At 36.3% G+C, this 58,545-nt stretch overlaps 2 protein-coding genes across 2 annotated transcripts; both read right to left on the reverse strand.

The window, feature by feature from the left end:
• Positions 1–27,428: 27,428 nt before the first annotated feature.
• Positions 27,429–49,128, reverse strand: bbox1 (butyrobetaine (gamma), 2-oxoglutarate dioxygenase (gamma-butyrobetaine hydroxylase) 1). Its single transcript, XM_041043554.1, has 8 exons — positions 48,946–49,128; positions 46,591–47,051; positions 45,423–45,537; positions 31,710–31,908; positions 30,757–30,862; positions 30,375–30,571; positions 29,324–29,490; positions 27,429–28,686 (listed from the first exon to the last, which is right to left on the reverse strand). The coding sequence occupies exons 2-8, from the start codon at positions 46,993–46,995 to the stop codon at positions 28,526–28,528; spliced, it is 1,350 nt and encodes a 449-aa protein (XP_040899488.1). The 5' UTR covers positions 46,996–47,051; positions 48,946–49,128; the 3' UTR covers positions 27,429–28,525.
• A 4,924-nt stretch (positions 49,129–54,052) lies between these two features.
• On the reverse strand, positions 54,053–58,270 carry fibinb (fin bud initiation factor b). Its single transcript, XM_041042656.1, has one exon. It carries the CDS (start codon positions 57,866–57,868, stop codon positions 57,245–57,247), a length of 624 nt encoding a protein of 207 aa, XP_040898590.1. The 5' UTR covers positions 57,869–58,270; the 3' UTR covers positions 54,053–57,244.
• Positions 58,271–58,545: the final 275 nt, after the last annotated feature.

A 58,545-nucleotide genomic window follows, 5' to 3' on the forward strand; every position in this document is an offset into this window, starting at 1 on the left:
ATTTTTTTCGACCTCAAAATGTCATAAAAAACGTCATAGTATAGTAAGGCGTCAAAATCGGTGAAAAAAAGTCAAAATTTTTATCGACCTCAAAATGTCATAAAAAACGTCATAGTATAGTAAGGCGTTTTTTTCGGCCAAAAAAAGTCAAAATTTTTTTCGACCTCAAAATGTCATAAAAAACGTCATAGTATAGTAAGGTGTTTTTTTCGACCAAAAAAAGTCAAAAATTTTTTCGACCTCAAAATGTCATAAAAAACGTCATAGTATAGTAAGGTGTTTTTTTCGACCAAAAAAAGTCAAAATTTTTATCGACCTCAAAATGTCATAAAAAACGTCATAGTATAGTAAGGCGTTTTTTTCGGCCAAAAAAAGTCAAAATTTTTTTCGACCTCAAAATGTCATAAAAAACGTCATAGTATAGTAAGGCGTTTTTTTCGGCCAAAAAAAGTCAAAATTTTTTCGACCTCAAAATGTCATAAAAAACGACATAGTATAGTAAGGCGTCAAAATCGGTGAAAAAAAGTCAAAATTTTTTTCGACCTCAAAATGTCATAAAAAACGTCGTAGTATAGTAAGGCGTCAAAATCGGTGAAAAAAAGTCAAAAATTTTTTCGACCTCAAAATGTCATAAAAAACGTCATAGTATAGTAAGGCGTCAAAATCGGCCAAAAAAAGTCAAAAATTTTTTTGACCTCAAAATGTCATAAAAAACGTCATAGTATAGTAAGGCATCAAAATCGGTGAAAAAAAGTCAAAAAATTTTTTCGACCTCAAAATGTCATAAAAAACGTCATAGTATAGTAAGGCGTTTTTTTTCAGCCAAAAAAAGTCAAAAATTTTTTCGACCTCAAAATGTCATAAAAAACGTCATAGTATAGTAAGGCGTTTTTTTCAGCCAAAAAAAGTCAAAAATTTTTTCGACCTCAAAATGTCATAAAAAACGTCGTAGTATAGTAAGGCGTCAAAATCGGTGAAAAAAAGTCAAAAATTTTTTCGACCTCAAAATGTCATAAAAAACGTCATAGTATAGTAAGGCGTCAAAATCGGCCAAAAAAAGTCAAAAATTTTTTCGACCTCAAAATGTCATAAAAAACGTCATAGTATAGTAAGGCATCAAAATCGGTGAAAAAAAGTCAAAAAATTTTTTCGACCTCAAAATGTCATAAAAAACGTCATAGTATAGTAAGGCGTTTTTTTTCAGCCAAAAAAAGTCAAAAATTTTTTCGACCTCAAAATGTCATAAAAAACGTCATAGTATAGTAAGGCGTTTTTTTCAGCCAAAAAAAGTCAAAAATTTTTTCGACCTCAAAATGTCATAAAAAACGTCATTGTATAGTAAGGCGTTTTTTTCGGCCAAAAAAAGTCAAAATTTTTTTCGACCTCAAAATGTCATAAAAAACGTCATAGTATAGTAAGGCGTTTTTTTCGGCCAAAAAAAGTCAAAATTTTTTTCGACCTCAAAATGTCATAAAAAACGTCATAGTATAGTAAGGCGTCAAAATCGGTGAAAAAAAGTCAAAAATTTTTTCGACCTCAAAATGTCATAAAAAACGTCATTGTATAGTAAGGCGTTTTTTTCGGCCAAAAAAAGTCAAAATTTTTTTCGACCTCAAAATGTCATAAAAAACGTCATAGTATAGTAAGGCGTTTTTTTCGGCCAAAAAAAGTCAAAATTTTTTTCGACCTCAAAATGTCATAAAAAACGTCATAGTATAGTAAGGCATCAAAATCGGCGAAAAAAAGTCAAAAAATTTTTTCGACCTCAAAATGTCATAAAAAACGTCATAGTATAGTAAGGCGTTTTTTTCGACCAAAAAAAGTCAAAATTTTTTTCGACCTCAAAATGTCATAAAAAACGTCATAGTATAGTAAGGCGTTTTTTTCGGCCAAAAAAAGTCAAAATTTTTTTCGACCTCAAAATGTCATAAAAAACGTCATAGTATAGTAAGGCGTTTTTTTCGGCCAAAAAAAGTCAAAATTTTTTTCGACCTCAAAATGTCATAAAAAACGTCATAGTATAGTAAGGCGTTTTTTTCGGCCAAAAAAAGTCAAAATTTTTTTCGACCTCAAAATGTCATAAAAAACGTCATAGTATAGTAAGGCGTCAAAATCGGTGAAAAAAAGTCAAAATTTTTTTCGACCTCAAAATGTCATAAAAAACATCATAGTATAGTAAGGCGTTTTTTTCGGCCAAAAAAAGTCAAAAATTTTTTCGACCTCAAAATGTCATAAAAAACGTCATAGTATAGTAAGGCGTCAAAATCGGTGAAAAAAAGTCAAAATTTTTTTCGACCTCAAAATGTCATAAAAACATCATAGTATAGTAAGGCGTTTTTTTCGGCCAAAAAAAGTCAAAATTTTTTTCGACCTCAAAATGTCATAAAAAACGTCATAGTATAGTAAGGCGTTTTTTTCGGCCAAAAAAAGTCGAAATTTTTTTCGACCTCAAAATGTCATAAAAAACGTCATAGTATAGTAAGGCGTTTTTTTCGGCCAAAAAAAGTCAAAATTTTTTTCGACCTCAAAATGTCATAAAAAACGTCATAGTATAGTAAGGCTTCAAAATCGGTGAAAAAAAGTCAAAAAATTTTTTCGACCTCAAAATGTCATAAAAAACGTCATAGTATAGTAAGGCGTTTTTTTCAGCCAAAAAAAGTCAAAAATTTTTTAGACCTCAAAATGTCATAAAAAACGTCATAGTATAGTAAGGCGTTTTTTTCGGCCAAAAAAAGTCAAAATTTTTTTCGACCTCAAAATGTCATAAAAAACGTCATAGTATAGTAAGGCGTTTTTTTCGGCCAAAAAAAGTCAAAATTTTTTTCGACCTCAAAATGTCATAAAAAACGACATAGTATAGTAAGGCGTCAAAATCGGTGAAAAAAAGTCAAAATTTTTTTCGACCTCAAAATGTCATAAAAAACGTCATAGTATAGTAAGGCGTCAAAATCGGTGAAAAAAAAGTCAAAGTTTTTTTTGACCTCAAAATGTCATAAAAAACGTCATAGTATAGTAAGGCGTTTTTTTTGGCCAAAAAAAGTCAAAAATTTTTTCGACCTCAAAATGTCATAAAAAACGTCTTAGTATAGTAAGGCGTTTTTTTCGGCCAAAAAAAGTCAAAATTTTTTTCGACCTCAAAATGTCATAAAAAACGTCATAGTATAGTAAGGCGTTTTTTTCGGCCAAAAAAAGTCAAAATTTTTTCGACCTCAAAATGTCATAAAAAACGACATAGTATAGTAAGGCGTCAAAATCGGTGAAAAAAAGTCAAAATTTTTTTCGACCTCAAAATGTCATAAAAAACGTCGTAGTATAGTAAGGCGTCAAAATCGGTGAAAAAAAGTCAAAAATTTTTTCGACCTCAAAATGTCATAAAAAACGTCATAGTATAGTAAGGCGTCAAAATCGGCCAAAAAAAGTCAAAAATTTTTTTGACCTCAAAATGTCATAAAAAACGTCATAGTATAGTAAGGCATCAAAATCGGTGAAAAAAAGTCAAAAAATTTTTTCGACCTCAAAATGTCATAAAAAACGTCATAGTATAGTAAGGCGTTTTTTTTCAGCCAAAAAAAGTCAAAAATTTTTTCGACCTCAAAATGTCATAAAAAACGTCATAGTATAGTAAGGCGTTTTTTTCAGCCAAAAAAAGTCAAAAATTTTTTCGACCTCAAAATGTCATAAAAAACGTCATAGTATAGTAAGGCGTTTTTTTCGGCCAAAAAAAGTCAAAATTTTTTTCGACCTCAAAATGTCATAAAAAACGTCATAGTATAGTAAGGTGTTTTTTTCGACCAAAAAAAGTCAAAAATTTTTTCGACCTCAAAATGTCATAAAAAACGTCATAGTATAGTAAGGTGTTTTTTTCGACCAAAAAAAGTCAAAATTTTTATCGACCTCAAAATGTCATAAAAAACGTCATAGTATAGTAAGGCGTTTTTTTCGGCCAAAAAAAGTCAAAATTTTTTTCGACCTCAAAATGTCATAAAAAACGTCATAGTATAGTAAGGCGTTTTTTTCGGCCAAAAAAAGTCAAAATTTTTTTCGACCTCAAAATGTCATAAAAAACGACATAGTATAGTAAGGCGTCAAAATCGGTGAAAAAAAGTCAAAATTTTTTTCGACCTAAAAATGTCATAAAAAATGTCATAGTATAGTAAGGCGTTTTTTTCGGCCAAAAAAAGTCAAAATTTTTTTCGACCTCAAAATGTCATAAAAAACGTCGTAGTATAGTATGACATTTTTTTCGGACAAAAAAAGTCAAAATTTTTTTCGACCTCAAAATGTCATAAAAAACGTCATAGTATAGTAAGGCGTCAAAATCGGTGAAAAAAAAGTCAAAATTTTTATCGACCTCAAAATGTCATAAAAAACGTCATAGTATAGTAAGGCGTTTTTTTCGGGCAAAAAAAGTCAAAAATTTTTTCGACCTCAAAATGTCATAAAAAACGTCATAGTATAGTAAGGTGTTTTTTTCGACCAAAAAAAGTCAAAAATTTTTTCGACCTCAAAATGTCATAAAAAACGTCATTGTATAGTAAGGTGTTTTTTTCGACCAAAAAAAGTCAAAATTTTTTTCGACCTCAAAATGTCATAAAAAACGTCATAGTATAGTAAGGCGTTTTTTTCGGCCAAAAAAAGTCAAAATTTTTTTCGACCTCAAAATGTCATAAAAAACGTCATAGTATAGTAAGGCGTCAAAATCGGTGAAAAAAAGTCAAAATTTTATTTGACCTCAAAATGTCATAAAAAACGTCATAGTATAGTAAGGCGTTTTTTTCGGCCAAAAAAAGTCAAAAATTTTTTCGACCTCAAAATGTCATAAAAAACGTCATAGTATAGTAAGGCGTCAAAATCGGTGAAAAAAAGTCAACATTTTTTTCGACCTCAAAATGTCATAAAAACATCATAGTATAGTAAGGCGTTTTTTTCGGCCAAAAAAAGTCAAAATTTTTTTCGACCTCAAAATGTCATAAAAAACGTCATAGTATAGTAAGGCGTTTTTTTCGGCCAAAAAAAGTCGAAATTTTTTTCGACCTCAAAATGTCATAAAAAACGTCATAGTATAGTAAGGCGTTTTTTTCGGCCAAAAAAAGTCAAAATTTTTTTCGACCTCAAAATGTCATAAAAAACGTCATAGTATAGTAAGGCTTCAAAATCGGTGAAAAAAAGTCAAAAAATTTTTTCGACCTCAAAATGTCATAAAAAACGTCATAGTATAGTAAGGCGTTTTTTTCAGCCAAAAAAAGTCAAAAATTTTTTAGACCTCAAAATGTCATAAAAAACGTCATAGTATAGTAAGGCGTTTTTTTCGGCCAAAAAAAGTCAAAATTTTTTTCGACCTCAAAATGTCATAAAAAACGTCATAGTATAGTAAGGCGTTTTTTTCGGCCAAAAAAAGTCAAAATTTTTTTCGACCTCAAAATGTCATAAAAAACGACATAGTATAGTAAGGCGTCAAAATCGGTGAAAAAAAGTCAAAATTTTTTTCGACCTCAAAATGTCATAAAAAACGTCATAGTATAGTAAGGCGTCAAAATCGGTGAAAAAAAAGTCAAAGTTTTTTTTGACCTCAAAATGTCATAAAAAACGTCATAGTATAGTAAGGCGTTTTTTTTGGCCAAAAAAAGTCAAAAATTTTTTCGACCTCAAAATGTCATAAAAAACGTCTTAGTATAGTAAGGCGTTTTTTTCGGCCAAAAAAAGTCAAAATTTTTTTCGACCTCAAAATGTCATAAAAAACGTCATAGTATAGTAAGGCGTTTTTTTCGGCCAAAAAAAGTCAAAATTTTTTCGACCTCAAAATGTCATAAAAAACGACATAGTATAGTAAGGCGTCAAAATCGGTGAAAAAAAGTCAAAATTTTTTTCGACCTCAAAATGTCATAAAAAACGTCGTAGTATAGTAAGGCGTCAAAATCGGTGAAAAAAAGTCAAAAATTTTTTCGACCTCAAAATGTCATAAAAAACGTCATAGTATAGTAAGGCGTCAAAATCGGCCAAAAAAAGTCAAAAATTTTTTTGACCTCAAAATGTCATAAAAAACGTCATAGTATAGTAAGGCGTCAAAATCGGCCAAAAAAAGTCAAAAATTTTTTTGACCTCAAAATGTCATAAAAAACGTCATAGTATAGTAAGGCATCAAAATCGGTGAAAAAAAGTCAAAAAATTTTTTCGACCTCAAAATGTCATAAAAAACGTCATAGTATAGTAAGGCGTTTTTTTTCAGCCAAAAAAAGTCAAAAATTTTTTCGACCTCAAAATGTCATAAAAAACGTCATAGTATAGTAAGGCGTTTTTTTCAGCCAAAAAAAGTCAAAAATTTTTTCGACCTCAAAATGTCATAAAAAACGTCATAGTATAGTAAGGCGTTTTTTTCGGCCAAAAAAAGTCAAAATTTTTTTCGACCTCAAAATGTCATAAAAAACGTCATAGTATAGTAAGGTGTTTTTTTCGACCAAAAAAAGTCAAAAATTTTTTCGACCTCAAAATGTCATAAAAAACGTCATAGTATAGTAAGGCGTCAAAATCGGTGAAAAAAAGTCAAAATTTTTTTCGACCTCAAAATGTCATAAAAAACGTCATAGTATAGTAAGGCGTTTTTTTCGGCCAAAAAAAGTCAAAATTTTTTTCGACCTCAAAATGTCATAAAAAACGTCATAGTATAGTAAGGCGTTTTTTTCGGCCAAAAAAAGTCAAAATTTTTTCGACCTCAAAATGTCATAAAAAACGACATAGTATAGTAAGGCGTCAAAATCGGTGAAAAAAAGTCAAAATTTTTTTCGACCTCAAAATGTCATAAAAAACGTCGTAGTATAGTAAGGCGTCAAAATCGGTGAAAAAAAGTCAAAAATTTTTTCGACCTCAAAATGTCATAAAAAACGTCATAGTATAGTAAGGCGTCAAAATCGGCCAAAAAAAGTCAAAAATTTTTTTGACCTCAAAATGTCATAAAAAACGTCATAGTATAGTAAGGCATCAAAATCGGTGAAAAAAAGTCAAAAAATTTTTTCGACCTCAAAATGTCATAAAAAACGTCATAGTATAGTAAGGCGTTTTTTTTCAGCCAAAAAAAGTCAAAAATTTTTTCGACCTCAAAATGTCATAAAAAACGTCATAGTATAGTAAGGCGTTTTTTTCAGCCAAAAAAAGTCAAAAATTTTTTCGACCTCAAAATGTCATAAAAAACGTCATTGTATAGTAAGGCGTTTTTTTCGGCCAAAAAAAGTCAAAATTTTTTTCGACCTCAAAATGTCATAAAAAACGTCATAGTATAGTAAGGCGTTTTTTTCGGCCAAAAAAAGTCAAAATTTTTTTCGACCTCAAAATGTCATAAAAAACGTCATAGTATAGTAAGGCGTCAAAATCGGTGAAAAAAAGTCAAAAATTTTTTCGACCTCAAAATGTCATAAAAAACGTCATTGTATAGTAAGGCGTTTTTTTCGGCCAAAAAAAGTCACAATTTTTTTCGACCTCAAAATGTCATAAAAAACGTCATAGTATAGTAAGGCGTTTTTTTCGGCCAAAAAAAGTCAAAATTTTTTTCGACCTCAAAATGTCATAAAAAACGTCATAGTATAGTAAGGCATCAAAATCGGCGAAAAAAAGTCAAAAAATTTTTTCGACCTCAAAATGTCATAAAAAACGTCATAGTATAGTAAGGCGTTTTTTTCGACCAAAAAAAGTCAAAATTTTTTTCGACCTCAAAATGTCATAAAAAACGTCATAGTATAGTAAGGCGTTTTTTTCGGCCAAAAAAAGTCAAAATTTTTTTCGACCTCAAAATGTCATAAAAAACGTCATAGTATAGTAAGGCGTTTTTTTCGGCCAAAAAAAGTCAAAATTTTTTTCGACCTCAAAATGTCATAAAAAACGTCATAGTATAGTAAGGCGTTTTTTTCGGCCAAAAAAAGTCAAAATTTTTTTCGACCTCAAAATGTCATAAAAAACGTCATAGTATAGTAAGGCGTCAAAATCGGTGAAAAAAAGTCAAAATTTTTTTCGACCTCAAAATGTCATAAAAAACGTCATAGTATAGTAAGGCGTTTTTTTCGGCCAAAAAAAGTCAAAATTTTTTTCGACCTCAAAATGTCATAAAAAACGACATAGTATAGTAAGGCGTCAAAATCGGTGAAAAAAAGTCAAAATTTTTTTCGACCTAAAAATGTCATAAAAAATGTCATAGTATAGTAAGGCGTTTTTTTCGGCCAAAAAAAGTCAAAATTTTTTTCGACCTCAAAATGTCATAAAAAACGTCGTAGTATAGTATGACATTTTTTTCGGACAAAAAAAGTCAAAATTTTTTTCGACCTCAAAATGTCATAAAAAACGTCATAGTATAGTAAGGCGTCAAAATCGGTGAAAAAAAAGTCAAAATTTTTATCGACCTCAAAATGTCATAAAAAACGTCATAGTATAGTAAGGCGTTTTTTTCGGGCAAAAAAAGTCAAAAATTTTTTCGACCTCAAAATGTCATAAAAAACGTCATAGTATAGTAAGGTGTTTTTTTCGACCAAAAAAAGTCAAAAAATTTTTCGACCTCAAAATGTCATAAAAAACGTCATTGTATAGTAAGGTGTTTTTTTCGACCAAAAAAAGTCAAAATTTTTTTCGACCTCAAAATGTCATAAAAAACGTCATAGTATAGTAAGGCGTTTTTTTCGGCCAAAAAAAGTCAAAATTTTTTTCGACCTCAAAATGTCATAAAAAACGTCATAGTATAGTAAGGCGTCAAAATCGGTGAAAAAAAGTCAAAATTTTATTTGACCTCAAAATGTCATAAAAAACGTCATAGTATAGTAAGGCGTTTTTTTCGGCCAAAAAAAGTCAAAAATTTTTTCGACCTCAAAATGTCATAAAAAACGTCATAGTATAGTAAGGCGTCAAAATCGGTGAAAAAAAGTCAAAATTTTTTTCGACCTCAAAATGTCATAAAAACGTCATAGTATAGTAAGGCGTTTTTTTCGGCCAAAAAAAGTCAAAATTTTTTTCGACCTCAAAATGTCATAAAAAACGTCATAGTATAGTAAGGCGTTTTTTTCGGCCAAAAAAAGTCAAAATTTTTTCGACCTCAAAATGTCATAAAAAACGACATAGTATAGTAAGGCGTCAAAATCGGTGAAAAAAAGTCAAAATTTTTTTCGACCTCAAAATGTCATAAAAAACGTCGTAGTATAGTAAGGCGTCAAAATCGGTGAAAAAAAGTCAAAAATTTTTTCGACCTCAAAATGTCATAAAAAACGTCATAGTATAGTAAGGCGTCAAAATCGGCCAAAAAAAGTCAAAAATTTTTTTGACCTCAAAATGTCATAAAAAACGTCATAGTATAGTAAGGCATCAAAATCGGTGAAAAAAAGTCAAAAAATTTTTTCGACCTCAAAATGTCATAAAAAACGTCATAGTATAGTAAGGCGTTTTTTTTCAGCCAAAAAAAGTCAAAAATTTTTTCGACCTCAAAATGTCATAAAAAACGTCATAGTATAGTAAGGCGTTTTTTTCAGCCAAAAAAAGTCAAAAATTTTTTCGACCTCAAAATGTCATAAAAAACGTCATTGTATAGTAAGGCGTTTTTTTCGGCCAAAAAAAGTCAAAATTTTTTTCGACCTCAAAATGTCATAAAAAAACGTCATAGTATAGTAAGGCGTTTTTTTCGGCCAAAAAAAGTCAAAATTTTTTTCGACCTCAAAATGTCATAAAAAACGTCATAGTATAGTAAGGCGTCAAAATCGGTGAAAAAAAGTCAAAAATTTTTTCGACCTCAAAATGTCATAAAAAACGTCATTGTATAGTAAGGCGTTTTTTTCGGCCAAAAAAAGTCAAAATTTTTTTCGACCTCAAAATGTCATAAAAAACGTCATAGTATAGTAAGGCGTTTTTTTCGGCCAAAAAAAGTCAAAATTTTTTTCGACCTCAAAATGTCATAAAAAACGTCATAGTATAGTAAGGCATCAAAATCGGCGAAAAAAAGTCAAAAAATTTTTTCGACCTCAAAATGTCATAAAAAACGTCATAGTATAGTAAGGCGTTTTTTTCGACCAAAAAAAGTCAAAATTTTTTTCGACCTCAAAATGTCATAAAAAACGTCATAGTATAGTAAGGCGTTTTTTTCGGCCAAAAAAAGTCAAAATTTTTTTCGACCTCAAAATGTCATAAAAAACGTCATAGTATAGTAAGGCGTTTTTTTCGGCCAAAAAAAGTCAAAATTTTTTTCGACCTCAAAATGTCATAAAAAACGTCATAGTATAGTAAGGCGTTTTTTTCGGCCAAAAAAAGTCAAAATTTTTTTCGACCTCAAAATGTCATAAAAAACGTCATAGTATAGTAAGGCGTCAAAATCGGTGAAAAAAAGTCAAAATTTTTTTCGACCTCAAAATGTCATAAAAAACGTCATAGTATAGTAAGGCGTTTTTTTCGGCCAAAAAAAGTCAAAATTTTTTTCGACCTCAAAATGTCATAAAAAACGACATAGTATAGTAAGGCGTCAAAATCGGTGAAAAAAAGTCAAAATTTTTTTCGACCTAAAAATGTCATAAAAAATGTCATAGTATAGTAAGGCGTTTTTTTCGGCCAAAAAAAGTCAAAATTTTTTTTGACCTCAAAATGTCATAAAAAACGTCGTAGTAAAGTATGACATTTTTTTCGGACAAAAAAAGTCAAAATTTTTTTCGACCTCAAAATGTCATAAAAAACGTCATAGTATAGTAAGGCGTCAAAATCGGTGAAAAAAAAGTCAAAATTTTTATCGACCTCAAAATGTCATAAAAAACGTCATAGTATAGTAAGGCGTTTTTTTCGGGCAAAAAAAGTCAAAAATTTTTTCGACCTCAAAATGTCATAAAAAACGTCATAGTATAGTAAGGTGTTTTTTTCGACCAAAAAAAGTCAAAAAATTTTTCGACCTCAAAATGTCATAAAAAACGTCATTGTATAGTAAGGTGTTTTTTTCGACCAAAAAAAGTCAAAATTTTTTTCGACCTCAAAATGTCATAAAAAACGTCATAGTATAGTAAGGCGTTTTTTTCGGCCAAAAAAAGTCAAAATTTTTTTCGACCTCAAAATGTCATAAAAAACGTCATAGTATAGTAAGGCGTCAAAATCGGTGAAAAAAAGTCAAAATTTTATTTGACCTCAAAATGTCATAAAAAACGTCATAGTATAGTAAGGCGTTTTTTTCGGCCAAAAAAAGTCAAAAATTTTTTCGACCTCAAAATGTCATAAAAAACGTCATAGTATAGTAAGGCGTCAAAATCGGTGAAAAAAAGTCAAAATTTTTTTCGACCTCAAAATGTCATAAAAACGTCATAGTATAGTAAGGCGTTTTTTTCGGCCAAAAAAAGTCAAAATTTTTTTCGACCTCAAAATGTCATAAAAAACGTCATAGTATAGTAAGGCGTTTTTTTCGGCCAAAAAAAGTCGAAATTTTTTTCGACCTCAAAATGTCATAAAAAACGTCATAGTATAGTAAGGCGTTTTTTTCGGCCAAAAAAAGTCAAAATTTTTTTCGACCTCAAAATGTCATAAAAAACGTCATAGTATAGTAAGGCGTCAAAATCGGTGAAAAAAATTTCAAAATTTTTTTGGACCTCAAAATGTCATAAAAAACGTCATAGTATAGTAAGGCGTCAAAATCGGTGAAAAAAAGTCAAAATTTTTATCGACCTCAAAATGTCATAAAAAACGTCATAGTATAGTAAGGCGTTTTTTTCGGGCAAAAAAAGTCAAAAATTTTTTCGACCTCAAAATGTCATAAAAATGTCATAGTATAGTAAGGTGTTTTTTTCGACCAAAAAAAGTCAAAAAATTTTTCGACCTAAAAATGTCATAAAAAACGTCATAGTATAGTAAGGCGTTTTTTTCGGCCAAAAAAAGTCAAAATTTTTTTCGACCTCAAAATGTCATAAAAAACGTCGTAGTATAGTATGACATTTTTTTCGGACAAAAAAAGTCAAAATTTTTTTCGACCTCAAAATGTCATAAAAAACGTCATAGTATAGTAAGGCGTCAAAATCGGTGAAAAAAAAGTCAAAATTTTTTTTGACCTCAAAATGTCATAAAAAACGTCATAGTATAGTAAGGCGTTTTTTTTGGCCAAAAAAAGTCAAAAATTTTTTCGACCTCAAAATGTCATAAAAAACGTCTTAGTATAGTAAGGCGTTTTTTTCGGCCAAAAAAAGTCAAATTTTTTTTCGACCTCAAAATGTCATAAAAAACGTCATAGTATAGTAAGGCGTCAAAATCGGTGAAAAAAAGTCAACATTTTTTTCGACCTCAAAATGTCATAAAAAACGTCATAGTATAGTATGGCGTAAAAATCGGACAGAAAAAGTCAAAAAATTTTTCGACCTCAAAATGTCATAAAAAACGTCATAGTATAGTAAGGCGTTTTTTTCGGCCAAAAAAAGTCAAAATTTTTTTCGACCTCAAAATGTCATAAAAAACATCATAGTATAGTAAGGTGTTTTTTTCGACCAAAAAAAGTCAAAATTTTTTTCGACCTCAAAATGTCATAAAAAACGTCATAGTATAGTAAGGCGTCAAAATCGGTGAAAAAAAGTCAAAATTTTTTTTGACCTCAAAATGTCATAAAAAACGTCATAGTATAGTAAGGCGTCAAAATCGGTGAAAAAAAGTCAAATTTTTTTTCGACCTAAAAATGTCATAAAAAACGTCATAGTATAGTAAGGCGTTTTTTTCGGGCAAAAAAAGTCAAAAATTTTTTCGACCTCAAAATGTCATAAAAAACGTCTTAGTATAGTAAGGCGTTTTTTTCGGCCAAAAAAAGTCAAATTTTTTTTCGACCTCAAAATGTCATAAAAAACGTCATAGTATAGTAAGGCGTCAAAATCGGTGAAAAAAAGTCAACATTTTTTTCGACCTCAAAATGTCATAAAAAACGTCATAGTATAGTATGGCGTCAAAATCGGTGAAAAAAAGTCAAAAATTTTTTTGACCTCAAAATGTCATAAAAAACGTCATAGTATAGTAAGGCGTTTTTTTCGACCAAAAAAAGTCAAAAATTTTTTCGACCTCAAAATGTCATAAAAAACGTCATAGTATAGTAAGGCGTTTTTTTCGGCCAAAAAAAGTCAAAATTTTTTTCGACCTCAAAATGTCATAAAAAACGTCATAGTATAGTAAGGCGTTTTTTTCGGCCAAAAAAAGTCAAAATTTTTTTCGACCTCAAAATGTCATAAAAAACGTCATAGTATAGTAAGGCGTTTTTTTCGGCCAAAAAAAGTCAAATTTTTTTTCGACCTCAAAATGTCATAAAAAACGTCATAGTATAGTAAGGCGTCAAAATCGGTGAAAAAAAGTCAAAATTTTTTTGACCTCAAAATGTCATAAAAAACGTCATAGTATAGTAAGGCGTTTTTTTCGGCCAAAAAAAGTCAAAATTTTTTTCGACCTCAAAATGTCATAAAAAACGTCGTAGTATAGTAAGGCGTCAAAATCGGTGAAAAAAAGTCAAAAATTTTTTCGACCTCAAAATGTCATAAAAAAACGTCATAGTATAGTAAGGCGTCAAAATCGGCCAAAAAAAGTCAAAAATTTTTTTGACCTCAAAATGTCATAAAAAACGTCATAGTATAGTAAGGCATCAAAATCGGTGAAAAAAAGTCAAAAAATTTTTTCGACCTCAAAATGTCATAAAAAACGTCATAGTATAGTAAGGCGTTTTTTTCAGCCAAAAAAAGTCAAAAATTTTTTCGACCTCAAAATGTCATAAAAAACGTCATAGTATAGTAAGGCGTTTTTTTCTCCCAAAAAAAGTCAAAAATTTTTTCGACCTCAAAATGTCATAAAAAACGTCATTGTATAGTAAGGCGTTTTTTTCGGCCAAAAAAAGTCAAAATTTTTTTCGACCTCAAAATGTCATAAAAAACGTCATAGTATAGTAAGGCGTTTTTTTCGGCCAAAAAAAGTCAAAATTTTTTTCGACCTCAAAATGTCATAAAAAACGTCATAGTATAGTAAGGCGTCAAAATCGGTGAAAAAAAGTCAAAATTTTATTTGACCTCAAAATGTCATAAAAAACGTCATAGTATAGTAAGGCGTTTTTTTCGGCCAAAAAAAGTCGAAATTTTTTTCGACCTCAAAATGTCATAAAAAACGTCATAGTATAGTAAGGCGTTTTTTTCGGCCAAAAAAAGTCAAATTTTTTTTCGACCTCAAAATGTCATAAAAAACGTCATAGTATAGTAAGGCGTCAAAATCGGTGAAAAAAAGTCAAAATTTTTTTGACCTCAAAATGTCATAAAAAACGTCATAGTATAGTAAGGCGTCAAAATCGGTGAAAAAAAGTCAAAATTTTTTGGACTTCAAAATGTCATAAAAAACGTCATAGTATAGTATGGCGTTTTTTTCGGGCAAAAAAAGTCAAAATTTTTTTCGACCTCAAAATGTCATAAAAAACGTCATAGTATAGTAAGGCGTTTTTTTCGGCCAAAAAAAGTCAAATTTTTTTTCGACCTCAAAATGTCATAAAAAACGTCATAGTATAGTAAGGCGTCAAAATCGGTGAAAAAAAGTCAAAATTTTTTTCGACCTCAAAATGTCATAAAAAACGTCATAGTATAGTAAGGCGTCAAAATCGGTGAAAAAAAGTCAAAATTTTTATCGACCTCAAAATGTCATAAAAAACGACATAGTATAGTAAGGCGTCAAAATCGGTGAAAAAAAGTCAAAATTTTTTTCGACCTAAAAATGTCATAAAAAACGTCATAGTATAGTAAGGCGTTTTTTTCGGCCAAAAAAAGTCAAAATTTTTTTCGACCTCAAAATGTCATAAAAAACGTCATAGTATAGTAAGGCGTTTTTTTCGGCCAAAAAAAGTCAAATTTTTTTTCGACCTCAAAATGTCATAAAAAACGTCATAGTATAGTAAGGCGTTTTTTTCAGCCAAAAAAAGTCAAAAATTTTTTCGACCTCAAAATGTCATAAAAAACGTCATAGTATAGTAAGGCGTTTTTTTCGGCCAAAAAAAGTCAAAATTTTTTTCGACCTCAAAATGTCATAAAAAACGTCATAGTATAGTAAGGCGTTTTTTTCGGCCAAAAAAAGTCAAAATTTTTTTCGACCTCAAAATGTCATAAAAAACGTCATAGTATAGTAAGGCGTTTTTTTCGGCCAAAAAAAGTCAAAATTTTTTTCGACCTCAAAATGTCATAAAAAACGTCATAGTATAGTAAGGCGTCAAAATCGGTGAAAAAAAGTCAAAATTTTTTTCGACCTCAAAATGTCATAAAAAACGTCGTAGTATAGTAAGGCGTCAAAATCGGTGAAAAAAAGTCAAAATTTTTATCGACCTCAAAATGTCATAAAAAACGTCATAGTATAGTAAGGAGTTTTTTTCGGGCAAAAAAAGTCAAAAAATTTTTTCGACCTCAAAATGTCATAAAAAACGTCATAGTATAGTAAGGCGTTTTTTTCGGCCAAAAAAAGTCAAAAAATTTTTCGACCTCAAAATGTCATAAAAAACGTCATAGTATAGTAAGGCGTTTTTTTCGGCCAAAAAAAGTCAAAATTTTTTTCGACCTCAAAATGTCATAAAAAACGTCATAGTATAGTAAGGCGTTTTTTTCGGCCAAAAAAAGTCAAAATTTTTTTCGACCTCAAAATGTCATAAAAAACGTCATAGTATAGTAAGGCGTTTTTTTCGGCCAAAAAAAGTCAAATTTTTTTTCGACCTCAAAATGTCATAAAAAACGTCATAGTATAGTAAGGCGTCAAAATCGGTGAAAAAAAGTCAAAATTTTTATCGACCTCAAAATGTCATAAAAAACGTCATAGTATAGTAAGGCGTTTTTTTCGGGCAAAAAAAGTCAAAAATTTTTTCGACCTCAAAATGTCATAAAAAACGTCATAGTATAGTAAGGTGTTTTTTTCGACCAAAAAAAGTCAAAAATTTTTTCGACCTCAAAATGTCATAAAAAACGTCATAGTATAGTAAGGCGTTTTTTTCGACCAAAAAAAGTCAAAATTTTTTTCGACCTCAAAATGTCATAAAAAACGTCATAGTATAGTAAGGCGTTTTTTTCGGCCAAAAAAAGTCAAAATTTTTTCGACCTCAAAATGTCATAAAAAACGACATAGTATAGTAAGGCGTCAAAATCGGTGAAAAAAAGTCAAAATTTTTTTCGACCTCAAAATGTCATAAAAAACGTCATAGTATAGTAAGGCTTTTTTTTCGGCCAAAAAAAGTCACAATTTTTTTCGACCTCAAAATGTCATAAAAAACGTCATAGTATAGTAAGGCGTTTTTTTCGGCCAAAAAAAGTCACAATTTTTTTCGACCTCAAAATGTCATAAAAAACGTCATAGTATAGTAAGGCGTTTTTTTCGGCCAAAAAAAGTCAAAATTTTTTTCGACCTCAAAATGTCATAAAAAACGTCATAGTATAGTAAGGCGTTTTTTTCGGCCAAAAATAGTCAAAATTTTTTTCGACCTCAAAATGTCATAAAAAACGTCATAGTATAGTAAGGCGTCAAAATCGGTGAAAAAAAGTCAAAATTTTTATCGACCTCAAAATGTCATAAAAAACGTCATAGTATAGTAAGGCGTTTTTTTCAGCCAAAAAAAGTCACAATTTTTTTCGACCACAAAATGTCATAAAAAAAGTCATAGTATAGTAAGGCGTAAAAATCGGACAGAAAAAGTCAAAAAATTTTTCGACCTCAAAATGTCATAAAAAACGTCATAGTATAGTAAGGCGTTTTTTTCGGCCAAAAAAAGTCAAAATTTTTTTCGACCTCAAAATGTCATAAAAAACGTCATAGTATAGTAAGGCGTTTTTTTCGGCCAAAAAAAGTCAAAATTTTTTTCGACCTCAAAATGTCATAAAAAACGTCGTAGTATAGTAAGGCGTCAAAATCGGTGAAAAAAAGTCAAAAATTTTTTCGACCTCAAAATGTCATAAAAAACGTCATAGTATAGTAAGGCGTCAAAATCGGCCAAAAAAAGTCAAAAATTTTTTTGACCTCAAAATGTCATAAAAAACGTCATAGTATAGTAAGGCATCAAAATCGGTGAAAAAAAGTCAAAAAATTTTTTCGACCTCAAAATGTCATAAAAAACGTCATAGTATAGTAAGGCGTTTTTTTCAGCCAAAAAAAGTCAAAAATTTTTTCGACCTCAAAATGTCATAAAAAACGTCCTAGTATAGTAAGGCGTCAAAATCGGTGAAAAAAAGTCAAAATTTTTATCGACCTCAAAATGTCATAAAAAACGTCATAGTATAGTAAGGCGTTTTTTTCGGGCAAAAAAAGTCAAAAAATTTTTTCGACCTCAAAATGTCATAAAAAACGTCATAGTATAGTAAGGCGTTTTTTTCAGCCAAAAAAAGTCAAAAAATTTTTCGACCTCAAAATGTCATAAAAAACGTCATAGTATAGTAAGGCGTTTTTTCCAGCCAAAAAAAGTCAAAATTTTTTTCGACCTCAAAATGTCATAAAAAACGTCATAGTATAGTAAGGCGTTTTTTTCGGCCAAAAAAAGTCAAAATTTTTTTCGACCTCAAAATGTCATAAAAAACGTCATAGTATAGTAAGGCGTCAAAATCGGTGAAAAAAAGTCAAAATTTTTTTCGACCTCAAAATGTCATAAAAAACGTCATAGTATAGTAAGGCGTTTTTTTCGGGCAAAAAAAGTCAAAAATTTTTTCGACCTCAAAATGTCATAAAAAACGTCATAGTATAGTAAGGCGTTTTTTTCGACCAAAAAAAGTCAAAAATTTTTTCGACCTCAAAATGTCATAAAAAACGTCATAGTATAGTAAGGCGTTTTTTTCGACCAAAAAAAGTCAAAATTTTTTTCGATCTCAAAATGTCATAAAAAACGTCATAGTATAGTAAGGCGTTTTTTTCGGCCAAAAAAAGTCAAAATTTTTTCGACCTCAAAATGTCATAAAAAACGTCATAGTATAGTAAGGCGTCAAAATCGGCCAAAAAAAGTCAAAAATTTTTTTGACCTCAAAATGTCATAAAAAACGTCATAGTATAGTAAGGCGTTTTTTTCGGGCAAAAAAAGTCAAAAATTTTTTTGACCTCAAAATGTCATAAAAAACGTCATAGTATAGTAAGGCATCAAAATCGGTGAAAAAAAGTCAAAAAATTTTTTCGACCTCAAAATGTCATAAAAAACGTCATAGTATAGTAAGGCGTTTTTTTCAGCCAAAAAAAGTCAAAAATTTTTTCGACCTCAAAATGTCATAAAAAACGTCGTAGTATAGTAAGGCGTCAAAATCAGTGAAAAAAAGTCAAAATTTTTTTCGACCTCAAAATGTCATAAAAAACGTCGTAGTATAGTAAGGCGTCAAAATCGGTGAAAAAAAGTCAAAATTTTTATCGACCTCAAAATGTCATAAAAAACATCATAGTATAGTAAGGCGTTTTTTTCGGGCAAAAAAAGTCAAAAAATTTTTTCGACCTCAAAATGTCATAAAAAACGTCATAGTATAGTAAGGCGTTTTTTTCAGCCAAAAAAAGTCAAAAAATTTTTCGACCTCAAAATGTCATAAAAAACGTCATAGTATAGTAAGGCGTTTTTTTCAGCCAAAAAAAGTCAAAATTTTTTTCGACCTCAAAATGTCATAAAAAACGTCATAGTATAGTAAGGCGTTTTTTTTCGGCCAAAAAAAGTCAAAAATTTTTTCGACCTCAAAATGTCATAAAAAACGTCATAGTATAGTAAGGCGTCAAAATCGGTGAAAAAAAGTCAAAATTTTTTTCGACCTCAAAATGTCATAAAAAACGTCATAGTATAGTAAGGCGTTTTTTTCGGCCAAAAGAAGTCACAATTTTTTTCAACCTCAAAATGTCATAAAAAACGTCATAGTATAGTAAGGCGTTTTTTTCGGCCAAAAAAAGTCAAATTTTTTTTCGACCTCAAAATGTCATAAAAAACGTCATAGTATAGTAAGGCGTCAAAATCGGTGAAAAAAAGTCAAAATTTTTATCGACCTCAAAATGTCATAAAAAACGTCATAGTATAGTAAGGCGTTTTTTTCAGCCAAAAAAAGTCAAAAAATTTTTCGACCTCAAAATGTCATAAAAAACGTCATAGTATAGTAAGGCGTTTTTTTCAGCCAAAAAAAGTCAAAATTTTTTTCGACCTCAAAATGTCATAAAAAACGTCATAGTATAGTAAGGCGTTTTTTTCGGCCAAAAAAAGTCAAAAATTTTTTCGACCTCAAAATGTCATAAAAAACGTCATAGTATAGTAAGGCGTCAAAATCGGTGAAAAAAAGTCAAAATTTTTTTCGACCTCAAAATGTCATAAAAAACGTCATAGTATAGTAAGGCGTTTTTTTCGGCCAAAAGAAGTCACAATTTTTTTCAACCTCAAAATGTCATAAAAAACGTCATAGTATAGTAAGGCGTTTTTTTCGGCCAAAAAAAGTCAAATTTTTTTTCGACCTCAAAATGTCATAAAAAACGTCATAGTATAGTAAGGCGTCAAAATCGGTGAAAAAAAGTCAAAATTTTTATCGACCTCAAAATGTCATAAAAAACGTCATAGTATAGTAAGGCGTTTTTTTCGGGCAAAAAAAGTCAAAAATTTTTTCGACCTCAAAATGTCATAAAAAACGTCATAGTATAGTAAGGTGTTTTTTTCGACCAAAAAAAGTCAAAAATTTTTTCGACCTCAAAATGTCATAAAAAACGTCATAGTATAGTAAGGCGTTTTTTTCGACCAAAAAAAGTCAAAATTTTTTTCGACCTCAAAATGTCATAAAAAACGTCATAGTATAGTAAGGCGTTTTTTTCGGCCAAAAAAAGTCAAAATTTTTTCGACCTCAAAATGTCATAAAAAACGACATAGTATAGTAAGGCGTCAAAATCGGTGAAAAAAAGTCAAAATTTTTTTCGACCTCAAAATGTCATAAAAAACGTCATAGTATAGTAAGGCTTTTTTTTCGGCCAAAAAAAGTCAAAATTTTTTTCGACCTCAAAATGTCATAAAAAACGTCGTAGTATAGTAAGGCGTCAAAATCGGTGAAAAAAAGTCAAAAATTTTTTCGACCTCAAAATGTCATAAAAAACGTCATAGTATAGTAAGGCGTCAAAATCGGCCAAAAAAAGTCAAAAATTTTTTTGACCTCAAAATGTCATAAAAAACGTCATAGTATAGTAAGGCGTTTTTTTCAGCCAAAAAAAGTCAAAAATTTTTTCGACCTCAAAATGTCATAAAAAACGTCGTAGTATAGTAAGGCGTCAAAATCGGTGAAAAAAAGTCAAAATTTTTTTCGACCTCAAAATGTCATAAAAAACGTCGTAGTATAGTAAGGCGTCAAAATCGGTGAAAAAAAGTCAAAATTTTTATCGACCTCAAAATGTCATAAAAAACGTCATAGTATAGTAAGGCGTTTTTTTCGGGCAAAAAAAGTCAAAAAATTTTTTCGACCTCAAAATGTCATAAAAAACGTCATAGTATAGTAAGGCGTTTTTTTCGGCCAAAAAAAGTCAAAAAATTTTTCGACCTCAAAATGTCATAAAAAACGTCATAGTATAGTAAGGCGTTTTTTTCAGCCAAAAAAAGTCAAAATTTTTTTCGACCTCAAAATGTCATAAAAAACGTCATAGTATAGTAAGGCGTTTTTTTCGGCCAAAAAAAGTCAAAATTTTTTTCGACCTCAAAATGTCATAAAAAACGTCATAGTATAGTAAGGCGTCAAAATCGGTGAAAAAAAGTCAACATTTTTTTCGACCTCAAAATGTCATAAAAAACGTCATAGTATAGTATGGCGTAAAAATCGGACAGAAAAAGTCAAAAAATTTTTCGACCTCAAAATGTCATAAAAAACGTCATAGTATAGTAAGGCGTTTTTTTTGGCCAAAAAAAGTCAAAATTTTTTTCGACCTCAAAATGTCATAAAAAACGTCATAGTATAGTAAGGCGTTTTTTCGGCCAAAAAAAGTCAAAATTTTTTTCGACCTCAAAATGTCATAAAAAACGTCGTAGTATAGTAAGGCGTCAAAATCGGTGAAAAAAAGTCAAAAATTTTTTCGACCTCAAAATGTCATAAAAAACGTCATAGTATAGTAAGGCGTCAAAATCGGCCAAAAAAAGTCAAAAATGTCATAAAAAACGTCATAGTATAGTAAGGTGTTTTTTTCGACCAAAAAAAGTCAAAAATTTTTTCGACCTCAAAATGTCATAAAAAACGTCATAGTATAGTAAGGCGTTTTTTTCGACCAAAAAAAGTCAAAATTTTTTTCGACCTCAAAATGTCATAAAAAACGTCATAGTATAGTAAGGCGTTTTTTTCGGCCAAAAAAAGTCAAAATTTTTTCGACCTCAAAATGTCATAAAAAACGACATAATATAGTAAGGCGTCAAAATCGGTGAAAAAAAGTCAAAATTTTTTTCGACCTCAAAATGTCATAAAAAACGTCATAGTATAGTAAGGCGTTTTTTTCGGCCAAAAAAAGTCAAAATTTTTTTCGACCTCAAAATGTCATAAAAAACGTCATAGTATAGTAAGGCGTTTTTTTCGGCCAAAAAAAGTCAAAATTTTTTTCGACCTCAAAATGTCATAAAAAACGTCGTAGTATAGTAAGGCGTCAAAATCGGTGAAAAAAAGTCAAAAATTTTTTCGACCTCAAAATGTCATAAAAAACGTCATAGTATAGTAAGGCGTCAAAATCGGCCAAAAAAAGTCAAAAATTTTTTTGACCTCAAAATGTCATAAAAAACGTCATAGTATAGTAAGGCATCAAAATCGGTGAAAAAAAGTCAAAAAATTTTTTCGACCTCAAAATGTCATAAAAAACGTCATAGTATAGTAAGGCGTTTTTTTCGGCCAAAAAAAGTAAAAAATTTTTTCGACCTCAAAATGTCATAAAAAACGTCATAGTATAGTAAGGCGTCAAAATCGGTGAAAAAAAGTCAAAATTTTTTTCGACCTCAAAATGTCATAAAAAACGTCATAGTATAGTAAGGCGTTTTTTTCGGCCAAAAAAAGTCAAAATTTTTTTCGACCTCAAAATGTCATAAAAAACGTCATAGTATAGTAAGGCGTTTTTTTCGGCCAAAAAAAGTCAAAATTTTTTTCGACCTCAAAATGTCATAAAAAACGTCATAGTATAGTAAGGCGTTTTTTTCGGCCAAAAAAAGTCAAAATTTTTTTCGACCTCAAAATGTCATAAAAAACGTCATAGTATAGTAAGGCGTCAAAATCGGTGAAAAAAAGTCAAAATTTTTTTCGACCTCAAAATGTCATAAAAAACGTCATAGTATAGTAAGGCGTTTTTTTCGGCCAAAAAAAGTCTAATTTTTTTTCGACCTCAAAATGTCATAAAAAACGTCATAGTATAGTAAGGCATCAAAATCGGTGAAAAAAAGTCAAAAAATTTTTTCGACCTCAAAATGTCATAAAAAACGTCATAGTATAGTAAGGCGTTTTTTTCAGCCAAAAAAAGTCAAAAATTTTTTCGACCTCAAAATGTCATAAAAAACGTCATAGTATAGTAAGGCGTTTTTATCAGCCAAAAAAAGTCAAAAATTTTTTCGACCTCAAAATGTCATAAAAAACGTCATAGTATAGTAAGGCGTTTTTTTCGGCCAAAAAAAGTCAAAATTTTTTTCGACCTCAAAATGTCATAAAAAACGTCATAGTATAGTAGGCGTTTTTTTCGGCCAAAAAAAGTCAAAATTTTTTTCGACCTCAAAATGTCATAAAAAACGACATAGTATAGTAAGGCGTCAAAATCGGTGAAAAAAAGTCAAAATTTTTTTCGACCTAAAAATGTCATAAAAAACGTCATAGTATAGTAAGGCGTTTTTTTCGGCCAAAAAAAGTCAAAATTTTTTTCGACCTCAAAATGTCATAAAAAACGTCGTAGTATAGTATGACATTTTTTTCGGACAAAAAAAGTCAAAAATTTTTTTGACCTCAAAATGTCATAAAAACGTCATAGTATAGTAAGGCGTCAAAATCGGTGAAAAAAAAGTCAAAATTTTTTTTGACCTCAAAATGTCATAAAAAACGTCATAGTATAGTAAGGCGTTTTTTTCGGGCAAAAAAAGTCAAAAATTTTTTCGACCTCAAAATGTCATAAAAAACGTCATAGTATAGTAAGGCGTTTTTTTCGGCCAAAAAAAGTAAAAATTTTTTTCGACCTCAAAATGTCATAAAAAACGTCATAGTATAGTAAGGCGTCAAAATCGGTGAAAAAAAGTCAAAATTTTTTTCGACCTCAAAATGTCATAAAAAACGTCATAGTATAGTAAGGCGTTTTTTTCGGCCAAAAAAAGTCAAAATTTTTTTCGACCTCAAAATGTCATAAAAAACGTCATAGTATAGTAAGGCGTTTTTTTCGGCCAAAAAAAGTCAAAATTTTTTTCGACCTCAAAATGTCATAAAAAACGTCATAGTATAGTAAGGCGTTTTTTTCGGCCAAAAAAAGTCAAAATTTTTTTCGACCTCAAAATGTCATAAAAAACGTCATAGTATAGTAAGGCGTCAAAATCGGTGAAAAAAAGTCAAAATTTTTTTCGACCTCAAAATGTCATAAAAAACGTCATAGTATAGTAAGGCGTTTTTTTCGGCCAAAAAAAGTCAAATTTTTTTTCGACCTCAAAATGTCATAAAAAACGTCATAGTATAGTAAGGCGTCAAAATCGGACAGAAAAAGTCAAAAAATTTTTCGACCTCAAAATGTCATAAAAAACGTCATAGTATAGTAAGGCGTTTTTTTCGGCCAAAAAAAGTCAAAATTTTTTTCGACCTCAAAATGTCATAAAAAACGTCCTAGTATAGTATGGCGTTTTTTTCGGGCAAAAAAAGTCAAAATTTTTTCGACCTCAAAATGTCATAAAAAACGTCATAGTATAGTAAGGCGTCAAAATCGGTGAAAAAAAGTCAAAATTTTTATCGACCTCAAAATGTCATAAAAAACGTCATAGTATAGTAAGGCGTTTTTTTCGGCCAAAAAAAGTCAAAAATTTTTTCGACCTCAAAATGTCATAAAAAACGTCATAGTATAGTAAGGTGTTTTTTTCGGCCAAAAAAAGTCAAAAATTTTTTCGACCTCAAAATGTCATAAAAAACGTCATAGTATAGTAAGGTGTTTTTTTCGGCCAAAAAAAGTCAAATTTTTTTTCGACCTCAAAATGTCATAAAAAACGTCGTAGTATAGTAAGGCGTCAAAATCGGTGAAAAAAAGTCAAAAATTTTTTCGACCTCAAAATGTCATAAAAAACGTCATAGTATAGTAAGGCGTTTTTTTCGGCCAAAAAAAGTCAAAAAATTTTTTCGACCTCAAAATGTCATAAAAAACGTCATAGTATAGTAAGGCGTCAAAATCAGCCAAAAAAAGTCATTTTTCAGAACGGCCTCAAAATGTCATAAAAATGGTCATAGTATAGTAAGGCAGTTCAAAGGCAGCCTGTATTTACAAGGAATGCGAGGAGGTGGACTCAGGAGGCCAATGAGACCCTGCAGGACTGTTTTGGCTGATTGGTTTTTCTGCAGACCACAGGGGGAGGACATCAACAGCATCACTGATTGCATCACGGACTACATCATCTTCTGTGAAGACACCATCATTCCAACCAGAACAGTTCGCTGTTTTCCAAATAACAAGCCTTGGATTACCAGTGACTTGAAGGTTCTGCTGAACTAAAAGAAGAGAGCCTTCAGGTCAGGTGACAGGGACGAGGTGAGAAGGATACAGCGACAACTGAAGGTGGCATTGAGAGAGTGCAAGGACTCTTACAGACAGAAGCTGGAGAATAGACTCCAACAGAACAACATGAGAGACGTGTGGATGGGCATGAAGCAGGTCACAGGCTACAACATCAAAGATCGTCAGCAGGACGGCAGCCTGGAGAGAGCCAATGAGCTGAATCTCTTTTTTAACAGGTTTAGCACTGGACCCCCTGCTGCCGCCCCCCCCCCCCCCCCGGAATAGTCCTCACACCCTCATTGTTACCTTCTTGTCCCTTCCCTTGTCACATCCCCCACCCCCCACTATGCTCGTCTGATAACAACCCCCCTACCACAACCCCCATGACTGTGACCACCAGCCAGGTGAGGAGACAACTGGAGAGACTTCACCAGGGCAAGGCTGCAGGAATGGATAACATCAGCCCCAGAGTCCTAGTCTTGTGCGGCCCAGCTGTCTGGCATCCTGCAACACATCTTCAACCTGAGCCTGCTGCAGGGAAGGATACCGGTGCTATGGAAAACATCTTGTCTGGTACCAGTGCCTAAGACTGCTGTCCCTTCTGACCCCAGTGACTGCACTCACATCACATGTTATGAAGGTACTGGAGAGACTGGTGCTGATGCAGCTGAGACCACAGGTGAATCTTATTTGCACCCTCTTCAGTTTGCCTACCAGCCTCATGTGGGGGTAGATAATGCTGTCACCTATCTACTGCAGCGAGCTCATTCTCATTTGGATATTAGTGGAAACACTGAGGATCATGTTCTTTGATTTCTCCAGTGCTTTTAATACCATCCAACCTCTTTTGCTGAAGGAGAAGCTGCTGGGGATGGGTGTCAGTACGTCTATGGTCTCCTGGATCTCTGACTATCTGTCAGATAGGCCTCAGTTTGTACGGCTGGGGAGCTCCCTGTCTGATGTGGTGGTAAGTAATACAGGAGCCCCACAGGGGACTGTACCGTCACCGTTCCTGTTCACTCTGTACACCTCTGATTTTCAGTACAACACAGAATCGTGCCACCTGCAGAAGTTCTCTAATGACACTGCAGTGGTAGGGTGTATTAGAGATGGACAGGATTAAGAGTACAGGCACCTGGTGGATAACTTTGTGGAGTGGTCCAGCAGGAATCATCTGCTCCTAAATGTCAAGAAGACCAAGGAGATGGTCGTCAACTTTAGGAAGACCAGAACTGCAGCCAGACCCAGACCCATAATCATCATGGGGGAGGAGGTCGAGACAGTGGAAAAGTACACGTACTTAGGTGTCCACTTCCACAACTGTAATCTGGACTGGAAGACCCACACCGATGCTGTATACAAAAAGGGGATGAGTAGACTCTATTTTCTGAGGAAGCTCAGATCTTTCAGTGTGTGCAGCAAGATGCTGGAGATCTTCTACCAGTCTGTTTTTGCGAGTGCCATCTACTGTGCTGTGGTCTCCTGGGGGAGCAACATCAGTGCCAAAGATGCGGGCAGGATGAACAAGCTCATCCGTAAGGCTAGCAGCATCATTGGTTAGGACATGGAGACTTTTGAGTCAGTGAGGAACAGGAGGTCACTGAACAAACTGCTCTCCATCATGGACAATCCATCACACCCCCTCCACAGCACACTGCAGAGTCAGAGGAGCTCGTTTTCTAACAGAATCATTCAGCTCCACTGTCGGAAGGAACGGTTCACAAAATCATTCCTACCGTTTGCAATAAAACTGTAGCAGCTCACAGTTGTGTTGCTGCTGTAACATAACAATTTTCCTCTGAGGGATGAATAACGTATATCTATCTATCTACACACACACACACACACACACACAGTTTTAATTTTTAACATTATGACATAGTGTTTGAGTATGCATAGTATGTGTGAGCATATGTAGCTTACTTTAGTACACTCTACTTACGGTATGTCATGTATATCATTAGATTGTTTTTATATTGCAAATAAAGTATTCATGTTAAAATCACAGTTCCACTTACATCCGTTGTGCGATCGGGTAAAAGGCCTCTCCAAACCAAGCTCCCGGGCTGAATTTCAACCCCAGCCCGCCCCTGTGTGACTGTTAGTGAAGGCACGGGCAACTCAGCAATGAATTAAAGATCTATCTTGCTTCTTAAAAAACATTCTCTGTATCATTGTCATCAGTACATTCACTTTGGGTTTTTACTGACTTGAAATGAAAATGCCCAGATCAAACACTTGATGCACGGACAAGGGTGGTAAATAATCTTGATCGCGGCCACTGGTAGTGTCCGATAGCGATAGGTTATGCTTTCTCTGCGCAAGACTGAATCGTTTCTTCTGGTCGAGAAAAGTTAGCGCTTTTTTCAGGGTGCCATGTTTTTTTGTTTTGTTCGTATGCACCTCAACTGAAAAGTGTCCAAAAAAACCCCCTGATAATTCTAAAACATCTACAGGACAACTGACCTAAATGTTAGCTACATAGCTACTACTATGTAAATAAAATATCTCTGTTAATGTAACTCGATCGCTGTTGTCTCCTGCTCTCGCTGTCTTCCGTTATATGACCAGATGTTTTGACCGGAAGTACTCTGCCCACACACTCAAGTTCTAACGTCAGCAGTCGCCATATTGTGCAAGGAGCGAATTTTGAAACTTGAGGTCAAAATGCATTTTTTTTCTTTCTACAGTAACGTGAGACGTGAGCATGCAGGACTCATCAGTCTCGTGCAGCTAGAGAATCACTTTACCTATATGGTTTTCAACTTTATGACAAGACAATACATTTCTCAGACAATCCTGTGTGTTTTTACATGGTTTATTTATCTTAAAAAGCAGAGTCATTTTCGTCAACAGAATAACTCCTCCTGCAGTTCATTTAGAAATAACAAAATCAGGAAAATGTGTGGTTTTACTTCTGACAGATGAAATCAAATCCTTGTGTTTGGCCAGATGCTACTCCAGTTAAGTAGAAAAGTACATAACGTAATTTGGCTCAACTGACGCTTGAAATATATAATTAAATTTACTTCATAATGCCACATCTAGTACAGCAACTGTACGGTAGTTTAAGGCAATTTTGAATTCAGAGTGCAACTCTACAGACTGAAGGGAAAGTCAAGGACATAACATAGCACAGGAGGCACCAAGACACTTTCGCAGGCGGTAAGAAGAAAAGTGTTGTGACACCGTTTACATCAGGCTGTGTCTGAAATCACTCCCTCGTCCAAAGCTCACCCACATAAAGTATTCAATTGTTACCCAACAGTTTAATGAGCAATAAATTGAGGCTTCACCTCAGACAAAATGGCGGATAGTAGATATAATGGTGCATACAGTAAATCTGGAGTGACTTCGGAAGCAGCCGAGATGTCTGACATGTCCAAATATTTAACCAGAGAACCAGGAATGATAAGTTAGCTTAGAAAACGTATAAATTATTCAATATCATAATGATAATGTGGAGGACCCAGGACAATGTATAAAACCTCATAGTTAAATTTTAAACTTACAAAAACATATTTTTCACTAGTCACTATGACTAATCGATCCAAAAGCACCTCTAAATCTGAATATAAGGTGTTCTTCTCGATCTTTGCATTGCAGTGTTGCACTGTTAAATGTTTTACAAGTTGCAGTCATCATTTAAGCTTAAAGAAAAGCATCCTAACTCTAAATCGCTGTGTAAATCATCAATTTGTTTGAGTTATGATTTGTTGCTTGACTAATTCAGAGTCAGAGATTTAGCTCTTGACCTGTTGTCAGATATTTTAGCATCTTTGCACTTTGCCCTCCGGCATCTCAGCGTTTTAAGAACAACATTTAAGCCACCTGACATTGTTTAGATTCTCTGCAAAGGCTGTAAAGCTACCTTTTTCAAATTTGGCTCCGTTTCTGGAACTCACATGTCCTCTTGGACAGAGCTACGGAGTATCCGGAGGCGAGACATGACTTCGTCCCAGTCAAGGTAGGCGCCCTCCAGATGTCGCAACCTGTCCGGCCTGCTAACGTAGCTCTTCCGTCCGTGCAGCAGACGCCAGTTATCAAAGGTCACTAGGTCACCTGAAACACAACAACACCCAAAGTTCAGTTATGAAGGTATGGGGTTGTATTTCATTTGATCCTCGGTTTGTCTCGGTAAATTATTATATTTTGTCATTCATCCCAACTCATTCAGAGAGGTCAGAGTCTGCTGCAGAACAACTGGTACTGATCAAAAACCTCATCATGCTTCAAAAGAAGCATAATGAGGTCTTTGATTGTCTAAAGGCTCGTTTCTCACTGTGAGGGTTTAATTACCAAGCTAGCTAATTAAGCTAACATTAGTGCTCTGAGTTAGTTGTAAACACAGACTCTGGTTGACTTTATAATATTTCCAGCTCAGGGATCTTGAACACTTGTTGGCTATTAACAGGATACAGGGCTGAAAGAATGAAGCTAAAACAATATCACTGCTTCATCTCTGTCACTTGATGCTCCACATTCGGTTTTTAGAGGTGGTTATACCAGACTTGTGTAATTTGATTTGGTCTACACAGTGATGACACTCTGAATTTCATTTTTCATCCCCTGAATCAATATTTTGGTAAACTAAAGACTTTTAAGACTATAACTGTGATCAGGGGGTTTTACATTTTGACATTTTTTTTGCTGTTAATGTTCAGTTATATCAGCAGAGTTTTGAGAGGCACACACTGACCGGGCTCCATTCTGTAGGTCACCACGTTCTCTGGTCGGTTCATTATCTCCACAAAGGCCTTCAATGCTCTGTAGAAGGGCTGAACCTGATGTAAGGGGAGGTCCAGCACCGAATCTCTGGTGGCGTTGTTGTAGTTTATCCTCGCAACTCGGCCCTCGACATCAACGCTGCTCAGAGAGACGGAGAGAAGTTTGATATCAAACTGGCAGGAATCCGTTTTAAACAATTAACTGATTAGACCAGGGGTCGGCAACCTTAAATACTCCAGAGTCTCCCACAAGAACAGAAAACACCTGGAGCCACAAAACCCTTTTGACATCTAAAATGAGGATAACGCTACATATATCTTTTTTTTTTTAACCTGTATGCTATGTATAAAAAACTATAGAGTGTTGCATTTATGAAATCAATGAACTGCTACGGAGAGCACTAAATTTTATTTCTGTACGTAACAAAAACATTTTTAACTCCGAACAAAAGACGTATGGTTGATGCTAACTTTCAAATAAAACACTCAATGTCATTTCCTCCATTTTCTGACATTTTATTATTCATCAATTAGTTAAGAAAATAATCTTTAGAATCAGATTCAGAAAGGCCTCCTTTATTTATCAGACACAAATATAATCTTTTCTATAGATTGCTATATAGATGCTGAAGTTAAAATAAACAGCCAAATGTGGACACATGAGCATTAGACCTCATCTCATTCCAGGCCAATGAATATGATTATGCAGCCATAACAGTCTTTTGTGAGGGTTTTGGACTTTGGAGGCCATGCTGACATAATGATTCTGAACAGCAGATGGCAGTGTCCCATTTCAAATCACACACACACACACACACACACGCACACACACACGCACACACAAACTCACTCACTGGTGAGATAATACCATTGCATCTTGTTTTTTGATATACTTGTATTTCAGTATTTACAAGGTGATGCCTTCAAATGTCGTGCTTCATACATAGACAGTAAATGTGTATGCGTGTATGAGAATAAAAAAAAACAACAATGTGATGTCACAGCCTTGTTGTCTCCACTTACTCGATGATGCATTTCTTCGACTGCAGCATGAAGTCGCAGTAGTCCATCCCCGTGTCGGTGAAGTCCACCAGGAGTGAGGTGAGTGTCCTGAAGGCCTCTGGGTCTTCTCTCTGCAGCTGCTCGGCCATGTGGAAGCCGTCCACCACCTCGCTCTCCCCTCCCTCCACGGCCTGGTTGATGCAGTGCAGGAACTGCACCTAAAACCGCCCGACACACACACATGCAGCGCAAATGCTCGTTTTACAACTCCAGTGACATAAAAGCCAAATACCTACAGTCGAAACAAACTTTTAAAAGCAGCACATAAATTCATAAGTGATACCATATTTGTTTAGCATAGCTCAATCCTCTACAAAGACCATATAAGTCAGATTTTACTCACTCCAGGTGCGAAGTGTAATGCAGGATAGTCTGTATGGTGACTAAGCCTTCCTGAAGTGTAGGCCACATTGTTTGCCATGTATTTGTCCTGGACCTGCCATGTGTGCCTGAGGACAAAGATAACAATCATTAATAAACTCCTTGTTAATTATTTAACTTTGGCCTTAGAAGATCAGCAGTGACAATTAGGCTGTGTGAAGAAAAGGATGAGATGAGATGAACTTAGCAGGGATCCCTGAGGGGAAACCGGGCAGCTTCACAGGAATGCCTCCTCTGTAGCCTCTGAAGTAGACACTTCATTGAGATGCAGCAGGAGTACAGCAACTAATGAGGTAAAGTTATCTTCCATGTTCTGTTTGCATGCCTCGTTTGGATGCCTGACTCGTAAAACAGTCTAGTTTCTCTGATGGCAGGTCTTCAGTTTCAGTCTGCAGTCTCCGTACTTCCAGCAGTATGAGCTCATCTGCTGGCAGTGGGAGAGCTTTACGCTCCAAACCTCTGTTCTGACTGAGTGCACCAGGTAATTCCTCTGGCTTAAAAAAGCTGGAATGCTTTTAGGTTGTTTTTCCCGTCTCTGTCCTCAAGTAATCAGCACTGCAATAAGTCAAAGAGATGAACTGTGGTGCGGTGAACGGGCCAACAGACACTGTCTAAGCTTCTCCACGGAGTTACAGATAATTGACTGGTGGACAAATTTTCCTAAAGGTTAATGCTGTAGAGCGAGAACCTTTCATCGAAAAATCCGTCTGCCGCGTTTGATTCCCTGGAAAAGAGATGTAAATATAGATCTTTTGTATTTAATTTTTACTAATAACACTCCCCGGGCTCTGCTCCAGCTTAACTATGATCAGTGGAAAATTCAACAGCTCAAGATTTAGTGGGGAGTCAGATTATTAAACAGTGGCTTGGCTGAGGATGACTGGCGCAGAATGTATGAACGTCATGCAGTCTTACCCATAGAATGTCAGCCTGAGATAGCCAATCCTCTCAGCAAGCCTGGCCACTTGGCCTTGCTCTGCCGGAGCCCCCTTAAGGTAGACGATGCCAACGCGGCGCAGCGCCAAGAGCCAGGCCAGCGCTGCCTTATCGTCGTGGAGGACTTCTTGGTAGTCAGCAGTGGGAATGCGCAGTTTGGAGTCCCAGTAATAACGCTCTGAAATGAGAAAGACGACATGGAAGAAATGTCATTTCACTGTGGCTGAGTTTTACATACATACTGTTGTTTCCTTCCAGATCTTGTTTGACATGAAATAAGTTGTCTCTGTGCCAGGATGAAGCTTTTTCCACTCAACTCCATCTTTGTCCTGACATGTAACTGCTCCATTAAACAAACACTGCACAAGAAAAACAGAACTGTTCTGCATCATAGCAATTTTATCAGATGCTACATTCATTTTTTTTCGTCTCCTCGTCATCTGTCATAAACCAGCCTTAGCTTGTTGTTGAGTGAGGACCCGCATGTTCTTTTTTTGATGCACATCACCTCCATGTCACATAAAAAAATCCCGATGACTGTTTTATTAAGGATATTGGCAGGTGTTTGCATAGGCATAGATGATAGTCACAGATGGATACCACTCAGAATTCACTGAAGTAAGGTTTACTCAACAAAGACACTTAATGTTTGCACTAAAGACACCTGTGTCAACATTACCCTGTTGTTTAGATCAACTGACAAAAATGGACCAGAACCTTCCAGGTGTGCAGCATGGATGAGATACAGATCATGGCCATTGTCATATACTTCACATCAACATATATTGCTAACCTTTAGGTCGGATAAAGAATGGCAAACAATTTGCACATTTTCAACGTGTAGTTTTTTCAGACTTAAAAAAAAAACCCAAACTAAATATATAAAAAAAAAACATTAGATTATTAGAAGAGCTTAACAGTATGACAGATTTTATGTTTGTTTTGCAGCAAAAAGGAAACAATTAATTTACAAGACCATTACTGGCTCCCTGCTTATTAGAGCCCATTTCATCTATAAACGCTGCAGCTTCTCGCTGCATGCGATAGCCTGCACACATCAAGATGAATAGCTCACTGAGAAAAATCAGCATGTCTCCATCAGACAGACAGAAGTGGAAAAAATCCTCCCACTGCTCTCCACCCAGCTGGCTCGAGTCCTTTTTCCATGGAGTCTCTCTCCTGTGACTTCCACAGAAACAGCTGCTAAGTACATTTGCGGGAGGGGGAGGGTTTAACTGAGGAGACTGTGTACCTGTCTGATGTTTGTGGCTCCTCCTTGTGTCTCTTTTCAGTGCCCGCCAACTCCAAAACAACTTTCCAAATGGCTGCATCGCAAACAGAGTACAAGGCTAAAGCTCGCAGTCGATGGACAGAGACGTCATGCATAATTTATCATCGTCTAAAGTGTCTGGAACTTTAAAAGAAAATGTGACTGTTCACTCTGAAGGCCATAAAGATTTACAGATGCAACAAGCTGACTTTAACTGGTGATGTGGAGTTTCAGTGCCTCATTCTTTTTTAAATAATACATTTTTAAAGCAGGGAGGCGGAGAGACACAAAGCACACCAGATGCAACATCACTCAGAAACACAGTGATCATCATGACTCGCAGACCTCCCTCCAGGCTGTTGTCACAAACAATGAGTTTCTGGCTGCTCAGTTCAAAGGGTCAAGAACCCTCTGCTTGTTAAAACTTGTCAAGAGGGCGGAGGGAAACAAAGGCTGAGAATGAGAAACTGGGGCTAAGGTCAAACCTGAATGTTACAATTACTCTTGTGAAACTGGACCTGGATGTCTTGTACAGGCAGAGTGGTTGTTTCAGCTCCACGGTTTAGGGTGTCACCCGTGACAAAGAGGCTACAGCGTTGTATCGCAGTGCGCATATACATCAGCTGTGCAGTCCTGGCCGCAGTTCAGCTCCATTCTCATTCTGAAAACTTATCACGTCCGCTGCTGTCAAGTGAGTTCACGCTGTGGCGGCCTGGGTCGAACAAAAGATGAGAACTTTGCATGAATATCTGCCTCCTAATCATGTAATCATCTCCTCACATGTGCTTGTTTTTAACTTGGAAGACCGATCACCATTCTTTGATGTGAGGGATACTGGGGAAATGTTTTTTTAGTCTCTTGTCAGCTAACACTGGCTGCAGATTAAAGAACAAATATGGACCTTTTCATCCAAACTGCTTTAGATACAAATCTGGTCAAATTTAGAACAGATGAAACAGAGCTTCAATGGTGAAAAAGTTTACATATTCAAGTACTGTATTTAAGTGCAGTTATGACTTTGCTGCTCTTCTTCATTTCAGAGGGATATATGGTACGCTTTTCACCGATGCTGCTTATGCGGCAACCACCTTTACTTTACTGAATACATTTTTAAGTTAAAACATGATCTATACACAGAATTTATTGTTTTAGATTTAACTACTTCAACCATAAAAAAGCTAAAATCCAAATGGCTGACTAGGTATTAGTCAGATATCTTTTCTCAGGTGTGGGTACAAACCAAAAAAAACAGACAAAGGACACAGATAAGAGCTGTGAGTTCTGGGCCAGAAAAACAAAACAATAAGCAGAAAGATGTTATAGAGATCAATACATTTTTAAAATATAAAAATATTGATTAGAACTGCTTCTGTGAAATCATCTGAATACTTCCTCCATCACTGAATAGACTTGATTAATTCTTTCTGTGCCAGTGTTAAGGCATTAAAGACAGACAAAGGAGGAAATGAACTGGAAGAAAATGGTAGAGAATTTCTGAAAGATGAACAAAAAAATATAGTGAACGATTCTCTTATGTAGGCTTCAGTGTCCTGCAGCAGTAAACCCAGGCTTGCAGGTGTCCAATTCTATGCACTCTTATTCACCAGAGGCAAATTCATAACACATTTTTCTTTTATTCTGGAAAGGCCTGTGCCAACAATAAATCAACCTTGCTCTCTCTAGCATAGTTCCCGGCTGCAGTTAGCAGAGATACCATGTCAGAATTAGCATGTGTTTTTTAAGTATTTGTGTGCATGAAAAAAAAAAACACAGTGAGGGGAGTGTCAAACTCGGACAGCTTTGAGTTTCTGGTGTGTGCTCATTTGTGTAAAATCAATGCGGTTTTCATAGGAAGAACTGTGCTGGCATGTGCATGAAGGGACACCTCTGACAGTCTGACAAGATAGTATATGTGCATAATCCCCTCCCCCATCTCCCCCTCGGTCGTGGTCTGTTACAGTGGCTTTTCCAGACGAGGAAACCTGAAGCCACGGCTCCTGTGGCTGTCAGGCAGCTCATGGCAGTTTGGCTCTCACTGTGCTCTGTTTAAGCTCGGAGGGCTGCGTCGCTCTCCTCTGCAGCTGGGAGCGCCTTCAAAGCTCTGCTTGAATCACTGCAGTTATCCAGAGAGCTTTTGTTTTGACTTGGTTAAGTTTTATCACAGAGCTCGGATCAGCTCACTTCAATGGGCCGTCTATGGAATGCACAGTGGAGGGACTCAGAGCCAGATGGGCATAAAACAACCTTTTTAGAGAGAAGAGGCTCTATAACTTAAGATTAAAGCTGTTGTTTGTACTAAGAGCACGTTTTAGAGACTTTACTGAAATAAATTGGAATAAGATTGCTTTACTACAGCTTCAGTTTGGTCCCCTGATATACTCTATTTGACTCTATTTGAATATATTTTTCAGTACCAATAAAACCAATGGTGGAAGGAAACTAAATACATTCATTCAAGTGCTGTGCTTAAGTGCAGATTTGAGGTAGTTTTTCTTTACAACTACCTCCATTTCATGCTATTTTATTGTTCTAGTCCACTAGAATCCAGAGGGTAATTATTGTACTGTTCACTCTACAACATATACTTCACAGCTGCAGTTACAAGTTACTTTACAAATTAAATTATTACAACCCAACACCAGCTATGAGATTAAAATTAGCACCTCTATAATACACAATATATAATACTACATATAATAGTACATGGTAACTCTCACAAAGAGATAATGTTCTGCATTGAGTAGTTTCAGATTTTGCAAATAATAATTAGGAGTTTTTTCTTAAGTGGCATTTTCAATGGAAGAATTTTACATTTAACAGTATTACCACTTCAGTAAAAGATCTAAATACTTTCTCTGCCACTGAATAAAGCCTCCTTTGACTGACTTTCTCCTCATCCCAACTCTTATTTAACCCAAGTTTTTCACCTCTCAGTGTGTAAACAACCGCAAGCAGAAATTCTGCAAAATGACTAATCATTAGTGCCCTTGAGAAGACAAATCACCCATTACATTACCATACTGCCAACATGTTTTACATTCATTAGTGCTGATTTGTTACACAACTCGCTGACGTAAATTAGCCCGACAACTGAGATTAACTAAAATGTTTTAAAGAGGGAATAACTCCTTGTCATTCATATCTATGTTGAGAAATGTAAAATTTCAAATCTTGACAACATACTGAAGAAACTAATGAAGGTGGAAATGCTGTAGAGAAAGAAAATGTCTGAGTAGTCAATGCAGGCCTTCAATGAGGTTTTAAACTGTGAGCATTTTCCAAATAATCTGGACTGGATGAGCCCAGACATTTGAATAATCAAAAAGAAACTGTGTTACTCTGTTACAGGTATATTCCAGTCAGCAATTAGCATGTATGTATGTGTGTTTTGACTGTGTACATAATGTGTGTGTGTGTGTGTGTGTATTAATGCAGCAGCAAGAAACTCACTCCACCCTCTACTAATCTGACAAACACACCTTTTTTTTATGAAACAGACCTGGATGACAGGGCAGCCAACCTCTGCGTTCACAGTTTGGTGTAGACAGAGTGAGCAGTGTTTTCTCACTGGAGAGCTGCAGGCCCTCCACACACTAATCCAAACTCAACCCTTTCTCCATCAGCGAATTTAGGTTCCCAAAATTCTACTGAGCCTTGCAGTAATTTGTCAATTATGTCCTTTTGGCCAACTTGTGCTCATGCTGCTTTCTGTATTGTTTGAAGAGCCAAGGAGGTCTGGCTTGCCACAGAGATGAAAAAATCCAATCATTGTAATCACCAATCTATCCGTGCAGTCTCACGTAAAGGTGTTGAAATTTCAAAAGAGATGACAAAGAAAAGGGATTTAACTCAAATGTAGATGACCCGAGAACACACTGTGAAAAATGGACCATGTGTGGATGAAAAAAAAGGGGAAATTTGTTGAAAAGGGGACAATTTCTAGATTTCTGGAAAGGGAGACCTGATATGTGAAAGGTTTGGCTGACCACCTATGTTTCTGACAAGTCCCAGTTGCTAGAACACTCAGCAGTCCATTATCGCACACTGCACAATAATAAAACCTAATTTTGACAAACCAAAAGACTGAAGTCGAAGTTTACAGTTTGGATTCCTCAAATTCCTTTTAGGCTGATAACACAGCATGTGCACGTGTATAAGAGCACGTGTTTGGAAAGTCGCTCCTGCTGAAGCTGCAAATGGCGTGTGAAGTGATGGTCAGGTCTGGAAGAACATACAAGTTTTTCCATTGATGGACCTCCACAGCTATGTTTCCAGGAGCCTTCCTGTCAACTGACGAGTGATGACACAGAAGACTAAATTCAGACCAGATGGCAAAGGGGAAACACCAGCCAGACAGGGAATTGACAAATCAGCTGCTACTTGGCTGAGTTATAGAATCAGTCAGCAGACTTAATGGAGCAAAGTCCAAAGTCAAGTATATCTGTTTACGAGAGACTCGGTCGAATCCGTCGGGAAGCTTACGATAACAATCCGAATTAAATAGGAATACTAATTGACGTATACTGTAGATATACAAAACAGGAAATGAGGTCAATAAAAGCGCACTACCATAAACCATACAGCAAGTTACCGCCAAGAGAACTACAAAGAAAACGGGTCGTATACGGGTCAACATCTTTTTAGCATGTATAGCTATACTGGTATGTGGAGATCAGTGTTTTGCAAATGACAAATTCCTAAGATGGTAGAAATGTAGGTAGTAAAATACTGAGACTTCTTTGAAGTAAAATGGTAACTTAATATGTAAAAAAGTAAAAAAAGTGAAAAAAACAAAAACTTTAAACAAATAGAATAGAAGAATATAATAGAATAGATCTTTATTGACATTGTCACAGGTACAACAAAATTTAAAATGCTCTCCAGTCAGTGCATCGAGTCTAAAAAAATAATTTAAAAATATAAAAAGAATAAATAAAACATATAACAACATTAGCAGCATACACAACAGACATACACACACAGTCATACACACCAAGTCATTGCATAAAAACAGTATATTGATTATTATTTTTTTGCGGTACTGAGGGTTGTTATTGTGGTTGGATAAAAACTGTGTTTGAGTCTGTTAAGATAAGCAAAAGTCTTAAGTTTAAGGTTTTACACGTGCATTTAAAGATACTGGCCTTTTCAGCTCTCCTTAGGTCCTAAAGAGCTGGATGATGTGCAAACAGCTGTGTTTACATGACTGAGTGTCTGCATAGGTAAATGTACAAACCGCTCGAGGTCATGAATTTTCATCTGGAAAAAAATACATCCACAAAGTAAAGCAGAGATCCTCATGAACATGGGTCGATGACAAAAATTTACGTCGCTGACCTTCACGGCTACGTGGATGTGGAGAAATTATAATCTGAGGTAAAAGCTGCGGCACAAAACATTTTCATCTTGCACTCTGAAATAAGAAAGCTTGCTCTAAACTATCATACTTTACTGATTTTTAGTAAAGTCTGTTAAAAAAAAAAAAAACAGAACAATGTTTGCTCTCCTTGTGGTCCTAGCCGGTACCCAGGCTGCACCGTTCTGGATCAACATTAACTGACTTATAATGCTTTGGGTCAATAAAACGGAAGCATTAAACTTGTGAAGTCTACTGCTATGTATAATCTGTCTGTATTGGCGTCAAAATGTGTTACCAAGCACCACAAACACTGCAACAGTCTACTATGAAGTACACAATGCTGGAGAATATTTTCCACCTTGCATGTAGGGCATGTATGGCCTTTTTCATACTTTTGACAGGTTCACAAAGATCTTCATACTGCTAAAATTGATTAAGACCAGAAAGTTGAGGTAAAGGCAAGGTGAAGTGCCAGGGATTTTTTGACAGACAATCTACAGCTGAAGGCTGACGTGCAGGTTGTTTGCTAGACTAGTAACTAGGGATCTTTTTATGGTAGGCCAGACGAAGACATGAAAGGGACAGCTGTTACAGTGAGAGAAATCTCATTGCACCTTTAGTGTCACTGTTCTCTGCCAATCACAGTTTTTTAGAACCCTAACCCTAACCCTTTTAGAAACTTTCCAACAATAAATTTCACTGAATATGTCCAGCAAATTCCTTTTTGATATTTCCTAAGCTTTTACATATTTATATTTTGCAACTTTTTCTGTGTATTTACTGATTTAATGAGCCTCACATACAGGCATTTCTAAATATGAGCTCAGAAAAAGAAAAAGGCTATTTAGGCTGCATCTTCATGAAACAATGAGGCTGAGGCTAAAACCTGCACCTCTTCCCAAAATGAGTAGATATGTTACCTGGAAATTGCCCTTGATTTCCCTAACAGCATACTCGGAATTGCAAAGGATGCCAGAATTGCTAAAACGGTACAGGCCTATTCAGACATATTCAGTCCAGAAGTGACGATTTCAGAGGATCCAGCTCCTGAACTGGAACACAGCATCATCATAGACATGTGTCTAGTCCTCATTAGATAACTGGTTCAGAGTCAGCCATTTTGTTGCGTGTGGTATTACTTATTCTGTAAAAAACCCTGATGAAGGCTACGTGCTGAAAACATTTGGCTGGATAAAGTAAACATTGTCCCTGTTAGTCAGTTAAGAGCTGCAGAGTTATCTTTCACATATTTTATGATAGACAAAATCTTTCACTCGTCAAGGCCTCTCTGTTAGACTTTCTCTCTGTTCCTGTCACTCTTCACTCATTTACATGCCAGCTTAATTCAGTCAGGTACATAAGTGTGGAACAAAAACCTGCAGGTATGGCCTTGACACAGACCAAACCAGACAGCAAGAGATGCAATTGCAAAACAGTTTAACTCAACACACTCTAAAATACATTTAATTTATAAATTAGAATAATAAAATACCCAATAAAAAAATGTATATAGGTGATTGTCTAAATCTCAATGAAACGGAGGTGAATGCACTCATTTAATAGAAAAACTTGTATCCTTTGTAATAAAGTGAAGTTGTCGAACTCTCGTGCCCTAGGTCAAGAATGAACTTTCTAGAATTAAAAAGTTTATTATTTCAAGTGTATATTTTCACTTTTTACCCATAGCTTCATTAATTTATACAGACAAAACTGCACAGTGTGTGAACTCGGCTTTTGTTCTGCTACTAAAATAAAAAAATAGCCTTCAAATGAATGAAGATGGGGAACAAAAACAATCTGCAAATGATTATAGTAAACAGGAGGAAAAATCTTTAAGCTCTCATTCCTCAACTCCACAAGGTGAAACTACCATCCAACCACTGTTGCTTTATGTGTAAAACCACATCAAACTTAAGGCTGCAAAGCCGAAAGAAATGAGAAAAGAGGGCTGTCCACAGAAGGCCACGAAGTGGTGCTTCTATTTGTACAACCTGATGCATTTATTCTGAGTGATCCAACAAAACTTGTTACAAAAAAGACATAGCATTATGTCTTGTTGAGGGTGAGAAATTCAAACAGTTTGCTGAATTAGAGAATGGTTGCAAAGGCATCTTGAAAAGAGGACGGACGACACTTATAAAATACCAATGTGAGGAGGTGGATAAGTGTGATTAAAAAAAAATAAAGCTGTGTTCCATGTGTTTGGGCATATTTTTACTTTTTCAAAAAAATGTTTTTAACCTGTTTCACATCCATCTTTTAAGTATTAGTGACATGAAATTAGTCATGATTCCCACTCCAACTAAATAAACATGACAAGCGCAAAATGGGAGGCCTGAGACGATGACATGCTTCAAATATTAAAAGCATCTGGCAGGCGTTTGAGTAAATCGCTGACAGATTTATCGGTGAAAGGAAGAGTCACTGCAGATAAGGATGTGAATGACACAAGCTTTTAGTGTTCCCAAGAGCAAATCAACATCACCGCTCTCCGTCAAGTGACGTGAAAGGTTCAAAGTGCAAAAAAAGAAAGTGGCACGTGTGAATTCAAAGGGTCCTGAACACACCTGTGATTGAAATTTAAATAGTTGTATTGATGCAGACAGATAAAGGTGTTTGATAAAAATGAATCAATCTCACTGCATGCTTGTCCTCGGGGAGAACATTAAGTTTCTCCCCAAATTTCATGGAAATCCACCCAATACTTGGCAGACATTTCAGTCAAAACCACAAATGTCAACCTTCTGGTGACACTAGATGAAGAGTCAGTGGATCACCAAAGACCTACCAAAGATCCACCGTCTGGGAACCAAGAATGTCTGTACAGTGTTGTGTGCTAATCCATCAAGTACAAGTTAAAACATGTTTGTTTAAAATTTAATTTCAATCTATCACATAGTTTTTCACAATATCCAGACACTCTGGACCAAAGCAGTGGACCAACTGATCCGCCAACAAACAGGCATTGCCGTCCCTGGAGCCCTGCCACTACCTTGGCCAAAAAAAACCCCCAAAAAATGCACTGTCCAATGCACTGGACTAAGGTGGCCTTTTGACATTTGTAAAAAATATAAATTAAAAAATGATTAAGCCACCAAACGTAACAAAGGTGGTACAATTCAAAAAAGCTGACCATAAAAGTCAAAAACTAAACAACAACAAATATACACTGGGATATTAGAGATACTAGAGAAATGTCTGTAATAATTCCTCAGTCTTGGACACCAGGCAGCATGAGTTTTAAATTCCTGGTTACACGTACCTACAGGCTCAGGGAATTCTTCGTTCCCAAGGAAGGAAATACTGGTGAGCTTGTGTTTGGTAAGAACATGCAGATCTTTTCTTGACCCTCTCGCTGAGTAAGTTTTCCATATGGCAGAGGCAGAAGGGGGTCTGAAGGAGACTCTAACATTTAAACAGATGTCAGCCTTTCAGAATGTCCCCTGCATTACACTGTTTCACATGCAGACATACTGTACCTCGATTCAGGGGTAGATGAGAAAAGGCAGTTAACTATAGATGCTGACAAATTCCATGTGCGTCCAAAACCCTACAGTCGACTTGAAAATAAAGACGTCCCCAAAGAGCTGCCTGAACATTTACAATGCTTGTAAATGTGTTTAAAACTAAAAATTATGGTCTGCGAATGATGGAATGCAGGAATTCGCTCACTAATCAAATGGATCCTAAAGTTCGTCTAAACATGTGCCTGCTCCATCGAAAACTATTCTCAACTGTGTGAGAAGCACAAACTCAATGCGTTCTAGTCGATTCCTATATTTGGGGCTGAATAATACACGGATTAAAAAGTTTTCTTCACAATGCAAGTTCCTTTGAATAGTACTAGCTCCATGTATTGCTCCAATAATAGCTGCTGCTGAACTACATACTGCGGTTTGAGTTGCACAGCACCATAGAAACGGTAAAAGCAGTGGAAAAAAAACATTACTTCAGACATAAGAAACAGGAGGTATAGTACAGGCTGAATAATATCCCCAAAGCACCTATTATCATATTGACCTTAAGGTGTCCTGTGTGCAATACACTTTCACTGTTGGGAACACTTTAACAGGCAGACTTGGGCCTGTAAAATCTAGGTGCTCTGCATGAAAAAGGAAACAGAAATCCAAACTGTGGACTATGCTTCAGAGAGTTAACGTCATGGAGAAGCAACGAGTGAGAGCATGAACAAAGTCCACGGAGGTGAAAGCTGTTCATCATCCATCTTTTGAGAATGTAGACTTTTCCAGTTTATTTTTCGGTGCAAGGAATTTCAGACTGGCGCTCAGGAGGAAATAATTAAACCCAGAGTGTGTGTGCACACGTCATCTTGTATTGTGTTTTGGTGCATGAGCTTACGAGTGTCTTCCAGGAGCTCTCCTGGCTCTTAGCTGAGAGTGGCTGAAAAAAAAAACAAACAAAAAAAACCTAGACTACAAAATGACTGTCTGTAAATTGCTATGAGGGGGATCTGTTTACACTTCAACATGAATGGAGGAATTCTGAACATACACACACACACACGCACACACACAACCTTAATCAGTCTGGAACAGAGCAGGAGCCGCTCAGCCCTGTGGGTCCTTCAGGACCACGTGTGTGTACACAAACCGACTACAGTCCATCCCCCGCTCCACTGAAGTACTGCTACCTTGTTCCACATTTGAACTTCTCTGCTGTCTGGCAGACTGTAAAGTGTATTGGGCCATTGTAAATGTACTGTAAAATGACTTCTCTTTCCAGTCTTTAGAAAAACCTCCTTCCTTAGAACCCCTGTTATGTTACAGAGGAAAAAAATGTGTGGAAAGAAGAGTTTAAATCAGGGGCATCTTTTTCCCCCAGAAAAGGTTTGCGGAGAAAGTACACTCATTTTCATTTAACAGCCAGAAACACACACTAACACACACATCAGAAAGCCGCTGCTTAATTACATAATGGTTGTGACCAAGCATTTTGTTCACAATCACTTAATTCCTGCTGTTGCCATTTGCCAAATGTTTACCTATTACATTTCAATTCAAGATATATTTCTTTCTTAAGTTGCCTCTTTTTTGACAATTAAATACTAGACACAACTAATTTAGACAGTTTTGATGTTGTGCATTGCAAGTAATCTAATGATGATGATGGAAACAGAACCAAAAACTTGAGCGCACAAAACAGAAGGTACAAAGCAATCCAGAACAAACTCACACACTACACCTTTTGTCATTTTGCACTAATATCAGGGTGAATTACATTTCAGCTGATTAATGCTGACAAACTCTTTCATTAACCAACAACAGAGATAGGAAAGCAAGAGAGTAGACATAGAAGCCATACAATGGAATACTGGAATTATTGTGTCGATCTGTAACCCTGTTAAAGAAGAAAATGTTGAAGTTATACTGGCTTAAAGGCAGCCAGGCATTAAATGTCATGCAGGAAATTATGCACTTTCCATTGTGGTTACAGTGGAAGGAAAATATTAAACTTAGGTCATCTTGCATTTTGCAGTAAATTACTGTATTGATGTTTCTGATTAAAAAAAAAAAGTCTTTCATCAGAGCACTGAACATGTGTGTGAAATCTGTCAGGTCACAGAGAACCTGAATGGGCTGTTCGGATTTCACACACATTTTAGACTGAGATATGAAGATATACTCAGGGATTTTGCTGTCAACGACAAAAGTGTGTATCCAGTGTGAAATATGACATTCATAATGGTTTGCCGTCACAGGTTGGAAAGCGTCCATGATAAGCATCGTCGGGCCAGCTACTGCTATTCATGTGCAAGCAGGTAAAACTTGTTGTTTGGCAAGCAGACAAACTGCTGCTCTGAGATACCGCTTTAAAAATGCAATAAGTCATGGCTGGGTTTGTTCATCCTGTTAATTCTAAGACAGCTGCGCTATGATTTATGGTCTCCTTTAAAAATCATCTCTTTGACCATTACACCACACCGATGATGGAGTAATCAATTAGAAAGTAATCATTAGTTTGAGAGCAGTGCAGTCCATCATGTGCATGCACCATGTGTATTTTCTTTTAATCTGATCAGTACCATGCAATATCCTACAACACCACCGACACATGGTAAATACATCTGTGAGGCGTTGAGCACATTCTAGTTTTCGAGTACATCATAAACTGAACTGGACGTTCCACATAAAACTCCCCTGATACACCTGAAGTATTTACTCAGTGGCCACTTTATTAAGTACACCTAACCAAAACTAACAGAGTCTAAAATAGTGATCCTGCAGTGACTGAAAGTTGTAAGAGAGGTGACCACACAGCTGAATCAACACCTCTCTAGAACAATTTAAAAAGTATGGAACATTATATTATGAAGGGAGGGTTTATTGCAGGGCTGTTTTTCCACTGCGCCACTCAGCAAAGTAAAGTTGTTTACCTTGATGACGTGTTGGAGGTGTGCTAGTCACAAACGACAGCAGCTCACCGTGACTGTCTCAGTTTGTACTATTCCTCCCTGCAATATTAAAACTGATCTGCCAACCAAATAGTACAGAACATATCCATATCCAGCTTATTAGACCTATTTTCACTTTAAGAATACCACCGCTAATGACGCTCTACTAAATTGGAGACAAACACATAGTTTTCCCTATAACTTCTTCACAATAAAAGCATCCCGCTGGTTTGCCAGTAGAAAGTGTTTCATGTGAAGCAGCAACAGCAGGATAGCTCCGGTCTGAATCGGCCGTAACTGAATTCAGCTCCAATACAGCTGAAAGCGATCAATTAACAGTAAAACAAAGCTGATATCTGAAAGTATAAACAGGAACACTGGACTGAAATTAAACTCCCAGCCACAGGGATTCAGGCAGACTTAAACACAGAGCTTTCTCTCTGCTCCCCAGTCCAGACACACAAGTTCAGCCGCCAAAGATGCAGCTGAGGGGAGGAGACGGTCACAGGCTGGCTGTGGTCAACCCTGCTACCACAGCAGCGTGGCTAGGTGCAGTTATCCCCTGCTGTGAGGCTGGAGTGGAAGCTCATGGCATAACGGGTTGGCTTGTACATAAAAACATTAAATGGTAAACATAAAAGTTAGACTCACTATTTAGAAAAAGCTCTTCTTGCATTGCTTGTCTGGCAGCAGGAGAGAAACAGCGTTTCTTCAGCCACTCTGCATCAAACACACTGGTGTGCTGGTCGGGCCACACGATGGACACCTGAGAGATAGAAAAGCATATTGATCCCAACTGGCCAAAATGCTTTAGGTTTTTTTCCATGTTTTTATTTTTTAATATATTGTTGTGATAAGCCATCAACTCAAACTGCACTGTCTCTCTTCCAGTCAAAATATTTACTGGGTATTCAGTTAGCAAGATAATATTTCACTTGTTTCCAGAAAGACGACCCATCTGCTCCTTGAAGGTTAAGCTTTGAAGGGACTCCTTTGTTTCATAAATCTGAGAAAGGGCATTAAACAAAATCTAACTTTTTTTTCATTTTCAAATTAAAATTTCTTATGTTCACCATGTACTTTATTAAAATCTATGGGGGCCTTATCCTGAGGCAAGCATAAAAGCATTGTTGCAGTATTTCAAAATACACATTTACTACAGTAGTTAATCCAGTAAATCCTGGTCCAGGAAATAATATACAAAATTTATTCCATTTAACTTTTATCAAAAAAAGCAAATGGTACACAGTAGCTTGTTTTTTTTAGCTGTGTCCCACTTGAGGGGCTGAATCCTCTGAAGGGCATGGTTCACAAAGATGGTTCCCTTGGAAGACTTAAAGGTCAGGCAGAACATGTGCTCCTGCCAAAATTAGATTATCTAACCTCACAGAACCTCACACTTTATCAGCGGGGCATTAAATACCATTTATACACTGGAGCAGATTTAATGATAGCACACAAGCTCTGCCCAGTAACGTCAAAAACTGTACAGGAAACATAAGAATGGTGAAGAAGAATAGTATCATGGAAGTATCATATCATATTAATCTCATAACAATAATGATGTGATGGGTTGAAAAACAGTGTAATATGATGTTGGCAGCAACTGATGTTTATTTTCATTACTAGTTAATCCGTTGACAATTTTCTCAACAATCAATTGTTTAGTCTGTAAAACAGAAAACACCTGTGAATGCCCACAAAAACATTTTCTAGAGCGCAAGGTTTCATCAATGAATGTCTTTATTCGCACGGTCTACATCACTCAAACTTCCATACTCTGTGTATGAACAAAACTCATATAATGGCAGCAGCCTACCTTGTTGTCATTGGTAACCTCCACGACGTCGACTCCTGTGTGGATATCAAGATCAGACATCAACAGTTTCCGGGCCTGGGCTGACTGCAGGGTACACTGCGGACACTGGCAGTTGTCTCTCAGCCAGGTGAATGGGTACAGACTGTGGCCTCCATCCTCCCACTCCACCTCCATCAGCCTCTCCTCATCCAGAGCCCGGACGTGCCTCACTGACTGGCAAGCCACAGGGAGGGAGGCCGACCCCAGTGTCTGATGCCCACGAAGCTGCACTGAAGTCAGACAAGAGGGTAGCAGGCCTGCAGCCTGCCCTGGTCTACGACAAGCCCTGAGAGCCTGGCAGGCCATGGCAGAGGTGCTCCTCTGCAGGGCGGGCAGGGCGAAACGTGCAAATGTACTCATCCACATTTCTGAATCGTTACCTCCAGGCAACTATGTCTCCAGATCAGAAAGAGCCACCAACTCTGCAGTTAATGAGAAAGGGAAGCAATAAAATGAAAAAAAAAAAAAATGGAGGATAGAGAATCATGAACTTCTGCCTTTCAGCTAATGTGTTTTCAAACCAGAGATGGATAATAAACCAAATTTATCAAGTTACCAACATTGGGAGTCTCCTACCAAGCTAAATATACTAATGTCACCATTGTCAACATATGCATTGTCTCAGTGCCATATGTTTAAAATGAGAATATAATGAGCCAGTGTGAGGAAGGTTAAGTAATGCACTGATGTTTGAAAAAGCACAAAAACATGCATTTTGTGACTTTAATTTTAAGACATGGCTATTTAACAACCCATTTAAGAAGCACAATCATGGTGCTACGCTCATTATTGAACACTGCCAAGCTCATTGGACACAGTTCAAAATGTGAACTTTTTCAAGGGGCTTTGGGAATTACCAGTCCTTGGGAATGACTGGAAACTGTGCCAACCAGAGGTATTTTCTAAGCCTGGTCAGCTGACTGTGTGTGGGTAAGATCTGGGCAGAGCTGAAGTGTAAAACAGCAGCATATTAAAAACACAATAAAGGACGAGAGACAGTGTTTGCTACAGGTCTGATGGTGTTGACTGAAACTCCATAAGAGAGGACTGACCACCCTCCTGTACAACAACCCACTGAAACAACAGTCCCACTTTCAGTTTGTACATGTCCATATCTAGCATGTACAACACCGAATATTACTTTTTACCAGGCAAGAGACAAGATTCAAGAGTTTTATAAGTCAAATTTAAAGGATGTGTTCACATAAACATTCCACCTGTTCACATTGACCATTAAGAGATCCCTTCCTAATGCAATTCCAGTGAAAGTGACAAAATCCACAGTGATCCTTCCATGCAAAAATTCATTCTGCATTTTATCTGAAGCTAATATGAGGCTGCATTTCTCTGAGTTAGACAAACCTTTTAACGGTCAGCATGAACAGAAGGACAACAACCCTGGCATCTCTTTTGTTTAAAAGGCAAACTACTCCCAGAGACAGTCAAGAAACATTGTGTTAATGTGGATGAATCAGTTGTGAAAGAGTTTACTTGTGCTGTTTCAGAATGTAATGTGATAAAAATCATTTGGTAGGCACACAGGGGATGTTCAGGACCTGCTAAAAGGAGAGCAGCCTATACAAACTTAAACAAAACTGACATATCAGATAAAGCTCTGTCAGAAAAACTGTATGCTCCACATGAATACACAGCATTATGATGATGGAGAGCACAGAACTATCTTCTTGCTGTGGATGAGTTCACATTTGCACTTGAACTCTATGTAAATAACGTGCAAGCAGCCAATCAATGCTGAAACATAAAATGTGCGCAGCGTATTTGCTTATTGATAATAAACCTGCAAAAAATATATGTCAACACTCAGCTCTCACACAGTTAACTACTGAAACAGGCATCACCACCAGCGGGTGGATTTGAGATTGATTAGCACACAACATGCACCCACTGAATACAACCTACCGTTTGTAGGAAAACTAGAAGAGTGTGTGTCTGTGTGTGTGTGTGTGTGTGTGTGCCCAAAGCTACCTGTTCCGTTTCTTTAAGCTGTGTTTACACGCAAGTGAGCTTACGTTAAACACAGCTTAACTGCTAAACACAAAATTTGACCGGTAGCCGTCAGCTTTGAAGAACGAGCTAACCCGGTTTTAGCTAACTAGCTTGTTAACAAACAAACAAACACAAACACAGACACCCGGGATACATCCTAGTCTCAGTTTCAGAGCTAACAGAGAGGCTAGCCGGTCGACCTACTTTAAACAGCTGGGGGGCGGGTGGGGGGGTCTTCAAAGTTTTATGTATTAGAGTGCCCTTAAAAGAGAGTTAAAAACTCAACCGTCTGCCAGTAACGGACGTTACCTGTGACACTTTGACAACGTTTCCTCTAGTCAGCGAGCGACGCGTCCGTCAACACAAATGCCGGCTGTCAGTGCGAGAGGGGAGAGGAAGTGGGTGAAAGGTTGAGCGGGAGGCTGTGCTGCATGACATAATCACCGCCGGTGGATGAACGTTGCCCCACTTCTCGGTTCCCAGCTGACGAGTTGGATGGCCGACATGGATGTGTTTTCGTAAACAATAGTGATCCCCACCCTATACACACTGGCAATATCTCAGGAGCTAAGCGCGTTTGTTCTTCTGTGTTAACTGGTGTGTTGAAACGTCGCAGGGGGAAGTGATTGCTTGCCAGTCACTATCACTTCTCCCTGGGGATACACGTTTATGGTTTTATGGGATCTGAACAGAATATTGGTAAATTTAACAAAACAAGAGTCTGCAGCTATTCTAAATCCCTGCAAGGCTTTTGGCACTGTAGTGATTTGAGCTATGCTAATGTCGGCCAATATTGACAATACTGACATGCAGGTGTGCAGCTGGTATAATGTTTATTGTGTCAGCGCGCTAATTGGCACTAAACACAAAGCACTGCTGAGGCTGATGGACATGAGCCCTGCAGGGTGTTTGGACATAATCGTTTGTACCAAATTGTATTGTAATCCATCCAACAGTAGGCCACAAATGTCAACCTGATCTCTGCAGAAAAAGTCAAAGTATCACTGATAATCATTAGGGCACACTGTCTGAGAACAGTGCATGTCTGTACAAACATTTCCTTTCTACTTCTACTGTTTAAGATGTAGTTTCTGGAACTGTTCCAGTTCCAATTGCTTTGAGTTGTTTATCACCCTGAGTGGGCTGGATGGTTAACCACACCTGTCATAATGAGACTGTGAGCCTGTGGTATTCATTTTCAAGCATTTTAAGCAGATCCAACTGGGGCAGAAACATTGTCTTTTTTAATACATATTGTGGCTTGGAGATGGTGTGCAGGCATTACTTTTTTTTTCACTGATACCAGAATTTTTGCCAGTCCATCCTGTAGTTGAGATATTTCACAACATAAGTGACATTTTGACCTACGTTTGGTGCTAGAGGGAAAATTAGGGGATCACCAAAGTGAGATCCTCCAGACACCATACATGCCTGTACAAAATTAACACTAATTTAACTACACTAAGAGTCTAGTGCCATGCTAAAGCTCTGCCAGACTGTGGGCATGGCGTGGGCATGGCATGGGGATAGCGTGAGCTAAATACCAACATCAGCATGCTAATATGCTCACGGTTACAGTGCTAGCACACAGATGTTAAATAAACATTTTTGGGTATAATTGAACAACAGACTTTAGCTGAAGTAAGGCTATATTGAAGCTTTCAGTCTGACTTTCATTGTGGTTTTCACATCAGATACTCCTAATGACTACAACTCTGATGTAACGCCTCAGAATTTCATGCCATTAACAACAATCTGTTCAATAGCTGACATTTTACTCTGAACCGAAATGTCATCCTAATGGTGACGCTATAGGAAAAGTCAGAAGATCCCTACAATCAGTAGGATTTATCCCCAGGGGATCATGAATGCCAGTACCACATTTCATGGCAATCCGTCCGATAGCCACTGGCATATTTCAGTCTGGAGAAAAGTGGTGCACTGACTTTTTACCATTCACAGAGTCAAGCCGCTAGGGTGGCTAAGAATGTGACATGGATATTATATCAATTCTAAACTAATTATTTCTCTGTGCCCCAGAGGTCTGTGCAGTCATGTCCACAGCAGAGTGTGCATACAGATGCAAAGAAATGTAAAGGTCATCACAGTATAGGTTAATCAATTAGTTGAACAACAGAAAATACTTTTACCATTTAGATGATCGAATCCTTGTTTTTATTATTTATGCAGTAAAAAATCCATTCACTGGTTCCAGCTTTTAAATATGAGGATTTGCTGAACTTCTTTGTCCATATATGACAGTAAATTGAATATTTCTGGGCTGATGTTAGATAAAGAAAGGAATTTAAGGCCATCACCTTGGGCTCTGGGAAACTGTATTTTGATTTTTTTATTATCTCCAGACCAAACAATTGCTTGATTATCAAGAAACTCACTGATAAATTAATCAATAATAAAAGTAATGTAAGTAATTAAAGTTGTTTCTGTCATACCTCTTTCTGTGTAATACTTTCTACGTCCTTTGCAGGTTCAGGGACGATGACCAGTACCCAGTGGATGTGCAGTACAATCTTCAGCCCCACTGATGCCTACTAACATCTGAGTTTAGATTTTAAAAGCTTCATTTTGCAATTATTAACCAGGATCATGGAGAGTGTCACCCAATTTATAACATAACAGACCTGAGTCTCAAAGGGTAAGGTGATTACAACTCAGTCACCTTTGCAACTGACGTCAGCACACACGTGTCCATTAACAACAACAACAGTAACACTGATACTGTAGTTGTATCACATAATGGACTTTGTGGCATTGGTTCAAACACACAATCAACTTCCATGTGTACACTACACCTGCCCAGAGAATTAGAAAAAGTAATTGATGAATGGTTTCCAACCTTCTACAACACACACACACACACACACACACACACACACACACACACACACACACACACACACACACACACACACACACACACTTGCAGTAAACCTTTCTACAGAGGTAGATTTTGTTTTAAATTAAGTATTTATCAGTTGAAAGATGCAGCAAATAAACAAAGAAAATGAACGATGTAGTATTTTAGAGTAGCAGGATATTTATTAATGCTGCCATGTCACAATTATTCAACCCCTATATAATACTGCTGATTTTAAAACCTACTGCCAGTCTGTATGACCTAAAGTTAGGTTTAAACATGATTAACCCACTGGGAACTCAATAATGACCTTTAATTTGCTTCAGCTGTGATGTGTTTCTATAAACACCACCCAGGGAAGTGTGCAAAGTGTGTTGCAACTATGAAGATGAAGGAGCTTTCACAAAAGCTGAGAGAGGAGATAATTTAATTACACCAAAAAGGCTGGGAGCAACCACTGGGAGCAATGTACGGAAGTTGTAAACTTATGGCACCCCAGTAAACCTGCCTGGACGTGGGAGAAAGCCAAGAATTTTGTCAGGAGGCCTGGGACAAATGTGCCAGTGCCAACCTTTAGAAGATCACTTAACAACCAAAGGCTTCGTGGCCGGGCGCCATGATGCATTCCACTCTCGACCAAAAAGCACAAGAGGGGTCGACTGGAATATGCCAGAAAGAATTTGGATAGGTCTGAAGAGTTCTGGGAGAACAAGTTGTACGGTGTGTGGCCACATGGATCAGCGGTTTGTCTGGTGCACGAGAGTCAAGGCTTGTGATCAAAAAACTATTATTCCCACAGTCAAGCATGGAGGTGGATCAGTGATGACTGATGATGTTGGGACATTTTTCTGCTGCAGGAACTGGCAACCTTGACTGTGCAACTGGCATCATGGATTCACAGAAATACTAAGCTATTTAGAGAGGGAATGTTATGCCTTCTATGGTGAACTTGATCCTTGGTGATAATTGGACTCTCCAGCAAGACAATGACCCCAAGCACACTTCCACATCAACAAAAGCTTGGTTAAGGAATCAGTCCTTGAGTGTCCTTCTCAGTCTTCAGATTTAAATCCCACAGAAAGTCTTCAGTGGGATTTAAAGAATGCAGGTGCTGCGCAGAAGCCATTAAACCTTACTGAGCTGGAAGATATTCCACAAGTAGAATGGGCAAAGATTCCACAAGAAAAGTGTCAGAAACTTGTCTGCACTTACTGAAATCTGAACAAAAGGATGCTCCTCCAAGTACTGAGGTTGGGGGTTGAATAATAGTGTACATGCACATTTGTCAATAGAACAAGATGGGTTTTTTTAATTTAAACTCAAAATGATGTCAACTTATATTATCAAAACTGCGTGTGTGTATATATAGAGCAGATTTTGATAATGTATTTAGCCTTATGCTGAAATCTATCTGGGAAACTGAGTGGACATACAGCAGTAAGTCTTTCTGGGTGAGGTAACACATGAATGTGTTCAACGTAAGCCTGTAAATGATACTTAAACTTGGATCATAAATTCACTGAAATGATTTATCTAAATATGCCAAAGGTTAACCCGTGTTGAAGGTTGAAATTACGCAACACCTTAAGTGATAACACAAAGTAAAATACACTATAAAATGCATCTTAGAATAATGTATTTCCTCTAAGAACAATAGTTAAAGCAGAAGTCTCATGAAAGCTGTACTCTTGTGTGTTACATATATGGTTTTTCCTCTACGTGATGCCAACAATCTGTTCATGTGAATGAGAAAACCAGGGGCTTTCCCCTCTCTCGGAAACATGTAATGCAGGGTAAAGGTTCTGAACGTGTGTGCTAGCTGTATATCATGTGTCCTTCATGGTGCCTCATCATGAGTGTAATCTCTGGGATCAAAGTATGTACAGACTGTGTGTAGTCACAAGTGAAACTGTGTTACTGTACTTCGCATTGTTACGTAACTGAGATCAGTCGGCACTTTTCAGCACAGTATGGAGAGTCGTGGATACTCGTGACATTTTATTTCCTTTTCACTCAAATCCTCAAACTGTTCATGACCTTAAAAGGACTGGGGTAGAACACAGGAAAAAACAAGCTGTTTGCATGGCCCACCACAACACTCAAAATACCATCAACACAGCAACCTTACATCTCTGGTCCTCATAAATACCAACAAGCAGCTTCTTCCTCCAGAGCACTCATAATTAAGGGACCACTGCCTGTGTATAATTCACAGCAGAAAAAAGCTTGTAAAGCAAACATGGAGGGGAGCTTTTGAAGCACGTGGCAATACAGTATGCAGTCCCAGCAGTTACTGGTTTGCCAAATACCACAGAGTCCGGGGACCTCCTGGATGCAGCTCCATGGAGATCCCTAGCAACATAAGGAATGTTTTAATCTCATTTCTATGTCATTAACTACTAGAAGAGATCAGCAAAGGTGGAAATGTTTTGGGGCAAGTTGCCCCTCTTGACCATATCATAACATTTTTTAGGGAATATCTCCTAAAAGTGATCACTTCTGCCACAAAAAAACTTGCTCTTGCCACCACTCTGTACTTCAAACACAAACTCTTTATTTGGGAAGACACAACACAATCTGTTAAGCATGTTGTTACGCAGATTAGTGTTTAACATTGGAGTCCACGAGTGCTGCCTGCAGTCTTATCCGTCACATATATCTTAAAGGTAAACAACAATAGATATATGCTGCTCTATTTCAAAACTTTATATAAACACTGAATACATATTAATGTGTTCTGTAATAAAGATACTGGCACTCACAGTATTTACTTACTTCTAATAATACACTGTACAAGATTATACTGCCTGTGCAGTACAGCACAGTAAAAAGGCCTTGCATTTTAAACCATGTCACAACCTTTAGCACCATAATAGTACAGAATTGTGCAAAGTCTGCTAGCCTATAAAGCAAGAGATACAACAGATAGGTGTCCATATGTAAACATTCTTATATTCTTAGAAACATTCATCTGGAGCATCAGAGAAGAGCAGCGATAACAGTTGCTCATGTTCTGGAGCTTTCAACCAGGCTGCTACATGAGGTTCACTCTGTCAACTGCTTTACTGCTATAGGAAGAGTTTTCCAAAGCTTATGTATCCAACTTTTTGAGGTCAAAATCAAACCAAACACATGGACAGTATAGAACTATGATACAGAATATGGACACTGACAGATAAGCTGTCCAAAGTGTCCAAAATTTTTGCTTGGTCCTCAAGTGAATCTGCTAAATCTCTACAAAACTCACCCTCTTTATCACAGGGGACTGAATGAGTTTCTGAAAACCCTTCATACTGTAGTCAGACAGGAGACTACAGTGCTTATGTTTTGAAAGCTGATAGGCCCGGTTCTCACTTTTTTGATTGGCTGACTCATGTTTGAAGCCATTGTTTTACACATACATACTCACACACACACACACACACACACACACACACACACACACACACACACACACACACACACACACACACACACACACAGGGAATTTCTTTTATTTTATTCATTTCATATTCGTGGGCAATATCATAAGTTCAACCAAATTAATATATATATTTTTCTAACTTAATATTGACTTAACACTTACTCACTTAGCAGTGAAGATGGTTTTGAAATTACTTGTATGCCCAGGTTCTGAGATTTCTATGTCTCAACAAAAAAATTCAATATTTTAAAAAATCAATTGAAACATCACTTTCCACAAATCTTGTCCACAACACTCCAAGGCTCCAGAAATGTATGGTAAGTAGACCTTGGGTTGGGACTGTGTTGTCAAAATGCTGACAGCTTTCACAGAGACTGTTTCTTCAGTAAAACTGAACAGGAATCTGTTGACAGCATGCTCTGCGGATTATTCTGAGTAGCTCTGACATTGTTTCTGGAAAGACATACTGCTGTTGAACTTTTAAATATGTAATTACTAAATGCTGTGGGCGCCACAAAACAAAATTATGTTCACCTTCACTGTACAAAGGTTGGTACCAGACATTTCACACAGACATGGCCACATTAAACTGTTATGAGCCCAGGGCAAAAATCTGCTCATGCACTCTGAGCAGCTCTGTGCAGCATGCACACTGTGATATCCTCAAGTTCCAGTCAAATACAGACTATACAGAAGACTATACATAAAAGCTTCATTATGTGACCAGAAACCAAAACTCGTACGGTAGAAAAAAACTGTTTGTGGTAATTTGACAGAGCACCACTTCATTTAGGAATATGGCCAACAAAGCGAGACCCTGATGTAAGACGTGTAACATAATTTGCAAATAACCAAGTTACCAATTGAAATACGGTGAACGTAGAACCTTTCAGGGCCTCCGGGGGGTCTGGGGCCTTGGGGCAGTTGCCCTCTATGCCTGGCTGGTGATCCAGCTTTGGAGACAGACATCACAAAACCTGGGCAAAATACCTATTTTGTTGATATTTGAAGTGAATATTTGAATATTTGTTGATATTTGAAGAAGTAAATATAGCCCAAGCAACAAACATATTAAAAAATCATCCTTTCTTCAAATGTTAATGTACTGTTACTTTTTATTTTATGACTTTAAAAATGTTCTTGAGTGTAAATCTGAAGTTAAAACTTAAAATCCCCCTTTGGCAGATATCACGATTTGCGAATGCTTTTTGTAGTCAGCTAAGAATCGTTTTTATTCTTGATTTAACAATTCTGCATCCTTGATGTTCAGCTCAGGCTCCAAAAACTTCAGCTTGTGTTAGTTTAAGGTGGCTTTTGAGATCTGCTTTGGATCAGTGTGCTGTGGTCAAGCCTATTTTCACTTTCAGTTTCTTAGCCAACTGAGGGACATTTGTGTCTGAAATTTGCTGACATTTTGTGGAATCCATTCATCCTTCTATCTGTGCAATGTTTCCCATGCCACTGGTTGTCACATAACCCCAACATATAGTATTTCCACCCCCATGATTAACAGCAAAGTGGGAGTTACTAAGTACTGACTTAGAACGGTTCTAAAACCTTTGCACATGCCACAATTGGTTTTATTTTTTTATACTATTTAAAGTTCATGAAAAAAAAAGTAACAGTAAATTAACAAAATTGAGAGTCTGATTTTCAATGTATGGTTGTACTTACTTCTTTCACTTTCTTATTTATCATATAATTCCGGTGAACTGATATTTAAACTTTGATTTTATATCCCTGATATGGATTTTTCACCCCTGCTTCTGCCTCATGGTCACACTCAACCATAAAACTTAAAAAAAAAAATAAAATGGGGTAAGGTTTTATTTTACGGGCTGTAAATGCCAATTTATTTCAAAAAGATCTCCTAAGAAGTTTTCTGGGACAGAACCATGTAATTTGGTACTAATTGCAGGTAAAATCAGTGGGTACACTTCCAATTATTTCCCAATCCTAAGCTTGAGACTTTTATTCAGAGAATAGCAGGAGAGATAAACATGTCAAATGTGTCTACACTTGAACATACAATTCATCATATATGAAGAATAAAGTTTCCAGTAATAAATGAAGAAGTAATAAATATTCACTGGGCTTTAAATGGGGCAATTTCTTTCGTGGACATCCATGTGGAGGTTAATAATAAACTCAACACAGCAGACCAAGGACTCACTATTTTTCCTGTTATTAGTACAAAACCACATGGTTCTTTCCAGGGAACTTTCAATAATTTATTAGGAAATAACGGACCTGTAAAATAAAACCTCAGATAGTACTGTGGAGAGACTTGTAGGGACTATTTTCTCTCAGAACTTCATGTACTCGTTCTTCAGTCTGCTCAGTCTCGTACCGTGGCTGCGGATGATCAGGGACAGGAGCTCGTGTTTGTCCTTCAGTCCCAGAGAAATGTCCAACGTCTCCTTCAGGACGTCCCGCGTGTGCACTATCATGTTCAGAAAGTCGTCGTTGAGCCGGTGCTCCTCCCTCAGCTCGCTCTCCTGGCTCTGCTTGAATTTCACCTCCAGCTCCAGCAGAGATTTCTCCGAGTTTGTAAACGCCTCGCTTATCTGAGCCGTCTCTCTCCGCAAGTACTTCCCGTAGCTGTCCTCTCCGTCCAGGTCGTACGAGATGCTTTTCCCGATCCCCTCCAGCACCCTGGCCGAGTCCTCGATCTGCCTCTTGATGATGGTGAAATCGTCCCGTATGACCGCGTCCTGGTCCTCGTCGAGACCGCACTTTCGCTCGTCGGTCATTTTGAAAAGCATCTGGCATTTCTCCGGGTCGTCGTTTTCCTCGTAGTCTCCGTCCGGTACGAAGTAGTGATGAAAAGTGCCGTTAGACATCTCCGGATGTAAAGGTCCGCGGAAAAAGGATCCGCACGTCGGCGGCGCTAACATCCCGGCGCACAGGAGCAAGTGAAGAAAAGCCATGATGCCCACACTTGCCCCAAAGCACACAGACACACACTCACACTTACACAAAATAGGAAATTTCAGAGTTTATTTCTGCTCAAGTGTCAGCTAAGATGGACTATTTAATTCCAACCCGGCGCAGAAACGCAAACATTTCAATCAGGTTTAAACGTCCAAAGTGCGCAGTTAGTTGGGGCTTTGTTGCAGCTTTCACGTCCTCCTCAATATCCTCTTTGTCCAAACAGATAAAAAAGAAAAAAAAAAAATTGGCGTGAAAATGTTTTAACAACCTCACTTCTCTTCCTTTAATCGAGCCTGCCAGCTTCAGTCAGCGCTGGCGGTGAACAGGAGAGCAGTGTATTCAAAGTTAGTTTCAGCGTGGAAAACAGTTGTACTCCTGACTTCACTCGGTGCCTCAAACGCAACATCTGGATGTCTCAAGTGCCGCGCTCCGGCTTTTGGCTAATAATACCTCTCTGCTACTCTCAAATTACAGCCCCTCCGTCTCCTAAAAGGCTGCATTCAGCCTGGACCAGGCTACCAGCGGGGCCAAGCTGTTAAAGCCTGACTGAAAACCAGGAAAGACCAAGTTTGTGTTGATTCACATAAGCGTGACAAGTTGGCGTGGACGGTTCTAAAAAGTTATATTAGACTGCGGAGGCATACAGAAGTGACCACTTATATAAAAACTTGAA

This window comes from Toxotes jaculatrix, chromosome 1 (assembly GCF_017976425.1).
Source record: "Toxotes jaculatrix isolate fToxJac2 chromosome 1, fToxJac2.pri, whole genome shotgun sequence".
In the NCBI taxonomy this organism is placed as follows: Eukaryota; Metazoa; Chordata; class Actinopteri; family Toxotidae; genus Toxotes; species Toxotes jaculatrix.

Excerpts from the sequence above, each read along its gene's own strand:
- fibinb (XM_041042656.1), bottom strand. The coding sequence starts at position 57,868 with ATGGCTTTTCTTCACTTGCTCCTGTGCGCCGGGATGTTAGCGCCGCCG.
- bbox1 (XM_041043554.1), bottom strand. The coding sequence starts at position 46,995 with ATGTGGATGAGTACATTTGCACGTTTCGCCCTGCCCGCCCTGCAGAGG. Across the intron at positions 31,909-45,422 it reads AGAAGAGCTTTTTCTAAATA|AGCGTTATTACTGGGACTCC; the intron begins GTGAGTCTAACT and ends TTCTCATTTCAG. Across the intron at positions 30,863-31,709 it reads CTCAGGCTGACATTCTATGG|GCACACATGGCAGGTCCAGG; the intron begins GTAAGACTGCAT and ends CTTTGTCCTCAG.